Source organism: Akebia trifoliata, chromosome 4, assembly GCF_017979445.1.
Source record: "Akebia trifoliata isolate Shusen 1 chromosome 4, ASM1797944v1, whole genome shotgun sequence".
Taxonomy (NCBI): domain Eukaryota; kingdom Viridiplantae; phylum Streptophyta; class Magnoliopsida; order Ranunculales; family Lardizabalaceae; genus Akebia; species Akebia trifoliata.
In genome coordinates, this window is record NC_141378.1 from 26,487,003 (window position 1) to 26,559,091 (window position 72,089).

At 39.2% G+C, this 72,089-nt stretch overlaps 1 protein-coding gene across 5 annotated transcripts; it reads right to left on the minus strand.

Moving 5' to 3' along the window:
• Positions 1–7,595: 7,595 nt before the first annotated feature.
• Positions 7,596–13,608, minus strand: LOC147404613 (lysine-specific demethylase JMJ31-like). Of its 5 annotated transcripts, none has more exons than XM_086440642.1 (7): positions 12,497–12,764; positions 11,641–12,005; positions 10,036–10,104; positions 9,681–9,807; positions 8,503–8,575; positions 8,230–8,346; positions 7,596–7,974 (listed from the first exon to the last, which is right to left on the minus strand). In XM_086440642.1, coding segments are annotated over exons 2-7 (558 nt in total). In that variant the 5' UTR covers positions 11,812–12,005; positions 12,497–12,764; the 3' UTR covers positions 7,596–7,973. The 5 variants fall into 5 exon arrangements, with proteins under 5 accessions (XP_086296768.1, XP_086296767.1, XP_086296765.1 ...); XM_086440641.1 differs by having other exon boundaries at positions 7,599–7,966; positions 12,497–12,763; XM_086440639.1 differs by lacking the exon at positions 7,596–7,974 and adding an exon at positions 12,901–13,608 and having other exon boundaries at positions 8,080–8,346; positions 12,497–12,628.
• Between the last annotated feature and the right edge of the window lie 58,481 nt (positions 13,609–72,089).

A 72,089-nucleotide genomic window follows, 5' to 3' on the forward strand; every position in this document is an offset into this window, starting at 1 on the left:
TAGAATGTCATAAGCATGATTAAGGTTACGCACCCACAATGGTTCCCCTCAGTAGGCCCGAAGAGTGATCTCAGGAGAGGCTTGCTCAGGGTCTCTACTTTGATGCCTTCGTGTCTTACCTAGTGAGTTGTGATGCTTCGGACGCCAAGGTGGTAATGATGGGACCCTATTCTTTTTATTTATTTATTATTATTATTATTATTTTATTTTTTATTTTTTGTAATAAAAAGAAAATAGGTTTTTTGCCTTACCTGGCCTCAAGTGTATCTAATGCTTGGAAAACTTGAAGTTTGAATAAGTCCTAGATTTTTCATCATTAGCCAAAATAGTAGTTTTTCTTTTTAAAATTTTATGAAATGTCATTATCAAATGAGTACGATAAATTCAGAGTTTGTAAAATCTTTGGTTGTGACGATCTTGGTATTTTTACTAACCATAGAGGATATAAACGTCAATTGCTCTTCTGGTTCCTTTAAAGTCATCCCCAGTACCCTGATTTTTGAAGACTATTTTATGTTTGGGTCTTGGGATTTTGGAGGGATTTTTGTCGTTCACAATTTATACTCTTGCGGGCCAGGAGTTTTTAAAAAAAAAAAAAAAAAAAAAAGAAACCTTTATTACCCCTTGTGCTAATTACGATTTTCACCAGACCCGATTTCCATATTTTTGCACATCGATGTCTTTTTTGGGATTTTCATCGTGTCGGTGGCTTTGATTTTGTCATAGTCTGATTTTTTTACTCATCACGCCCTTTCAGGTTTTCACTATGCCCTTTTAGACTATGCTTGTATTTTTTTTTTCATGTATCTGATCTAGATTCCCTTCTTGAGTCTTCTAACGACTAATAAGACTTGGAGGTCTGGACCAAGTCGCAAGATCATTGGTGCTGCCATTGTCATTATGTTGCCTTAAAACATTCCCTGATCAGAAAGCACTTTTAATGGGACGAAACGTTGGCTTAGATTTATGGTAATGGAAGGATACAAAAAGGTTAAGGTCTGGGTCTTAGTTTATCTAAAGTGGGCTAGACATGAGATTGGTTTATTTTTGTTTCGAAAAAGTGATTTATGTCTCCTCCCAACGTCTCTCGAACTTGTTTAGGCTAGAGATTTGGGTCGAGCTCAGATCAAGTGTCCAAGTTTTTTGTTTTTTAATTCTTTTGTATTTTTAGCCATTCACAGTTTATCCTCATGCGAGCCAAGAGTATTTCGATGTTTTTATTTTTTCTGTTTCTCTGATTTTCTTTTCTTTTATCACCCTTTTTTTTATTTTTTAGAATTGTTGACTTACCCAGTCTTAGGTTAAGAAATGAACATAATAACTCAAAAGGGTAGACTAAGGTTGATAGTTGGTTTAGAATAACAAAAATGGCCTTTCGTCATTTCAGGATCAGTTTTAGGCGTAGTATCAGCATTGATTGATTGCGGGAAGACTTGTCCGTCCATTTCTGTGAGGATCACAGCCCCTCCGTTTTTACCTTTTGCACGATGAATGGTCCCTTATAGTTCGATCTGAACTTTCCTTTGACGTCTTCTTGGATTGACAGAATCTTTTTCAATACAAGGTTTCTCGACGAGAAATCTCTAGGCTTAACCTTCTTATTATAGGCACAAGCTATTCATCATTGATAGATTTGTCCATGGCAAATGACTGTAAGGCGTTTCTCTTCAATCAGATTCAGCTAATCAAACCGAGCTTGAATCCATTCAGTTTCATCTAACTCTGCTTCTTTTAAGATTCGGAGGGAGGGAATCTCAACCTCTACTGGTAAGATTACTTCCATTCCGTAGACCAATGAATACGGAGTTGCTCTAGTCGAAGTTCTGAATGAGGTTCGGTAGGCGTGTAATGCAAAGGGCAACATGTCGTGCCAATCTTTGTATGTAACTACCATCTTCTCGATTATTTTTTTGATGTTCTTTTTGGCTGCCTCGACTGCTCCATTTATCTTAGGTCTATAGGGTACAAAGTTGTGATGAGTGATCTAGAAGTCTTCGCACATTTTGATCATATCTTTGTTCTTGAAGTTCTTGGCATTGTCAGTTACCAATCCGCTTGGAAGTCCATACCGGTAAATGAGGTTGTTCTTGACAAACTTCATGACGTTGCTCTTAGTGACATTGGCGTATGAAGCCACTTCTACCCACTTGGTGAAGTAATCGAGGATGAAATGATGCCCGTTTGCAGCTTTTGGCGAGATCTGCCCAATGACGTCCATGCCCCAGAGTGAGAAGGGCCAAGGAGTGGTCATATTATGTAGTTTTGAAGGTGGGACATTGATCTTGTTGGCATAGATCTGACATAGATGGCATTTGCAGACATGTTGATAGTAGTCACTCTCCATTGTCGACCAATAGTATCCCATCCTCATGATTTTCTTGGCCAACATATAACCATTCATGTGGGACCCACAGACTCCCCCATGTACAGTATCAATTAGTCGTTTTGGTTCTGTTTCTGCTACACACCTGAGTAAGATCTCATGGTGCGACTTCTTGTACAGAGTACCGTTGCTCAAGAAAAATTGCCCTGCTAGCTTCTAAATGGTCCTTCTATCATTTGGCGTTGCATCTGAAGGAAGCGTTCGATCTTCAAGATAGGCCTTGATATCAGAATACCATGGCTTTTCTTCAGATTCTTCTACTTCGACGGGTAAGCAATAAGCTGGCTCATCTTGAATTCCAATCTCAATAGGGTCGATGATTAGGTCTTCCGAGATGTTGATCATAGAGGCCAGTGTAGCTAGTGCATCTGCAAACTGATTCTTAACTCTCGGCATGTACGTGAATGAAATCCTATCAAAGTGCGAGCTTAGTTCTTCCAGATACTCGTGGTAGGGGACCAATCTCTGCTCTCGGGTCTTCCATTCTCCAGTCGTCTGATAGACTACTAAGCTTGAATCTCCAAAAACATCGATCTCATCTACCTCGAGATCTAGTGCTGCTTTCAACCCTGCTATGCATGCTTCATATTCAGTCTCATTGTTGGAATATTGAAATTTTAGTCTGATTGCGATTGGCACGTGGGATCCATCTGGCTTGATCAGAACTGCCCCTATTCTATTTCCTTTCTGATTGGCTGCTCCGTCGAAGTACATTTTTCAGCCTGGTTCATCATTATCGTCCTCAATATCGGTGAGTAGTATGACTTTATTGGGAAAGTTCGTCTTTAGTGGTTTGTAGTCAGGCAACGGGTGCTCTGCGAGGTGGTCGGCGATGACTTGCTTTTTAATGGCTTTTTGACTGACATAAGTGATGTCAAACTCATTTAATAATAATTGCCACTTCGTTGTACGACCTGTTAATGTCTATTTCTCGAAAAAGTACTTCAGGGGGTCCATCCTAGTGATAAGCATAGTCGAGTAACTAAGCAAATAATGACGTAGTCGTTGAGATGCCCAAACTAATGCACAACAAGTCTTTTCAAGTGTTGAATATTTTGTTTCGTACTTGGTAAATTTCTTGCTGAGATAGTAGATAGCCTGTTCCTTCCGTCCAGATTCATCATGTTATCCTAGCACACACCCCATTGATGTTTCTTGCCCTGAGATATATATTAGTAGAGGTCGTCCTGGAATAGGAGGGACTAGGACTGGTGGATTGAGCAGATATTGCTTGATCTTATCAAATGCTTCCTGACAGTCTTCGTTCCACTTTTTCGGTGTATCCTTCCTGAGTAGCTTGAAGACTAGCTCACAGATAGGTGTAAGTTGAACAATGAAATGGCTAATATACTGTATTCTCTCCAAGAATGCCCGAACATCTCTCTCTGAAATGGGTGCTTTCATTTCGAGGATATACTTGGTTTTTGTCAGATCTATCTCGATGCCTCTTCTGCTGACGATGAAACCCAGTAGTTTGCCCAATGTTGTCCCGAATACACATTTTGTAGGATTTAACCTTAAACTGTACTTTCTCAGCCTGTCGAACAACTTCTATAGATTTACCAGATAGTCTTCTTCAATGTCAGATTTAGCAATCATGTCATCTACATAGACCTCCATTTCCTTATGAATCATATCATGGAATAATGCGGTCATTGCTGGTTAATAAGTTGCTCCTGCGTTCTTCAGTCCGAATGACATGACTTTGTAGTGGAAAATACCCCATGGTGTGATAAATACAGTATTTTCTTGGTCTTCTTCTATCATTTTTATCTGATTATAGTCTGAGAAGCCGTCCATAAATAAGAACATGTCGTGTCCTATTGTACTGTCAACTAGAGTGTCGATGTGTGGTAGTGGAAAATCATCCTTAGGACTGGCCTTGTTCAAGTCTTGATAGTCAACACACATGCGTACCTTTCCATCTTTCTTGGGTATTGGGACGACATTAGCTAATCACTCAAGGTATGTAGAAACTACGAGGAATCCTGCTTCGAACTGCTTCATGACCTCATCTTTGACTTTGAGAGTCCATTCTGGTTTTAGCCCTCTCAGTTTCTACTTGATCGGCTTGCTTCCCGAGGCAATTGGTAGCTTGTGTACAACAAGATCTGTGTCCAACCCAGGCATATCCCTGTATGACCATGCGAAGACATCTTGATAATCTTGTAAGAGTTTGATCATTTCTTCCCTTTGTTGCGACTTTAATAAGGCTTCGATCTTGACAATTCGTGGGTCCTCTTCGGTACCAAGATTGATTGAATCTGTATCCTCAATGTTTGGCTGAATACCTTTCTCGTGACATTCTACCAAGTCTTTGATTTCTTTAGGCGGGTACTCCATTTCGTCCTCAGACTTTTCTTCGATCCCCATGAGGTCAAAGTCGAGTTCAAGATAGAAATCATACTCGTCCATTTCAAATTCTATTTTATCTGGATACTCATTTGATTGAGACAGATCTCTTGAAAACTCTTTTATTGGCTTTTGGAAAATATCTATATTTTTACAATTTTGAAAGCTTTTTGATTTTTTTATCTTTTGAGAAATATTTGATTTTTTTGCTTTAAGAGGAATATTTATTTTTTTGTAGCTTTTCGAATACTTGAAATAAGAAGAACAATCATGCAAATTCATTAATAAAGATAGGAAGCCCTCAAAACAGTCTTTACCCCAGGACGAGGGCTCGTTATGATCCTCGGGCAAACTAGATTCGTTTAACAACATTTTTTTTGGAGGCCTTAATAGCCTCAAGGGTTAATGGGAATTCCTTCCAATTGTTCAGAACTTCCCTTTCTCTGAGGGAACGGATGAGATGTGAAGGTGATTTGGTTGGTGGTTCGGAGATGACCATGATCTCCGATTGATTGTTGATGTCAGAATTGGGCATAGTTCCCCCCAAACTCGGTGGGATGATGACTGATGCCCAGTCGATGCCAATAGGGAAGGGTGATTCGTTCCCCTTACTTTTGATGATTTTCACCTTTGTGGATTCTAGAACAGTTTCTAATAGACTTTCGTTGGAATCCCCATTGAATAAAACACCAATGCCTTCTACGAAGGATGACTGGGACACAGTAATTGAGTCTTCTTGAATGTGCAGAGGTTTGAAACTCACTGTTCTCGGCCTTTTTATTGGTTTGGTTGGCAGTGGTTCTGATAGATTGTCGGGTCTAGTCTGTGATATTGGAAAGCTGACATTGATATGCGGAATTCTGCCCAGATTCCAGACATTCGATTCACGATTTTACCTTCTTGCTAGTCGAAGCTTTTTTTTCTTGTCATTCATTTCTGCAATATCTTTTTTTGTGGGCCTAAACCCTAGACCAAAATAAGGAGTATGCTTTTTTGCTTCAATTGGCGTAGCTTTCCCTTTTCCTCCAAGTCCCAACTCTTGTTTAGGTCGGTAACCTATTTTTTTCAAAACCTGCTCAATCATCAGATTCGTTCTCGATAGTTCTGCATTTATCTTCTCTTTTTCTTTCTCAATATGATTGACAGCAGCGAATTGATATGAATGGTAGAGTGCTTTGTCCTTCGTCATTTCGATATCTATAAACGACACATCCGGGGCTCTCCCAGTCGGGATAAGATTTTCTATCATCCTTTACCCCATAATGAATTTGACTCTCTGGTGTAGAGAAGAAGGTACAGCCCCTGCTATGTGGATCCACAACCTGCCCAGCAGAAAGTTAAAGTTTGTCGGTATTTCCATGACTTCAAATCTTACTTTAAAGGTGCACGGGCCTATCATGATAGGTAGGTCCACTTCTCCCAGTGAATCCCTTTTTGAACTGTCGAAACCTCGGATGACCTTGTTGTTGGGCTTGACATGTGACCAATCAGCATTGAGTTTTCGGAAGGTTTTAAGCGGACAAACATTCAGTGCTGAGCCGTTATCAATCAGCACCTTGGCAACCATCTGTAGACACCTCACTTTTGCATCAGCCTGACTTGGCGATCCGTCACCCGGTTGCTGTGGATTCCTAATGATGAGTACAAAGAACTCGAAAACTTGAGAGAAACATCCTTCTAAGTCCTTTTTTTCTTCTAATTCTATTCCCTTCTTTCTCCTTGCCACGCGACATAGAATTATGCATGCTTCGGATCGCTACACCATACACTCAATTTAGCAAGTACGTACACTTAGGCTCGCTACACATTTGGACAACTTAGAGACCTTGCTATGCTAGGAAAACATGACCTCGAGACTTAGAAATAATCACGTTACGATTGAAAGAAACTTCACGCCAAAATTCACCCAAATGGACAAAAATCAAAAAAATGACAAAAATACCCCTCATGAATTTCAGACCTCCGAAAAGTCTCGAAAGTACATCCATTGCACTCAAAATGAGATTTTGAGTCCAACGGGATTCAAATTATTAAAAACAGAGAAATTTAAGAAAAATCATAAAAATGACCGAAATGCTCCTCAACCTACAAATTCGACTTAGAGATCCCAATCCTTAGGAAAAAGTAATAAAAATCAAAACCCAGTTAAAAATTCAATCTAATAAAAAAAAACTCAAATTAAAAATTAAACAATTCAAATTCAAACAATTAGAAATAAAACTCAAATTAAAAATCAAACAATTAAAATTAAACAATTAAAATTTAAATCAACATTCAATCTAAAATTTAATCAATCCATCAACATTTAAATTAAAATTCGATTGAAATTAAAATCCGATCAACTAATTAATATTGAAATTAAAACCTAGTCGATCACTAAAATTAAATTTAAAACTTAATCGACCAATCAATATTCAAATTAAAACACAAGCAACCAATCAAATTAAAATCTTAATTTAATCGACCAATCAAGATCGAAAAGTGAAAGATAATTAACCCATCAAACTAAATTCAAACCAAAATTAAATCATCAACAAAAATTAAAAAATCAAAATTTAATCAATAATCTACCAACGTACCATGGGTTGCGAAGCGTGGGATCATGGTCCCATTCCTTCTAAACTCAAAAAGGAGAGATATTCCACTACGTCATAATGCGCCAAAAACGACTGCCCCTACAGTCGCAAAAAGAGTCGTTTTAAAAGGAGTGGTTTTTTAAAAACGACTATCTAAGACAGTCGGAAAAAAACGACTGTCAAAGACAGTCGTAAAAAACGACAGTAACATAACGATATAGCGACGGTCAGCGACCGTCGCTATAGGGTATTTTAAAATAAAAAATATATATTTTACACCTGCCCCCCTTCACCTGTTGTTAAATAGTAGAAATACCCCTATGTTTGACATTGATGTCCTAGACCCCAACTAACAATATGAAAAGACCCAAATACCCCTCGTCTTCAACTTTCATAAATGTAACTAAAAATCATTAATGATCTCCCACTCCTGTTTCAAATCAACACCCACATTCAGTTCAAACTAAAAATCACAAAGAATAATTCTGAAATGGCACACTACTTATTTTAACAGAGTTTGAGCTTCTCAAGGAATGGGGAGGTCTCAACAGCTCTTGCTTTCACCAGTGATATAGTAAATATCATTCTAACCGTCCTTCATCCTTGTGACGTAATCCTTGAGGTTGGTCATCACGTTCATTTAACTCGAGTGGATCTGTAGTTCTAACAAAAGGAACTCAGAATAGAACTAAAACAGAAAAAATAATTGTACTTGATGAAAATTGTGCTCAAGTCATAGTAAGATTTCAGTTTAAAATAATATGTTACAGCACATAAAAAGTGAAAAGTGACCCTTTAAGACATTTAAAGATGATCCTTGGTGCATGGGCACTCCAACTGATCAACATAATAGGCACCAAAAAAAAAAAAAATTGCAGCCACGGAAGAAGTTGAACTGCAAGGAAACTATTTTCTTACCAGCCTTCAGGGATGAAAAGTGCATCACCAGCACGAAGAATCACTTTTTGGGAGTATTCCATTGAGTGCTTTGCTCTTGAATGAATTGAAAAATCAGGGTTTTCTAAATCTACAGAACTACCATAATAAAAAGGGAAGAATCAAAATAAAGAATATGAACACAGCATTAATAATAGGAATTTTAAAAGTTATTCACAGAAGTTCAACAAACCAATAATAAAGATAAGTAAATGAGCTTTTACAATTTTCCAGATGGTTAAAGAAGTAGCATACCTGTGGTTTGAAGCCTCGCCATATATAGGCATAGGGTATAACAGGGGACTCGCAGAAGGGGGCCATAAAACAACTGAGATGCACCAAATATTAATCAATAAAGACAACGTTCTTACATAAAGTTCAGCAAAATTCAGACTTGGAAGCCCAAAAACTAAGATACCAGATCTAATGTACTCAATGCAGAACCATTAGGCATGTATGTGTGAGTGCATGACCTCAATAATTTGTTGGTAAAAAATAACCCTAAACTACCATTTTGTTTTTGTAACAAGGGGTTTCCAAGAGCCCCCTACCATATATAATAATGACTAATGAGAACAGACAAGGAACTAGCTACATTTACCTATCTTAGGAGACTAATCAGTAAAGCTCATCCAAAATAGGTTCCTTTCGAATGGAAACCTTATAGGGATTTCAATGGCCAAGGTCTAAATAATAAAAATTCACTAGAAGGATAGAAGCATGGAACAATAGTGATATTAATAGTGCTCAACTTTTTGGCTTCATGAAAAATTCCATCTTTGAGAAGAAGACTGCAAGGCTTTGCGTCAGAAAGGGTCTAAAAACCTCAATCAAGCACAGTTAGTAAGTACAAGCCCAAGATTGAAATTCGGACAAGAATCACATAAAGTATGGCCAAATATGAATAGGCTTAACATCTATGAAAGTATTGCTAGCTCTGTTTTTTTTTTTTTTTTTCTCTTTGATAAGTAGCTCCGATTTTTTTTTATTTTCCTTACAATTGGGGAAGGATTTTAAGAAAATCTAAAAGCTGTTAGTTAGTTTAAAAGTGCTTTTAAGTGGAGTTTTATGCTAGGGTAGCATAATTAACATTGCGGGCATTGACATTTAGATTGCACAGTAACTTTGAGGGCTCGGAAAGGCGTTTAGGAAATCTAGGAGCCATATGATTTTTGAAGGTCACTCATAATCTATTCTTTTAGCGAAAGCAATTCAAGCCTTCCTAGTAATTGATCTATTTTCTTGCAAAACCAAGCCAAACTCTTGTTTCCACAAGAGACACACCAGATGAAAGAGTCAGGATTTATCTACTTATGTGATGTTTATCAAGGAAAGGACAATGGCAAGAAGCACTTAAGAATGATAAACCTTATAAACTTATACTAAAATGGAGAAACACAGATTATTAGTCTCAAAGAGAATAAGTAAAATACCGTGTTTGCATCCAGCAACTATGCATAAAAGGTTATGATGTGGATCATAGTGAGTACTAGATCTAGATCTAGCATTATTCATCCATAAATTGATACATGCTAACGCCTTTGTCTCCAAAATTGTTGGCTGCATGAACCAAACAAAGGTAAAACAAAACAACAATTAAAAAAAAGGCAACAATAATGTTTGTAAAAGCAACAGTTACTTGAGTGTTACTTAATTCTCTTTGAAGACCAAAGTATAGAAACTTATCATGAATAATTCAACATATGTTTTAACCTTAAAAGTTTGGTGGAGGGTTAAAATCTAAATGAAACATGACCAGAATGAAAGAATAATAAGAACTATGCAAACCATTTGAATGTTTTCTTTCAGAGATTCCAATTGAGACCTCTCTTTAGTCTCCATATTTGAAATTGGGACCTGCATGAGAAATTTATTATCAAGTAATTGAATTTCATTCCCAAATTGTGGCATCAGCTAGTAGTAAGTCCTCAATAATGTGAATGATGTATCATAACTATTGATGTTGATATAACATAATAAGAGATCTCAGGAATATCTGAAAAAGGAATCCCAGATAACAAGTATGCAGATTGTTGACAAGTGCCTAAATAGTGCAATGTGCACTTGTAAAAGATTTCGACTGACATCCACAAATCATTATCCATATTTTTCATTTTTAGAAGTATTCATAGAAATGAGAAAAGTTTTCAAAGGTGTTTCAAATGGGATTATATTACACTTTGGTGATTGTGGGGGGAAATCCTGTGGAAGACTTTAACCTATGCCATTTGTCATACGTAACCTGAGAACTTCTGAAGAGAAATAAAAAGGTAAGGCAGACCATGGGCCGTTTACTAGTGGACTGGGCTCTTATTTGGAAGGAGTTTCGACTTCAGAGATGTAAAGGTAGAACATTTTGTGAACACCTGGGAGGAATTGATATATGGGCAGTAATTTGTCACACTAATCTATTTTTTCTTCTTGATGTAGTCTTGAGAGGGAACTTTTTCCTTTTTTCTTTTTTTTAGTTTTATTTTAATAAAACCCATAGATTCATAAAAAATAAAATGTTTTGGACATCTCAACAGATAAAGAAATCACATGCATTGGGATTTTTTTACTTCAACAAATGAGTTTAGTCTTACATATTCACATCTCGCAGGTACATTAGACATACTTCTTTGATCCTTCACACTTTTTCTCATAGGTTTAAGAGTTAAAACAGGGTTCTGATCCCAAGCAATATCAAATCACAGGAAAAATTGCTAATATACACATAGCCTGATATTTTGTAACTCAACAGACATTAGGTGCATGGTTCAAAGTTTTGCTATGTTTCGATTGAACATTCCATTTTGGCAGAGATCAAAACCAAAAATTGATCCCGAGATGTTGAATGTTTCAGATTGTCTCAAATATTTTGGTAGAGACAATCTCAGTTTTCCTCCTGACCAAAACATTGCCTCTAAACTAGATTTTAAACCTTGGTTAGATTACAGATATTGCTTTGAGCACATTTGCACCTTAAGTTTCAACCTCATTGAAAGAACTGAGAGAAAATCTTCTATTTAAACATAAATTATAACCTTGTAAGAACTGAGAGCAAATTTTTGAAGAATTAAAGCAGGATGAACAACCTAACTTAAAAGCACTTCCATATATCAACCTGCGCTAAATAAACTTGATGAGGAGAATCCAAAGAAGCCAAATCGGCTTCATCGATGGTGTGTCCTGTCTGTCCATGAACTTCTGACTGAAGACAAGCACCATGACCATCCTCTAAATGTTGAAGACGTTTTTTGCAAGAAGTGATGAAAAAAGAGAATGGTAAAGGAACTTACAACAGAAAAAAGCAAAATATAATAAATTAAGCTGAATAGGAAAGCAGCAATCTTCCAAATTCTAACTCATCAAAGAGAAAATCCCTAAATCTAGTAATATATGAGTGGTTACCATCTCGTGACTTCTAAGATCACCATAGAAGACTGGTGGGGATCTAGACAGCATAGCCTCCACAACAGAAGACCCTGCTTGTTCCTGAAATTTCCATGCAAGTGTCCAATAAATATAGAGGTTGATAATCAAAAAAGCATATATTAATCCACCAATTGCAAATCTCCTCATCAGTGTCGCAATTTCCAAAAGTGTTCTAAATCAGAGGATGATACAGAATTCACCTTGGCACTACTGGTGAACTTTCTTGCCATCTTTCTTGGAAGAGATAAAATCAGTTCTAAATCAGAGGATGATACAGAATTCACCTTGTGTATTCTTCGATATTGAGCATTTCCTTGGTACCAAGTTCTATATGAAAGTGCCTAGAAACATAATTAAAATACAGAACATAAACCAAATTAAATCTTGGGTGATTTGGACAGGCTCTACATTTTTGTTGAATATTTGAGATACTCATGTTTTCAAATAGAGGATATACCCCTTGATAGTCTACTAATTATAACACTTTGTATCTACTTTCCTCTCCAGCTCTTCTAGAAAGCTTTGCTCAGAGGCATATAAATTTGTTTGAACCTTAGTATATTAATCATGATTCAGTTGTAAATTTAATAGAGAATATGATTGCCAGCTTGATCCTAACAGATAATTATCACTATCATTATCATCAAATCCTTTCAGGTTCAAGTAATATTATAAAAAACTACTTTTCTACAAAGAAAAACAATTGAAAATCATAAATTCAAGCTTTTATCATCTGGTGTGAACAAGAAAACCTTGTGAGGTGTTGTTTTTCAAAATTACAAAGTAGCAACCAAACAAAGGCACAATAAGGAAATTAGGGGACAAGAGTTACATTTTCTTCATCCCTTGGTGCGAGCTCCTCCCGAGGAAACTCCAAAGCTTCTTCTACTTTTCCATTACAAATCAATTCTATCAACCTTTGCTGCTGCAGATGGAAAAAAAGTTGGGGATTTGTATCCAATATCTGCATACAGATCCATCAACCTTTAAATCAAACCAAAAAATAAAACCAAAACTATACTATCGAACCTGATTAAAGTTTCGATATCAGATCGAAAACTTAGAACCAAAGTCGATGAAGATTAGAGAGAGAGAGAGAGAGAGAGAGAGAGACCGAGAGAGAGAGAGACTGAGAGTTCGATCTGAAGAAATAACAAATCAAAAATCAAAATCATTGAGTGAGATCGAGAGCTCAAACCCTAGAAAAATTCAAGAGAGGGAAAAAAACAAACCAACCTGGCGCTCTGGATCCAACTTGAACAGATCGAGTCGAGAGAGAGCGCGATTTTGTTTACTTAAGGAGAGATGAACACAAAGGAATTCGATAATCAAACCAGATCGGGGAGAGAGAGAGAGAGAGAGATATTCGTTTTTCTCTCTGGGGAAGAAAGGGGTAGTTTTGAGTGGCTACTGGCACACCAACTTTTACTTATTACCGTCAGTGATTCCATAAAAACGACGTGGAAACGACAGTCAAACACTGTCGCCATTAACGACAGTCTGTAACTGTCGTTTTTAGCGCAATGGTAGTGTCGCCAAAAACACAATATGACGTAGTGTTCTCTCTATTGGTTCGGTCAAAGAAAGAAGCAAATAACATAAAAAAGAAAAGAAATTAAATAAAATCATCAAAAAGGAAAGAAAGATAAAGTTTAGAAAAAGAGAAAATAGAAAGTGAATACTATAAAAAGGAGAGAGCTTTCTCTCTTGAGGGGGAGTTCTTTTTTGGGGAAGAACCAAGAGGAAAAGGTTGATGTCTTTGGCAGAAAAACAACAAAAAGAACAAAAAACAGAAAAAGATATTTTTTTGGCTTGATTGAAGAAAGACTCCAAAGAAGGCAGCAGCCCCCTTCTTCCCCCAGTCCCCTTCATATTCCATTAACCTGCATCCCTACCTTCACTCACGTCCTCCATTAACCTGCATCAACCTTTACTTATATCCACCTTCTCCATTAATACCCAACAGCCCCATTAACAGCCTTCCTTCATCACGTTTTCAGCCCATTCATTCCTTTTATTTTTCAGTCTGTAGAACAGCCCCATTACCACAATTAGCAGTCCCAACTACCATTCAAAACAATCCCATTATCACTTTCTCCAACAGCCCCAGCCACCGTTCAAAACAGCCTCCATTATCACCTCCGTTAGCAGCCCCAACCACCGTTTAAAATAGCCCCCATTATCACCTCCGTTAGCAGCCCCAACCACCGTTCAAAACATCCCTACAACATAGCCCTTCTTCACCATTAACTGCCCCCATACGTCTCCCAACAGCATTCTCAGAAGCCTTCCACCGTCCCCCTCATATCCTTCTGTATTCATCTTTCTCTCCATCATCCTCCACATCTTTTCCTTCTTCTTCCCCTTCTATCTCCCCCATTAACATCCAAATACACATCCATGAGCATACAACTCCTCTCTTTCCTCTCTCTTTCGTTGAACAACGATAACAAAAAAAAAAGATTAAGAAAAGAAGAGAAGAAGAAGGAAGAGTACATTCGCAACAGGCCATTCTTCGGGCCTTTAAAGCCTATATCCTCCTCACGACAACACCTCAAAAATAGCAGCCCATCCTTACTTCGTTCTCTTCACACCTTCCAGCACCTATCTCTCTTTCATCTACTCTTTTGATCCATCTCCATCTCACCCTCATCACCAATCAAGAACACCTCCTATCAATCACAATTAACAGTTGCAGACACTCCCTTACTCACAGTTCAGCCTCTCCACTCACATCCATCACCATTTCAGATTCTCTTTGTATCTCTCTCGACTATAACTCATACCCACGGTTTCCTCTCCATCACTTCTTTCATCACATTTTTTGGCCCATTGAATTAAACACAACAACTTCTCTATCTTTGATGTCCTTTGCTTGATGAAAATACTCCCTCTCTGATTTATTGGATTCCACACAGCAGTCATCATCTCATCCTCTTCCTACATTCGTTGGCGTCAGACACTACTTTGAGGTTATTTTTGAAGGAATCCAAGCATCCGAAGTTGTTCGGTGAAGGTAAGCTTTTTCATTTATTTTATTTCTAAAGTTTTTTTTATGCATCCAAATTGGTTTGTCGATTTTTATGTATGTGTCGTTAATGGTGATCTTTGATATTAATCAATTGATATGCTGATTTTTGGTGTTAATAGATTGATCGAATTAACTCTCATATATCAAGTTAGTGAGTCAGCTCATTGGTTTTTAATATTATCGGGTCGCTTCATCGATTTTTTTTATATTGTCGAACCGATCTTGAATTTGATATGCAATGGTATTGCATTTGATTAATTCCAAAGTATTTGGTTGAGTTGATTCATAGAATTTACCAACATAGATAAAAAAAATGATTTTCTTTTTCCAAAATTGAAACTGAGTCGACTCACTGATCTTTTATGTACATGAAAATTTAAAAATCAAATTTTTAACAAAATAAACATGAGTCAACTCACTGATTTCTATGTATATGAGAATTAATTCACCGATCAATTTATTAACGTTTGCCACGTGTGTTTTTTTTTTAAAGGAAAATTTGCATATATGTGTGAGCGGTTGATTCACTAATTTGCCCCATGTCCCTAATATTTTGATTTTTGAAACGCCGACTTGTTGTTCCACAATGTGTTCGTAATTTGAAAATTGCACGTTTACAATACCCATTTTTTGTAAGATTCACTTTTGGGAACATTCTAATTTTGGAAATTTTGTCATTTTCTAATTTAGGAAACCCAATAATGATAATTCTTTAATTTGGAAAATCTTTTTGCAAATTTCTAATTTGGGACTCTCATATTTTAAAATTTCCATTTCGAGAAGATTATGTTTCAAAATTTTCAATTTAGAAACTTCTCATATTTTTTATAAACTCTCAATTTAAGAAATTTCTAATTTTTAATTTAAAAATTTTGTGGATTCCCAAATTAGAAGTTTCATATTCTCAGTTTTCCACTTTAGAAAGTTTTCACAAATTCCTATTTTGGTCGATTTGGAAAATCTTCACATATTTGGATTTGTAATTGAAATGGTGTCATGTGGACTTTGAAACATAGACCGGAATTAAGGCTTTTTCAAATATTTTCATCTTTATGTGAAATTCGAGAAATTATATGATATTTGGAGAATATTGGCTTTGAGATTTGTTTAGCACATTCGATATAATTTGATGGTGATGATGATTGGACCATAATCTTGACTTTAGTCTCTACCCGTTTACCGTAGGATAGTTTGGATCGTATTAGAGATCGATCATCTCGATCGGACGGGTTCGGTGCCTAACACCTTTCGAAACCCGTAATCTGACCCCTTACCCATTTCTCTGATCCGTGGACTGACCCGATCCATTTTGGAGTTATTTTTGTTTCTAGACCTAAACTAGGTAGCGACTCCTTATTCCCTAAAAGTCTTCAATTTATCAATCGGACCCTTATCCACAATTTGGTGAAAAAGGGTCGAGGCGATTTCACCACCATACCCTTGCACATGACTATGATGTTTAGCGGTTTTACGTATCCCCGCCCTTCAGGCACAAATTCACTTTCAGTGAAGATAATAGGATTGGGGGCCATGATCTGGCCAACCGTTTGCTCCAACTGTGTCGGTGAGGTAGTTGTAGGTACATGCGATTTTCCCAGAACTCTCATTAATGCCTCTTGGTGTTCCTTCGATTTTTGCATCAGGTCCAGAATACTGATTTAAGATGGCTGTTTATTCAATTGATCCATTATGTTATGTTCACTCTTACGAATGAGTTTAATGAAATCTGTAGCCTCCTTGTCTGTTACTTTCGCCTTCTCTTCTATCTTGTCATCTTTATACAACTTACCTTTTCCTTTTGCCTTTCTTTTTTCATCATCTGTCACCCCTTTCACCGTCTCTTTAGTTTTTTCCTTGATGCTGACCCCCTTTTCTGGTGATTTTTGGCATCTCCCTGCCCTGGTCATATTACCGATGTCAGCCACCATTACTTTCTTTATGGTTTTGACACCTACGGTTGTAGTAACGGTAGTCTCACAATTCTATGAAACTGCTTGATCGGAGCTATAAGGGAATGATTTAGGTGGGTGTATGGTCATGGGAGGTGGATCGAGTTTTACATTGAGAAGGGGGGTTGAGGTGGGGGGTGGTGAGGGTGTTGGTGATGATGGAGGGTTAGTGGGGGGAGTTACGTGAGGGGTTGATGAAGTGTATGGAATGATGAGCGGTAGACGTGAGGTTGAAGTGTATGGTATATAAAGGGGGGTCGGGTTGATCCCTGAGAAGTTGACAGTGTGTAGGTTATAACAAGAGGAGGTCGGGTTGAATTTTGATGGCTTGGTGATCCGTAAGGTATAACTAAAGGTGGTCGGGTAGTAGTACGTTGATGAGTGGGGTGGATGGTGAGGTCAGACAATTTGAGAGGTGGTAGTGAATTTTGGGATGAGTTTGTTGTGTAGTGGTTGACTGTGTTAACCGTGGGTGCTTTTGATTCCTTTGTTAAGTGGACCTTGATTTTTGCTCCGATAGGCGCTATCAAATTTGAGGGATTGAAGTCGAGTTCTCCACAGACAATATTTACCCTGTGCCCACTCCCCTCTCCATTGTGAGTAGGTAGGGGGTTTTGATTAATATTCTGTTGTTAGGGTGGGTTGGCAAGTCCATTCAGGATAAGAGCTTTCTTATCGATCAAATTTTGTACTTGATGTTTAAGCTGCTAGCATTGATCTGTGGAGTGCCCTGGTGCACCCATGTGAAATTCGCAGAACAAATTGGGATTGTACCTTGGCCCTTTGGCAGCCTCAGGATTTGGTGGGCGTTTTGCAAGATACTCACCCCTGAGCAAGATTGGCAGTAACTCAGATAGCGTCATAGGTAATCTTGTAAACACTCTATTTACCTTGTTAGGTCGTGCCTGTTGATTATATCCATATAGTGGTGCCTGCTGTGCAACTGGTGGAGGATTCGTCCTGAACTGGTTTTGAGGTGTAGGAGTCCAGGCAGCTCGAGGTACTGGTGTCCAAGGGGCCTGGGGTGCCGGTGTCCGCTGAGCTGGTGCCTAAATAATGAGAGGTTGGCTGGGTTGTACATTATTGACTTGGTTTCCTCTTTCTTTTTGACAAAAGGCATGATTTCTTCTGTGCCGATGTCCCTACTATTGCACTCAAGGCTGTAAAGTCAAATATTAGACCAGTTCGGATCCCGTCCTCGAACCAGTCTACCACTTGAACTAAATTTGAGAAGGTGCCTATAGTGTGTCAAACCAGATGAGTATAAAAGGCATGCTCTAGTGTTGAGATGAACGTGGTGTTCATCTCTTGTTCAGTCATTGCAGGTCTTACTTGTGAGGCAGACTCCCGCCACCTCTGGGCGTACTCTTTCATCGTCTCCCTTTGCTTTCTAGTCATCTTGGCTATATCATTTCGATCCAGACCCACATCTATATTGAACCGATAATTATGCCAGAACATTTTAGCCAAGTCTTGTCAACTTTTGATAAGCATATGGTCCAATCCGGAGAACCATTTGAGTGCTGGCCCTATTAAGCTTCTTTGAAACAACTGCATCAGTAGCCTGTCATCTTCACCGTATTGGCACATGAATCCGCAGTATAGTTTTAGATGTGACAGTTGACACCTCACCCCATTGTACTTCTCGAACTCTGGACATTTGAACTTGGCCGGCAACTGTGCATTTGGGTAAAAGCAGAGGTCCTTAAACCGTTTCCCGCTCATAGTGTTAAAGCCTTTCATCTTCTCATTTCTTATTGCAAAGACTCAATTTACTAAGCCAATTTTTCATCTGTTGCACTTTTGGCCTCTGTGGCCCTATACTTGCATTCGTCATCAGGAATGACCACAGGGGGTGGTTGATTCTATGGAATATAAAGTGGGGGCCCTTGGTATTCCGGCACTGCGGGAGGCACGGTGGTCTATGGTCCTTACGGAGGTTGCTCGTGTAAATCTTGATTTGATTCGGACGCATGGTGTTGCATTGTTTGGGCTTGTATGATGCTGGCATTGCTTAACACGGTACTTACCATCTTTTCTTGCCTCTCAATTATTTTTAGTAGTGTTGATATTTGTAGATCGATACCTGACGTTTCAGCTATTGTGGGCTGTGTCGGTTCGGAAGAATTCATGGTGACGGTGAAAGATCTGAGAAAATACGGAGGTTCCTTTGGTTGCTTATATTTCTTTTGTTTGGCCACCTTTGGGTACAGAAGACCAATCATTACTATCTTATTTACAAAAAGAAAAATGCATGACATTTTATTAGGTTGGGTAAAGTTATTTATTTTAAAGTAAACGAGTTTTAAATAAAAGAGTTCTTAAGCTCGAAGCCGACATTAACGAGAAGTTGGCATCAACACGGGACTGGCAAAACATTTTGCAAAAAGAATTACATCAGCCGGAGCTGGCATCGACACGGAGTCAGTAAAATTAAAAAGATTTTATCAACATGGAGCTGGTATCGACACGGAGTCGGTAAAATTTAAAAACGATTTCATCAGCACGGAGCTGGCATCGACACGGAGTCGGTAAAAGTTAAAATGATTTTATCAGCACGGAGCTGGCATCGACACGGAATCGATAAAATTAAAAAGATTTCATGTAACACCCTGGATTTTCAACTCGTATCTCGAGGAAATTAAATGGTGAGATTTCGAGGAAAATGTCGAAGGAGAGATTTAGAGTAAAATACTCGAATATGTTATGATTAATTTTGAGGAAAACCGACTCGCCATTAGATTAGATTCAAAAGGATCGAAATATATACATTAGCCTGTAAGCAAGTCCGAATTCGAACTCGGATAGAGAAGTTATAGAATCCTCGAATTTCGTGTTAAGTGGGACCCAAAACAGTGGAATTTCGTTAGAGCGAGAATCGAAAAGATTTGATGACACCATTAGATCCGAATCGAAAAATTATTCGAAATGGTATATTCGTTTGTCGTTTTCCGAGTCCGAATAGTTAAGTTACGATCGAAACTAGAAATAAGGGGGAAATTACAAGTATGCCCCTCAACTTTATATAAAAAGGAATCTGATTTTCTTTATTTCATTCTTTCCTCTTCTTCTCTAAAGAACTCAACTCAGCCATTTTTTTAGACCTAGGGTTTGAACCCATTCCTATCAAGATCTATCCCAATCAAGCCCGAGTTGAACCTCGACGAAGAGGCAAAGTCGTCGGTGTTGTCGAGCTCTACGTCCTCACCCCATCCAACCTCCATTTCCTCTTCTTTTCTCTTGGTCTCCCACAAGAATCAGCAAGTGGGTTTTTATATAATCACTTGGAACCTCATCCATATCATAGGAGAGTCGTTGTTGGTCATTAGGAAGCGGGGAGAACACCTTCAAAGAGGGTTTCACAACCAACCACTCCGTTGGCACCCGAGTTCAACCACTTTCGGAACTTCGAGCCGCCTAACATTGATCCTTAGTGTTGATTCATCACCATTGGCGTCGACAAGCAAGTAAGGGACCTCCAATTCTTATTGGTAGCTTTAGATTTTCGAAATGTGCATTTAGGGTTTTAAAACAAAACTTATTGTTTGCATTTAAATCATAGAAATTTGTGTTTGATTTCAAATTCATGGTAGAGGTAGTGTTTTGCTTATGTTTGATCGAATTTTGATAACAAAATCGTGGGTGGGTAGAATGGTTCGAAGAATGAAAAAGGAAATCGAAAAAGGGATCGAAAAACCCAAAAATCGCGAGTGAGGTTCAGGCTGTGTAGGCGGGTAGGGTCGGTCCACCGGCACCTACCGAAGGCATTCTGTCGGTCCCACCGACAGAATGAAGCTTCTACCACCGATGAAGTTAAACAGCGCGAGAAATTTTACACTGTCGGCAGGACCGTCGGTTCCACCGACATCTGCCGATGTATATTCTGTCGGTTCCACCGACAGAATCCTGGTTCTGCCACCGACAGCCACCGACAGATACAGTTTTGATCAGAACAATGTTCTGACTCTTGGCTTGACCTCCTCACACCTTATACACTATTTGTCACCCTTTATTTCATTAAAAACATTTAAGTAAATGTCCTCTTCAAGTTTAAGTTCTTTAATGAAATTAAGGTTTTACCCCCCATTTCGGAACAATGGGAATGGTTTTAAGATTCAAATCTCAAATGATCAAAATCCGAATTTTGGTTTCAAGAACAAAACGTAATTTTCGACGTTTTCGGCAAGTTTTCAAAATGAAATAACTTTCGCGTTTCTTTGAATTAGATTACAAAAACTATATGGTGTCGAATCTCATGATCAAGACTTTCATTTCGAAAAAACCATTTTTAATTTCGAGAACTTTGAAAAATTGAGTTTCGACACTTAGCCAAATTTTCACCAGCTTTCTCTATTTTTAACAGCTTTGATCCCGAGCATTGCTGGGACCTTGTTTTTGAATAAACTTTGGGTTTTCAATGGAAAGACCAAAAGAATGACTTTGGAAGATTGAAAATGAATGGTTGATTTGAAAGGACGAAAAATGAGAATGTTGAGAGAATGGGAAAAGGGAATGAACGGTAAAATGTCAGAATCACACCCGAGGGGTGATGTGATGTCTACATTTTACATTGTATGTTGTATGTAGGTTGGTGAAAGGATATCCAGGTTATTAATGAAAGGGTTGCATGTTTATTTCCGATTATGTTAGCGCTTGCGCTGAGTACTGTTATTTATTTTAGGCCGATTGGCCACGGTTGCATGGTAGGAACTGGATATCCGTTCTCAACCCTGTTCTGTTAATTTCTCTTTTGTTTTAAATGAAAAATCATATATGTACGTAGCTATTTTGTGAGCTGTTAAAGGGTTTGTGAATGCCTGAAGGGATAGTGTGTCACATCATCCGGAGGGGTACACTATCCTGGGATGTACGGTAGGGACCACCAAACTCATACGTGGTATGGGACGCGTATGAGAGTGGAGTCACAACTGGAATCCGGGCCCATTCCTTTCTTATCTTTACCAGTGAACGTGTATTGTAAAGGTGGTCGTATACGAGTGGAGTGTCATTTGGGAATCACATGCACGCCTGATAGGCATAGACGAAGATGATTAGTCAGTGATCACTAACAATCTAGTAGTAGTCGAACGTTCTGACACATCGAAAAGAGACCCATTGCTTACGGTCACGTCAAACGGCCAGCCTGAGCCGGATAAATGGTCCCACAAGCGTGGTAGACACGACCAGCCACAAAATCAGGAACTACGATGTTATTGGGGAATATCATGTCCCGACTGGGAGCGATCCAGTCGTGAATCCCAACTCTTTAATTCCAATACTCCACCACTTGTATTATGTATCTGTTGTATATATTTCATTGTTATTATAGAATTATAACTGAAAGCATGTCTATCGTTTTAATGTTGTCAATGGTATTTGCATAGAATGGAAAATGTATAATGAGTATGGATGATTGATGCCATGTGTAATCTTTAAACTATTTAGTTGCTCATCCCTGGCTATATGTACCAGTTGATCGTATTTTATCTTGTAAAATCTTGCATGTATTAAAATGTTCAGTATGCTTTATTCGATCATGCTTAGGAAGGGTTATTGGTAGGAATTGGCTGTGGACTTGCTGGGTAACTTTCGTTACTCACCCTTTCCTTCCTATTTTTTTTTGAGTTTCAGCGCTTGCAGCTGTCGAGGCAGGCGTAGAGACAGTAATTGAGGAGTATCTGGTCGATCAGATCGACGATCAGATTTTATTGCCTGGTGAGCACTAGGGCCACATCCCTTAGTGTTGTCAGTTTCATCCAGGATGTATGTAGTTTTTGGATTTGAGAGTTTAGGCCTCTGTTAGAGTGTGAGTGTTTTGGTAAGCTTGTATATTGATAAATCTTCCGCACTCTGATCTACTTACATGTTAGATGTAATTAGTTTTCGCTGTTTTTTTTCCTGTATCTACATTTTTATATACAGGTTTTGTTATAAATTGGTTTATCAGGTTTGAGTTCCGTGAAACGCTAATATAAATAGAGGAGACCATGCCGAAATTTCGAGGTGCCACCTAGTACCTTGGGATTTGGCCTTGGGATTTGTGTTAGCGTTTGGCGGGGCGCCACAGATGGTATCAGAGCACAATATTAGATCCGTATGGGATACAGATCCATTATATTTTGGAGAATAGACTGATACCGCATACATTAGAGATAATTATAGAGCGTCACTAGGAATCCGATGTCCGAGCTTATCAGTGGTTCCGTATTGGGATTACGAGCTCTCCCGTGTCTAGAAGTCCGTAGAGCCTAGTAAGCCTAAGATAAGATTTTAGGTTCATTCTACAGTAATGAAAATGGTGTTCATTACTAGATTCCGTATTATAATAATGGTTAATGCTTTCGTAAGAATGATGTTGACATGGATCTAAGGAGTACCTTGCTTCTGATAAATAGTAGATTACTGAACTCGCAGGTTAGGAAAGATGCAAGGAAGTAGAGTTACAACTGGACCCACGACGCAGAGTCAAAGTGGTGGGGAAGACCTACCTGGGTCGAGTAAACTCACCAAGATAGAACAGTTAATAGAAGCAGTCTCGGAATTATCCCATAGTCAAGCACGCATGGAAAAGAGACAATCAGAGATGTTTGAGGCTCAAATGATTATAGTGGGACAACTGACAAAGAGGTTAGAGAAGATAGAAGAAAAGCTCGACCATTATTTTAAGGATGAATCCCAAAAGAACCATAGAGTAGATATCCCAGCACAGGGAGGATTACGAGAAGAAATAAGGATAATACAATCATCGCCTCCAAGCCTATTTGAAGAAGGGCACTTAGGATCCAGCAAGAGACAGACAATTACGAAACTAGTAGGGTCACGGGAAAAACGACCATACATAAGTAGCGAGACTATAGAAATACCTGTGCAAGAGATGGAAGAGTTTTGTAAGAAACAACATCATATGATGTTAAATCGATCGAAAGGAAAAGTGATAGCGTGTTATGAATGTGGTAAGTTGGGACACATAGGGGTGCAATGTTCAGGTCCACGTCGACCGATTAAAGATGCGTGGCTCAGAAAGATGTTAGATGGGAAAGTTCAAGGAACAATAAGGTCATCGGATTTTAACAAGGTCGATGGCATGCTTATACCATCACAAGCGGACCGAACTAGTGGTCGTAAACGGGAAGGGATGGAATTACAAACGTGCCAGGGACAGACCAGTCAACCCTCGACTTCTCTTCCTTCCAGATCAGACCTAGCCAAGAGACCAATGTATTCGAGGCAAATCTCCCCGGGATCAGTTTACCCACAGAATAGAGCTACTCAACCACCGAGTTGTGGGGTTCCCTCATCACCAAGTCATAGAGTGGTTGGAACTCCAACGAGGCTAGTAGGGACAAGAGAACCAACAAGACAGGTCCAGAGAGTACAGACTCCAGTTTACCGATTGCCCACTCCACAGAAATCTACGAAGACAAAGTCATTAACCTGTTATGGGTGTGGTCAAGTGGGACATATTAGGAGAGAGTGCCATCTATCACAGTCGCAGGCAGGGATTGTGACCCAAGAGGAACCAACTGTTTCCGACAATGTCTTAGAAGGTACGATTTTTAATTATAATGTTAGAAATTAGAGTCCTATACAATATTGATTTCCTTTAGATCATATATTGTTGCTAAGATTTTTCACACTTATCGGAGCTAGAAATTTATTGAGATAGATCTAGTAATAAAACTAGTTACACCACTATCGAAAAAGTTGTTGAGAACTATGGGACAAATAATGTTGGTGAGATAGGCACAGTTAGGTAAGGTAGGAAGGAGTATTATGAGTAGAAATGTATGTTGCGATATAAGTGTAGTCATAACATGATAATAGTATGGTGTTGAGTATGTGTGGATTAAGGCTAAAAGTAAATGTTAGAAAGTGAGGGTAGAATGATGCCTTGTAAAGGAGGAATTAGGTTTTTGAAAAGATTAAGTAGGAATCTACCGAATAGAGGTGTGCAATCTAACAATCGAAATTTGGTGTGTGACAAAAACGAACGAGTATTTGAAGGTAAAACTTGATGTGTAAAAGATGCGCTTCATTAGGAGATGTAAGAAATGAATTTATGAATGGGGAAGCATGTTGAATTTGACGATTGTATAAGTGAATAGTATTGCTAAAACGAATTGGAATGACGGTAGGGAAGACTTAGGTAGAAATGTAGTTTTGAAAACAAGGTGAATCAATATAAGATACGAGGAAGAATAATGTTGTGATAAGGTTGCATTGATGGTGACTTAAGGGAATTGTGAGAAAATAGATGAAGAAGGTAAGACAACGATACTGTTTACGAATTGAAATTCACGAGAGATAGCTGTGAGATTTGTCAGGGCTAATCATGGTACTATCAGTATTGGGTGATAAGTGGAAATATGTATGATTTAGGAAAAATATATAGTTACATGAATAAGAATTAATTGATATTACAATGATATTTAAACAGTAGCCGGCCAATACTGTGATTTTGGGAGTAGGAAAAGAAGGCATGTGACTTGCGGCTTATGGTACCGTTTGAAGTAGTCGAATAGATCTTAAGCAAGTTCACCGCGTGTTCTACGTGCTATGCCAAAGAAGTATTTGTCAGACCCTTCACGCGTGATTTAATTGTGAAATAATTTATTTGATGTAAGAGTTACCCTCATGATTAAGGTTTTTAAATCACGAAGATTATGACAAAGGCCTTGAGGAAATATCACAATAAGCAAAACTTGGAATATGGATTCGAATGTAGAAATATTGGTGTATGGGGAATAGAGGTTTGATGTGATTTGTGAAGTAGTATTAGTATAATGGTGTTTGTAGCAAAAACAACGCATCGAAGAGTGATTTTCATTGTAGGTACAAGTACGCATAATAGGTGATGTAGTTGGTAAGGAAAACAATGATAAAAGATAGAGGAGGTATGAAGGAATTATCGATAGAAATTGGTGGGGAATTGACATGATGCGAGTTGACTGTATTTGATGATTATACAAATGATAAATTAGTTGGGGCATGAGAATGATTCGGAGTGATTAATGGATGCATGTATTGGGTTGATGAAAACTATGTGACATGTGGTTAGGAGTTATAAAAGAAATGGGCTTGAAAACTTGAATGAATGATAATCGCATACAGGTGTTGTTGGTTATACATATTGTGTTAGTAGGGTGGCGAAAAAGTTCGATAAGATATGATTCAAATTTCGAGGACGAAATTTTTATTAAGGGGGGGAGAATGTAACACCCCGGATTTTCAACTCGTATCTCGAGGAAATTAAATGGTGAGATTTCGAGGAAAATGTCGAAGGAGAGATTTAGAGTAAAATACTCGAATATTGTTATGATTAATTTTGAGGAAAACCGACTTCGCCATTAGATTCAAAAGGATCGAAATATATACATTAGCCTGTAAGCAAGTCTGAATTCGAACTCGGATAGAGAAGTTATAGAATCCTCGAATTTCGTGTTAAGTGGGACCCAAAACAGTGGAATTTCGTTAGAGCGAGAATCGAAAAGATTTGATGACACCATTAGATCCGAATCGAAAAATTATTCGAAATGGTATATTCGTTTGTCGTTTTCCGAGTCCGAATAGTTAAGTTACGATCGAAACTAGAAATAAGGGAAAGGAAATTACAAGTATGCCCCTCAACTTTATTATAAAAGGAATCTGATTTCTTTTATTTCATTCTTTCCTCTTCTTCTCTAAAGAACTCAACTCAGCCATTTTTTTAGACCTAGGGTTTGAACCCATTCCTATCAAGATCTATCCCAATCAAGCCCGAGTTGAACCTCGACGAAGAAGGCAAAGTCGTCGGTGTTGTCGAGCTCTACGTCCTCACCCCATCCAACCTCCATTTCCTCTTCTTTTCTCTTGGTCTCCCACAAGAATCAGCAAGTGGGTTTTTATATAATCACTTGGAACCTCATCCATATCATAGGAGAGTCGTTGTTGGTCATTAGGAAGCGGGGAGAACACCTTCAAAGAGGGTTTCACAACCAACCACTCCGTTGGCACCCGAGTTTAACCACTTTCGGAACTTCGAGCCGCCTAATATTGATCCTTAGTGTTGATTCATCACCATTGGCGTCCACAAGCAAGTAAGGGACTTCCAATTCTTATTAGTAGCTTTAGATTTCCGAAATGTGCATTTAGGGTTTTAAAACAAACTTATTGTTTGCATTTAAATCATAGAAATTTGTGTTTGATTTCAAATTCATGGTGTAGAGGTAGGTGTTTTGCTTATGTTTGATCGAATTTTGATAACAAAATCGTGGGTGGGTAGAATGGTTCGAAGAATGAAAAAGGAAATCGAAAAAGGGATCGAAAAACCCAAAAATCGCGAGTGAGGTTCAGGCTGTAGGCGGGTAGGGTCGGTCCACCGGCACCTACCGAAGGCATTCTGTCGGTCCCACCGACAGAATGAAGCTTCTGCCACCGACGAAGTTAAACAGCGCGAGAAATTTTACACTGTCGGCAGGACCGTCGGTTCCACCGACATCTGCCGATGTATATTCTGTCGGTTCCACCGACAGAATCCTGGTTCTGCCACCGACAGCCACCGACAGATACAGTTTTGATCAGAACAGTGTTCTGACTCTTGGCTTGACCTCCTCACACCTTATACACTATTTGTCACCCTTTATTTCATTAAAAACATTTAAGTAAATTTCCTCTTTAAGTTTAAGTTCTTTAATGAAATTAAGGTTTTACCCCCCATTTCGGAACAATGGGAATGGTTTTAAGATTCAAATCTCAAAGGATCAAAATCCGAATTTTGGTTTCAAGAACAAAACGTAATTTTCGACGTTTTCGGCAAGTTTTCAAAATGAAATAACTTTCGCGTTTCTTTGAATTAGATTACAAAAACTATATGGTGTCGAATCTCATGATCAAGACTTTCATTTCGAAAAACCCGTTTTTAATTTCGAGAACTTTGAAAAATTGAGTTTCCGACACTTAGCCAAATTTTCACCAGCTTTCTCTATTTTTAACAGCTTTGATCCCGAGCATTGCTGGGACCTTGTTTTTGAATAAACTTTGGTGGTTTTCAATGGAAAGACCAAAAGAATGACTTTGGAAGATTGAAAATGAATGGTTGATTTGAAAGGACGAAAAATGAGAATGTTGAGAGAATGGGAAAAGGGAATGAACGGTAAAATGTCAGAATCACACCCGAGGGGTGATGTCTACATTTTACATTGTATGTTGTATGTAGGTTGGTGAAAGGATATCCAGGTTATTAATGAAAGGGTTGCATGTTTATTTCCGATTATGTTAGCGCTTGCGCTGAGTACTGTTATTTATTTTAGGCCGATTGGCCACGGTTGCATGGTAGGAACTGGATATCCGTTCTCAACCCTGTTCTGTTAATTTCTCTTTTGTTTTAAATGAAAAATCATATATGTACGTAGCTATTTTGTGAGCTGTTAAAGGGTTTGTGAATGCCTGAAGGGATAGTGTGTCACATCATCCGGAGGGGTACACTATCCTGGGATGTACGGTAGGGACCACCAAACTCATACGTGGTATGGGACGCGTATGAGAGTGGAGTCACAACTGGAATCTGGGCCCATTCCTTTCTTATCTTTACCAGTGAACGTGTATTGTAAAGGTGGTCGTATACGAGTGGAGTGTCATTTGGGGATCACATGCACGCCTGATAGGCATAGACGAAGATGATTAGTCAGTGATCACTAACAATCTAGTAGTAGTCGAACGTTCTGACACATCGAAAAGAGACCCATTGCTTACGGTCACGTCAAACGGCCAGCCTGAGCCGGATAAATGGTTCCACAAGCGTGGTAGACACGACCAGCCACAAAATCAGGAACTACGATGTTATTGGAGAATATCATGTCCCGACTGGGAGCGATCCAGTCGTGAATCCCAACTCTTTAATTCCAATACTCCACCACTTGTATTATGTATCTGTTGTTATATTTTGAATTATAAACTGAAAGCATGTCTATCGTTTTAATGTTGTCAATGGTATTTGCATAGAATGGAAAATGTATAATGAGTATGGATGATTGATGCCATGTGTAATCTTTAAACTGTTTAGTTGCTCATCCCTGGCTATATGTACCAGTTGATCGTATTTTATCTTGTAAAATCTTGCATGTATTAAAATGTTCAGTATGCTTTATTCGATCATGCTTAGGAAGGGTTATTGGTAGGAATTGGCTGTGGACTTGCTGGGTAACTTTCGTTACTCACCCTTTCCTTCCTATTTTTTTTTAGTTTCAGCACTTGCAGCTGTCGAGGCAGGCGTAGAGGCAGTAATTGAGGAGTATCTGGTCGATCAGATCGACGATCAGATTTTATTGCCTGGTGAGCACTAGGGCCACATCCCTTAGTGTTGTCAGTTTCATCCAGGATGTATGTAGTTTTTGGATTTGAGAGTTTAGGCCTCTGTTAGAGTGAGAGTGTTTTGGTAAGCTTGTATATTGATAAATCTTCCGCACTCTGATCTACTTACATGTTAGATGTAATTAGTTTTCCGCTGTTATTTTCCTGTATCTACATTTTTATATACAGGTTTTGTTATAAATTGGTTTATCAGGTTTGAGTTCCGTGAAACGCTAACATAAATAGAGGAGACCATGCCGAAATTTCGAGGTGCCACCTAGTACCTTGGGATTTGGCCTTGGGATTTGTGTTAGCGTTTGGCGGGGCGCCACATTTCATCAGCACGGAGCTGGCATTGACACGGAGCCGGTAAAAAGATTTCATCAGCACGAAGCTGGCATTGACACGGAGCCGATAAAAATTAAAACGATTACATCAGCACGAAACTAGCATCGACATGGAGTCGGTAAAATTTAAAAACGATTTCATCAGCACGAAACTGGCATCGACACGGAGTCGGTAAAATTTTAAAAATGATTTTATCAACATGGAGCTGGCATCAACACGGAGTCGGTAAAACGAATTCCATCAGCACGAAGCTGGCATCGACACAAAGTCGGTAAAAATTGAAAAATGATTTCATTAGCACAGAGCTGGCATCGACACAGAGTCGGTAAAATTTAAAAGTGATTTCATCAGCACGAAGCTGGCAACGACGAGGAGTCGGTAAAATTTAAAAATGATTTCATTAGCACGGATTTGGCATCGACACGGAGTCGGTATGACATTTTGCAAAAGTAGATTAACTGATGGGTCATGGGCTTGATTCGAAATAGGATATGAGTCGTGGACCCAATCTGAGATGGATATGGGTAGTGGACCCATTTGAGGTGGATTAATAATTGCGGTGTTACCCCCTTTGATAATATTTTGGTGAATCCTGAGATTGAATTGTGTATACCAACCCATTAAATAATTCATTTATACAATGATTTTTCACAAAGAAACTAAAGGAAATTTTATTGAACTATTGAAAATTATTTGACAGATAAGTTTTTCCTTGAATAACAATTTTCAATAACTCTGTCTTAGATTCTTTTACATGGACGCTTGGATTTATTTTGATCGTCATTAGGATTGCTAGGCCAATTAGGCTTGCTTCTCTTGGTTCTAACGACTAGCTCTTTGAACTCTACTGGTCCATCTGGATATCCTAAGGTGCGCTTGTTCCAAGCCTTCTCAATGAGATACACTAACTTTTCAGTCAATAGTTCGGGAGGAAAGAATTATTTGTGTTGAGGTAGCGAAAACTCTATAGGTACTCCGTACTGTTCTGGGATCAAGGCAAGTTGGTAAAAAGATGTCTCTTTCAGTCCAATCAAACAGACATAATATAATCCTTTAGTACCTAAAACAAGGTAGTCAACCATCCACCAAGGGCATCTCAAACTAATATGACAGGCAAGATGAGAATCCAACCATTTGCTCCAAGCTTTGACTGAGTTGTGACGCACTAACATGTTTATCTTGGAAAAGTACTTTGGCCTATACTCGAGGGTTAAAGGAATGTCCACAATTTTAAGATGGTCGTAGAGCCACATATAAAGTAGGTAGGGCTTCCTTTGAAATCCCTTCCCCCACCATTTTTTATGGCATCCAAACCTGAGAAGGTTTCAGCTAGAATGAGAGGTATAGGGTTGGCTTTTCTAGAGAGTTGGGAAGCTATGTCTATGAAGAACTCAAGAACAGTTTGACCCTCACTTTTGGAGGTCAGTATGTATTGGGCTAAGATCCCTAAACATAACTGATTGTCTCTAGTGGCTCTCCAAGCTTCTGATTTTACATTGATGGGATGACTGCGGGAGTGGTATAGACTCAATAAGGGTACTAAATCCAATTTCCCATTACGAACTAAGGCCTTGGCTTCTTCTTTTGAAATGTTTAGACCTGTGGCGAGGTCACCAGAATATCCTGTCTTCAATGAAGGCATGACTAGAGGACCTAAAGTAGATATCCCCATGATGCCATAATAATCTTTATGAGTAGGACACAATTGCATATGCCCAATGTGAAATATGTGAAGATAAGGGTTCCAACATTTAGCCATAGCGCGCAAAAGATTTCAATCTATCTCAAACTCGTGGAAGTACAGGGCGTATCTCAACATGAATTTTTCAAAGTTGAATTTTTCTACGGTATGCATCCCCGTGATGGTTGTTTTGACCCACTGGTCGATTGGGTTATTGCCTGCAACCAACATCTTGAGTTGACACAAAAGAATATTTAGTACATTTCCAAGGTTCATGCAAAACATATCTTTGTAAGTCATTTTTTTTATTTTGTAAAATATTTTTCCTTTTTATTTTCTTTTGGAAGATATTTTTCTTCTCTTGAAATGGGTTAGGACCCGAATTAGAGAAAAAATAACTTGAACGCCATTTCGAATTAAATGGTCCGGCTCATCGTGATTGTTAAATCGAGATGAACTGGGTCATTGTGCATCACTACCATATTTAAAATGGATTCTTTATTGGGTTGGTTCACCTATTAAACAAATAATCTGATTATCTTGAGGAAACATTGTAACTTTCTGATATCAACAATTTGTAATGTCCATTTTTGAAAAGTAATCCGGGAACACTCATGATAAGTTCGAGTTGTGACCTATAGGAAGGTTCTTTAGACTCTAGGTTTACTATTTGCAATACAATTTATCTAGCCACCCTTGCCCAAGTACACCTATATACCTCTCGAGCGTACTCAATCAAACGGTACGTGGTGACTTGGTTTGATATACCGTATAGGTGATAATCTAAGTCTCCAACTCAAATCTCTGAAGTAAAAAATAACCAGTTTAATCCCCAGTTGAGAGGTGGCGCACGATGCTGAGCAAAGGCACTCTTAAGTCACTTCTCGTCTAGAATAGACGTTGTCTATTCCCCTAGTACTGTAGTACGGCGGGGCAGGATCTCGCTTAGGCACTGATTTTGACCAAGAAGTGCAATTAGATTACTTTGATATACCGTATAGGTACGAGTCTAGGTTGTAGCTTTCATAAATGATTTTTGCATCCCGCGAGGGGACCGACCACGTACTAGTACTACGTTGGCAATCGGGACATGTGACCTTGCGGCTTACAATAGGATAAAGGCTCAGGTCGCTCCAACATGGGTGTATCAATATACCTTTCAGAATCACACGATCAAACAGTACTGATGCCCAAGTTTTATATACTTTATGGTAAGTGATTGGAGTTGTAGTTTTCACGAATGACGTCGCATCTCCAAGGAGACCGGGCCACGCATTAGTGCCACGTTGGCTATTAGAGACATGCAAGCGTTCAATACAGTAAAGTAAACGTGCTAGTGGTGTGTGCAAATAGGATAGGGTGTGCCCGGGGCATTTTCTAGATGAGTGGGCCCATTGGTCAGATCAAACCATTCATACATGGATGCCACATAGCTCAAAGACTACCAAATCCTAGGCACATTAAAATATACATATAGAGACTGGCTTTTTAGATAATTAGTCCATAAGGGTATCACATTCATAGTTAAGCATCAACCAATCGATTTTTTTCATCATTTTTTTAACGAATGAACTAATCATAAAAGGACTTCTCTTTTTATTTTTATTTTTTTATGGTCCAACCGATGATCGCTTTGAATTTTCATTTTGATCAATCAAAAAGTGGCAAGCAGTACGCCCTAAGTTTAATAAAAAGTGATTCGTTTGATCTTTTGAAGTTTTAAAACTAAAAAAAATAATGAAGTCCAAGAAGAAAGTTGTCAAGACTAATGTAAAGAACAAACTGAGCAAAAAAAAAACTTTTTTTTTAAAATTAATTAATTAATTAATTATTTTTTTGTGCTCATTTTGAGGCACATTGCCTCTGATTTTTGACTTAGGTCAATTTTTTTTTATGTTTTTTTTTATTCATTTTGTATCCCGACAAGATGTCAAACAGAAATGTTAGCGTAAACAATAGTAAATGAGCTCACAATCCGATTCTGACTTGATAAAATCTTGCTAATTAAGTCACATTTGAAAGAAAATTTTGTTCTACCCCAAATCAATATGCACTAATAGTTAATCAGAGATCGAACGAGAAAGTTACAATCAATTTAAGTTCGACTGTCCATTTGGCAAAAAAAAAAACATGGTTTTTTTTAAACTCATTTTGAGGCACATTGCCTCTGGTTTTTTGCTTGGGGCAAAGAATTTTTTTTTTTCATTTTTTTATGATATGCATACTTAAAAGAAACATAATCGGAGAAATAAAAGAGAAATCGATTTTTTTTCCTTTTTTTTGTTTTTTGTTTTTTTTCACACATTTTGAGGCACATTGTCTTTGATTTTTGGCTTGGGCAAAAAAAGGTAAAATAAATAAAAATTTCTCATTTTTTTTATGATATGCATGCTTAAAAGACATAATTTGATAAATAAAGGAAAACCTGATTTTTTTCCTTTTTTTATTTATTTTTATTTATTTTTAATCAAAGGGAGTAAATAAAGAAAAAGAAACCCACCTAAAAAATAAATACAACAAATACAACAAATAATATTAGCTTGCAAATAAGAATATTTTGTATTTTTTTCAAAATGATCGAGTTGACACGAGGGTAGAGCCTTTACTCCCCAGTGGAGTCGCCAAGCTGTAAATACGTAATTTTGTCATTATGACGGTCACATCTACTAAGGATTGGAGTCGCCACCATTAATTTTTGTAAGTGGGTGTGAATGGTCACCCGATATACATTTTTTGAAAAATGACATTTTGGCATTTAGTGACTCACGATGGATAGGAACTAATCGAACCTTGAGATTCGGGGTAAGCGGCTCGATTGGAGAAAAGGGAAGGTGTTAGGCACCCTTTTTCCCCTACCATGTGGTGGTAACCTCAACTCAACTCGATCATTTTGATTTAAAAAAATGAATAATGAAGTGCCACATGTCGTGTATTTGTTCCCTAAGTAGGGATTTGCTTTTGGCTCAATTATAGGATCATTCCATTGATGGAAATGATCCTTATAAACCTTTTCCTTGGGGGCCATTCATCCTAAGCCCATCTAAAATAAAATAAAGAGGAGAGGGGATAATAGAAGAGGGAGGAGGAGAGGGTAGAGAAGAAGAAATGAGGGGGGTGTACTTTGAACCCACCTTGATGCTTCGATATTTTCTTTTCTTTTCTTTCCTTCCTTCTTCTTTTTTCAGTCTTCTTGAATCTTTAGTAGAATGTGAGAGTATAAGAATGGGAAAAGGTGATTAGAGAGAGTAGGGATTTTCTTTTTTTTTAGTGAGACTTGGTGTGGAGTTAATAAGAGATGATTGGTAGACTTGGTGAGAATTGGTGATAGTTGTTAGTAGTGAGAGTTGGGGCTTTTTTTGAGAAGAGGAGGAGAGTATTTATAGATGTTAATGGGTTATTTTAGGGATATAATGGGGTAAAGCGGGGGAGAGTAGAAAATGACATATGTTTTAAATGATAGGGGTATGAAATTAGGAGTTGGGAGAGGGGTAATTATGTAATGAGGGTAAATGGATTGTGTTTTAATCAAAATGGTTTGGATCTTACCCAAACCATTTAGGTGGAGTGTTTGGTGAGATGAGATTATGAGTGTTTAAGAGGGTGGTTGATTGATTGAGTGGTATTTGATTTAAGAGAATGGAGGGTGTAAGAGGGTGGTTGGGAGGGTGAGAGAGATGGTGACATGTGGCAAGATGTGTGGTGGTTAAGGGTTTATATTTAATTGATGAAAAAGAATGAGTGTTTGATTTGAGAGGATGGATGTAGGTTTAGGTTGTAAAGATGAGTTTATAGGAAATGATGATGATAGAATAGGGGGAGATATGATGATGATAGGTTAGGAGGAGGTGTGGGTTGATGTGTTTGATTTAAGATAATAGAGGTTAGAAGATTATAAGGGTAGGTTAGAGGAGGGTGTGGGTTGATGTGATTTTTTAAAGAAAAGGTGATGAGTTGATGTGTGGGTAGATGAGGTTTAATGGGGGTAGGTAGTTGGATGAAGGAGGTGAGATGGGGTAATGACATGTGTCATATATGATTATCAAGATGATGATTGGTTGATGTGGGTAGTGATTTGTGGGTTAGGATTATGGGTTGGATGTGAATTGTATATAGATAAGGGTTTGTGGGCTTTTTAGTGTATTGGGCTTGGGTTATGGAATGATTTTGGATTTTAGGAATTGGTTGGAGTTGTCTTGGAAATGGTTAGGAGGGTTTAGGTTGATTTTAGATTTTAGGTGATGTGGGATCAAGTTTAGGTTAGGGGGGAAATGTGAGAGATTGATTTTGGAGGATTAAGGGAATATGGGCCTTAGGTGGGCTAAGGGTCTTTTCGGATTTGGAAGTGGAGAGGTGGAGGGTATAGGAGGTGGTAGGCGTCCCAAGTCTCGTTTTTTAATTTTATTTATTTGTTTTGAGATTTTTAAAATCATTGGTTTGATTAAAATGCCACGTGTTGGCAAATCGAACTTTTTAGGCCCGTTGGAGAATTTCGTTGAAAATCGGTATTTCAGGATATAAGAGAAGAGCGGTGAAGGTTGGGAAGGTGTAGGGTATGTTAAATCCCTTTGATGGGCGCACCAAACCATTAAAAGGTTTCAGGGGCCTCGATTCGATCCAAATGCCATATTTCAATTGATTTGGGCCTTTGAGGCTCGTTGGCAATTTTTATTGAAAAATCTGTATTTTTGGGCCTTTCCAGTATGGGCCTGTTCAAATTGGGGTGTCTACAGAAGCTTTCTAAGCTCTCCGGCTTTCGCTAAATCAAAATTCAAATGTTTGATTACCCAATAAGCTCGATGCTCGAGTTCGACTGGCAGATGACAGTCTTTACCAAAGATTAACTGATAAGGGGACATTCCTATAGGAGTTTGAAAGTCGTTCTGTAGGCCCACAAGGCATCAGATAATCGTAAAGACCAATTTTTTCAAGTAGGATTGACATCTTTTTCAAGAATGATTTTGATTTCACGATTAGAAATTTCGACCTGCCTACTAGTTTGTAGGTGATACGGGATGGTTACCTTATGAGTAATGGAATACTTGCACATCAAGTTTTCAAAAATTCGGTTACAGAAATGTTTCCCTCCATCACTAATGATGGCTCGAGGAGTTCCAAATCGGGCAAATAGAATGTTTTTGAGGAATTGAACAACAATCTTATGATCATTGGTTCGACAAGCTGTGGCTTCAACCTATTTTGACACGTAGTCGACTGCGACTAAAATATATTGGAATCCGTGCGAAATAGGGAAAGGACCCATGAAGTCAATAGCCCAAACATTGAAGAATGCGATGATCAAAATTGGTTGTTCGGACATTTCATTTCTTCGACTGATTTTCCATAGACATTGACACCTATCACAGGATTTAGCAAAGAGATGGGCATCACGAAAGATTTCAGACCAATAAAAACCACATTACAAGATTTTGGCTGCTGTTTTCTTTCCTCCAAAATGCCCACCACAAACGTGATTGTGGCAGAACTCAAGAATACCACTCTATTCTTTCTCAGTAATACACCGATGAATTATCTAGTCTGGATAATATTTAAATAAATACGAATCATCCCAAAAGAACCATTTGGCTTGGGCAAGGAAACACAGGCGATTTTGTTTACTCCAAGAGGTAGGAGTTTAACTTGTAACCAGGTAGTTGACAATGTCAGCATACCAAGGTGTGTTAGAATTAGAAACTGCCATGATTTGCTCGTTAGGAAAATTTTCAAAAATTGGAAGAGAGTCAGTGAGAGTTTCAACTACTAGCCTAGATAGGTGGTCTGCAACCGCATTCTCGCATCCCTTTTTATCTTGAATTTCGAGATCAAACTTTTGAAGAAGAAGAATCCATCATATCAACCTCGCCTTCGCATCCTTCTTAGCAAGACGGTATTTCAACGCTGTGTGGTCAGTGAAAATGACTATTTTGGACCCCATAAAATAGGAACGGAATTTATCTAAAGAAAAAACTACTTCTAGTAGTTCCTTCTCAGTGGTGGAATAATTGAGCTAGGCATCATTTAGCGTCTTGTTGATATACTGGATGACATGGAGGAGTTTTTCAACTCGTTGCCCCAATACAGCACCTATAGCGTAATCGGATGCATCACACATCACCTCAAATGGGAGATCCCAATTGGGTGGTTGGATAATAGGTGCTGAGGTCAACTCAATTTTCAGTTTCTTAAAGGCTGATAAGCAGGCGATAGAAAACTCGAAAGTAGTGTCTCTAGCTAACAGATCATACAGGGGTTTTGAAAATTTTTCAAAGTTTTTGATGAATCTTCAGTAAAACCTTGCGTGCCCTAGGAAAGAACGAACTTCTTTCACAGTTCTAGGTGGAGGTAAATTTGCTATAAGATCGACCTTAGCTTTATCTACCTCAATTCTTTTTTGAGAAATAATATGTCCTAGAACTATCCCAGAGGTAACTATGAAGTGGCACTTCTCCCAATTTAACACGAGGTGCTTCTCTCGACATCTTTTTAAGACTAACTTCAAATGTCCCAAGCAGTCGTCAAAAATTGACCTGAACACAGAAAAATCATCCATGAAGACTTCAAGAAAGTCTTCGACCATATCAGAGAATATACTCAACATGCACCTTTGAAAGGTGGCAGGAGTATTACATAACCCAAAAGACATGCGTCGATAGGCAAAGGTCCCAAATGGACAGGTAAACGTTATTTTTTCTTGGTCTTTAGGAGCAAATGGGATATGATTGTATCTCGAATATCCATCAAAAAAATAATAATAAGCATGACCGGCTAAACGTTCGAGCATCTGATCGATGAATGGGAGAGGGAAGTGATCCTTACGTGTCATCGTATTTAGTTTTCGATAGTCTATACAAACTCTTCATCCAGTTTGAACACGAGTAGGTATAAATTCATTATCCTGATTGGTCACAACTGTGCCACCTGATTTCTTGGGGACAACTTGAACTAGATTGACCCATTTATTATCAGAGATGGGGTATATAATACCTACATCTAAAAGTTTGATGACCTCTCCTCGGACTACTTCTTGTAACACCGGATTGAGTTGCCTTTGTGATTCTCTCGATGGTTTGAAATTTTTCTCAAGATGGATCTGATGTATGATCACAGAAGGACTGATGCCTTTAATATCAATTTTGGTCCAACCAATAGTTTCTCGATTTTCGCACAGAACGTCAAGTAACTGATTTTTTTGTGATTTTTCCAGAGTAGGGGAGATAATAACAGGAAAGGTCTCAGCATTACCCAAAAATGCGTATTTCAACATATCAGGCAATTACTTTAAATCAAGCTTTGGAATTTCCTCAACTATTTGGTTGCCAATCCATCACAAGGACGGATTCAAGTAGAGAGTTCACTTCCCTGATGGATTTCTCGATATCGAACTCAAGGCCGAATTGGCCAAAATACTCTTCTAGCGAATCTTTGTTCTCCGCTTCTTCAAAAGTGCTACTGACCAGGGTGTCGATCATGTTGACTTCTTCCAAATCATCCATGTCAGTAGATTGAAACTTATTTTGAAAGACATTCATTTTGACCTTCATGTCCCCAAATGCTAGAGTCATGATACCATTGCGACACTTGATAACTGCATCGGTAGTGACTAAGAAAGGTCTTCCTAAGATGACTGGAACATGAGAATTTGGGTTAATGACAAGTTCAATGTCAAGAACTACAAAGTCGATAGGAAAGTAGAAATCCTTCACCTTGATGATCACATCCTCCACCGATCTATCTACTAGACTTAGAGTGATATCCGTAGGTTTAAGTTCACCTAAACCTAATTGCTGGTAGACTGAGAAAGGAAGAAGATTCATACTAGCCCCAAGATCTAATAGATATTTCTCAATCATCGTATCTCCAATGTGCACAAAAATTGTAAGACAGCCTGGGTTTTTGAATTTTGGAACAATTATCCGCTGAATCAGACAAGAAGACTGGACTGTCATTACAGCCTCTCTTGGCACATGAGTTTTTTCCTTCACTGTGGTAAGATCTTTGAGTGAAGAAATTTGACGAATTGCGTCAAGGAAGAGAATATTGATTTGAACGTTTTTGAACACTTCTAAAATTCCTTCCAATTGTTTTCCCTTTTTGTTATCTATGAGTCTATGAGGGAACGGAGCTTTGGGAATGATTACTCAACTTTCGAGAGGAGGAGGTGTTTCCTTAGACCGGTCTTCTTTTTCTATGGAAGGTGCACTAGAGGTTGTTTATTTGGTTAGAACATCCTCAGGCATTTCAACTTTATTGTCCACCAATTTACCAGATCGTAAGGTGTGGACAGCTTGAACAGAATTAGAGGGACCTACTTGAGTATTGATTTCATACTGTCCTCTTGGAACAGTTCCTGTTGGATTAGGCATTGTTTGACTGGGAAACTGGCCTTTGTTTTTTTCTCCTATGAATGAAGCTAACTGATCCACCTGAATCTCTAAATTTTTAAATTCTTGCGTAGTGGCCTGATTGGTCTGAGACTGGCTCTGGGTAGTCTGGATTTGTTTCTGTATGAGTTGTTGTTGTTGCTTTAATATCTCAGCCATCATTGATTCCAATAGGATCGACAACGATCGTCCGTTGATCAGAATTTTGAGGTGAAGAGTAGGATGGTTGCGAAACCAAAGATAGGTTCGCATTGGTGTGAGTTTGACGATTGAAATTTTTCTGAAACCCTGGAGGACCTCTCGGTTGGATAGGTTTACTCTGTCGATACAAAGTTAGGGTGAAACCTATTATCGAGATGGTACTTCTGACTGTAGGAGTTAGGAGTGGGTTTCTTATACGTGCTGTAATTTCCAACAGCATTGGCTTGTTCTGACTGCTAGGTAGTCAAGGTGGGACAATTCTCTGTAGAATGACTAAAGTTCTCACACAGTTGACATAATGAAAATGTCTCTATGGCGACTTGCAGAATTGGAGTGGCTTCTCGAAAATTGGATTTGACAATGAAAGTGTCGAACTTTTTATTGAGACTCTGTAAGCTACTCACAAGGCTATTCATGACATTCTTGAGATCGGGATTAGACTTAACCTCATACATGCCCGGCTTCTTGGCTCCTAAATCTCCTCTATCGAAATCCCCTATGTTTGTGCTCCAATTTCGAGCATTCTCAGCTAGTTCGACTAAAAATTCATATGCTTGATTAGGAGTTTGATTCATAAATTTACCCTGATGCATAGACTAGAGAAGAATACGCTAGGCTGTTGGGAGACCACGATAAAAGAAATTAACTAATTGGATTTTGTCTATCCCATGGTGCGGACACTTGACAAGAAGGTCCTTGAACCTTTCCCAAGTCTGAGAGAATTCTTCATCCGGTCTTCCCTTGAAGTTTTGAAAGGCATTTTTGAATTGTTTCGTCTTTGCCATTGGGAAGGTTTTTTGGCCATGAATTTTCTCGACAACTCATCCCACATAGTGATAGAGTTGGAGGCCAAGGAGTTAAACCAAGCCATAGCATGGTCTTCAAGAGAGAGAGGGAATAACCTAATTTTGACATTCTCATCATCGAGGTAACCATTTTTGAATGTCTGGCATAAGGTTAACAATTTATTGAGGTGATTGTATGGTTGTTCACTCTCAAAACTGTGGAATTTGAGCAATATATTGATGGTGGCTGCCTATATTTCAAATTGTGCCACATTAGTGGCAGGTAAAGCTATACACGACGGAGGGTTAGCAGTAATATATACGAACAACTCATTGAGAGTTCGCTGATCCTCATGGATGTGATGAGGTGGAAGTGGAAGTGGATCCATTTCTGGGACTGGTGGAGTGAGAATAGTGTTGATTTCTCGTCTAACCTTAGGTAGTGGATGAGACCTTGTGATCTCTGGATCAAATACAATTGAATTTTTTTGAGATCTCCTACCTAACATACATTAGAGAATTGCACACAATAGGGGGAGAAATTCACACGTGAGAACTGAGTGCCTATGACTAGACAGCTCCTAACATTTTCAAAGGATTAATCAAAGCCTCAAACCCAAATCTTTGAAATCGAAACAGCCAGTTTAATCCCCAGGGGAGAGGTGACGCACAATGCTGAGCAAGGACACTCTAAGATCACCTCTCGTCTAGAATAGACGTGTGTCTATCCCTTGAATACACGTAGTACTACAGGGCAGGATTGCGCTTAGGCACTGTTCACGATCAAGAAGTGTAGTTGATACAACTTTTGATTAGCTTTGCTTAATGAGCTCGAATCTAATCAAATTTTAATTAATTAAATGGCTGTGAGTTTGATTTTCTAGAAGGACAAGAAATCGGTGATGAAATCCGATTCTTATCTTATGGTGCCATCCTCGTAAGGGTGCCCTTATTATTATGTACGATCCAAGGTGTACAGATTAATCACTCAAAAGCAATACAGAAACTCACTAGCAAGAGATGCGTGAGTGTTTCGAAATTTTACCTCCCATTCTAGACGAGGGATGATCGAGCTGAGTCGACTCGGTCTACCAATACCAAATTTGGTGTACGAAGCCGAGGGGTTGAGATAGTTTTGTCCCACTATCGTCCGTCCCTAAATCTATTACAATCCGAGCCCTCTCGGATGAAATTAAAAATTAATACAAATCCAAGTTCCTAATACAAATTGGTTTCTACTAAAAATAAAAATGAAAAGAAAATTAGAGATTACTGATCTTCTTGGTGAGGGAACCAATTCAGTGGATAAAAGTTCCACGTGTCATCTTTCATCAACTTTTGTCGACTTCCGTCGAGTCCTTCACCTGAAAATAACAAAATTATTCCAATCAGAATGCTAAGGAAAAAGCCAATATGCTCATTACAATGTTCATGATGTCAGAAATCTGTTCAACAAAAGTCAACAAAAAATATTGCCACGTCACCGCGGAGCACTAGGGGGCTACCATTGAGTAGTGAAATTTTGACGAAAATCGAATTTTTAAATTGGAATTGGTTTCTGATATCTTGAGGATTGTAATGAAAATTTTTTGAAATTTTTTTTCTATTATTTTGACTTTTGTTTTAAACAAAACAAGTTCGATTTTGTTTCGAAAACAGTTTCGGACTCTTTCTGAATTGAAAAATAAATCAACTCGCTATCCCTGGCAATGGCACCATTTTGATCGATTGTAAAAACTTGCTGTGTAAAATAAAGATTAAGATATGGACTTTGGGTAAGTCAAATTCGTTCTATAGGGACAATGAAGATTCAAAAGTTTATTCAGATTAAAACCAAAACAAAGTTTAAAAATAGATTGATTTAAAAACAAAACAGATTTGTTAAACACAGAGAATGAAAATCAATAATAGAAAAGAGAGATTAAAACTAGTAGAAAGAAGCTTAGAGAATTCAAGTCTACCATTGCAAGTCATCCAAAATGTTAATTAATTCTAAATATGACTCAATTCACATAGCAAGTCATTGCTCGTGGATCGAAAGATGATTCAATGTAACTATTAAGTATAGCCCAAGAGTATCCATGAAGATCTCTGATTTAAACAAGATGATCCAACTTATGCTTCTATTCATCACAGAGCATGAGTGCTCTTGAACTTATCTAAGTAACACTCATCAAAGCTTGAATTGGAAGTATGAGTTGAACAATCTTATCCTAAAGAGTTTCATAAACTTAACATGTAAAGCACAAATAACCAATTAAAACAGCATTAATAGAGTGAACTTGCTCCGGCATTCTTGACTTCTCTAATGAGAGTCTAGCCGATCATCGCAAGGATTAAAGTTGCAAAAAATAATAAAAGAAATGAAAAGATGGGTGAAGAAGATGATGCTGCACTTTAATCCTTTTTTAATAACTCCCAAAAGAATTACAAAAAGTACTCAAGATTAAATCACTCTTGATGTTCTCACTACAACCAACAGTTCTCTCTCAAAAACTAAGAAACCAGAGAAAATTTCAGAGAATTACAAAGAGAAAATGAAAAATTACAGAAGAAGAGAAGGCCCACTTCTTTGAAATCAACCCTCCAATTTATAACATTCATAATCGAGTCATTGGATCGACTTTTCGGATGATTCACTTCGAAAAACCCATTCAGTTACAACCATCGAAGTGTCTGGAACATCTTGTACGAAGCTCAAGGAAAACTTTCTCGAGATCACCGCAGAGCACTAAGGCCTAGCCGCGATGCGATGACGTGGCAAGATTTGTTGCTCATTTTCGGTCACTATTCTCTTTTTTGCACGCACATTGTAACCGACTTTATTAATCGTTTGGTAACTTCCACGTGCACTTTATTTATCTGCAATTAACAATAATATCTCATTAGCTCTATTAATTTCGATAAATAATTTAATTTTACAATTATTTATGGGTACTAAAATGTGATAGAATCCGAAAAATTACGGTCCCAAAGTGAAATTATTGAGACCTTATCAATGGGTAGATTTTAAAAAATTGGAGTTGCTGCTACTCCATTGTTAATTCAGATTTAAAGCTCATTTCTTGGTCAAAACCAGAGGAGGACGTCATGAAAATTAATACTAATGGAGCTCGATCAATACAAGGCTCGGGTTTGGGGTTTATTGGTAGAAATAACAATGGTATATTACTTTTGTGGGCTGGAGCAATATTTCTTAAGATGACATTATCTAAATTGAGTTGTGTAGACACCCCGATTTGAACGGGCCCTCACTCGAAAGGGCCCAAAAATAGTAATTTTCTAATAAATTCGGCCAACGGGCCTCAAGAGCCCAAATCATTTAAATATGGCACTCTTATCAAAATCGAGACCCCTAAGACCCTTTAAGGGTCTAATGGGCCCACATGAAAAGGCTTGACATGCCCCGCTCCATGTAAAATGTTGGTTTTCCAACAAAATAGGCCAACGGGCTTCAAAGGCCTAAAAAGTTAAAAAGTGGCAATTTAATTGAACCAAGGCCCCTAAGACTACCCAATGGTCCAAGGGACCCACCAAAGGGATTGGACTCATCCTATATTATCCCAACCTTCACCGCTCCACGCTTACATCCAAAAAATCGATAAAATTCTTCAACGGGCCCAAAAAGTCGATTTGCCAACACGTGGCATTCTTGATCAAATCAATGATCGCAAAAATCACAAAAAAAATTAAAAAAATAAAAATGTGAGACTTGGGATACCTACCCTTCATCTACACTGCTCCACCAAGAAATCCACAAACACCTTAAGCCTATTAAAGGCCCATGAACTAGCAATTCTCCAAAAATCAATTTCCCACCTTACCTTCTAACCTAAAATTTATCACATATCCCCTAAACCCTAAAACCTACTCACCCTCAAAAACCTTATCCGAAACATACCCTACCCAATCCAAAACACATATAAATAACCCTCTAAAAGCCCAAGCCCAATATATCAAAAATCCACCAACTACTAACCATACCCAATTCATTATCCAACCCACAACCCTAACCCATCAACTTTTACCCACATCAACCAATCACCCTCCCAACCTCAAAAGATGACACATGTCATCTTCCCCTTTCACCTCCCTCATCTAATCACCTACCGCCATTATCATTCTCTAAACAACTCATCTAACTTACATCACCTCTCTCCAAAATCACCTCAACCTATACCCTACCCTAACCTAACCTTTCTTCATTCTTTAACATCAACAACCACCCATATCACAACCCATACCCTACACCTCCTAACCTATCATCATTCTCTAATATTATCAACCACCCACATCACAACCCATATCTACATCCATCACTTTCCTTAAAACACTCTAATGAAATCACCTCAACCAATACTTCCCTCATCATCAACCAACTAACCCATACCCTTCTCTCTAATCAAACAACTACCATCAACCAATCAATCAATCTCATCACCACACTCCCTCATCACATATGCCACATGTCATTCTCTCCTTTATTCTCTCAAAATCCAACCAACCAATCTCTTACACTTCCCATCCCTCCAAATCTAAACACCTAACCCTTTCCATCAATCCAACACTCAATCAAACACCTAACACTTTACATCCCCATTCTCTCCATCAACCATCACTCATCTCACCCCACCAAACATTCTACCCAAATGGATTTGGGTAAGATCCAAATCATTTGAGTTAAAACACAATCCACTTTCCTCATTAAACAAATACCATCACTTTCATTTTAATTTCATACTTTCTACCCCTAAAACCTATGCCATTATTCCTCCTTTCGAACTCTCACCCCATTATACCCCTAAACCTCCTCCCAACATATATAAATACCCCTCCTCTCATCCCAAAAATGGTTACCAAGTCTTATGAGAAAAAAAGAAAATCTAATCTCTACTCATCTCTCTTCTACTCTCCTACTCTCACAATAACCTCCTAAAAAGATATACCACTCTCTCACATTCTACTAAGGATTCAAGAAGACGTAGAAATTAAAAGAAGAAGAACAAAAGGAGATTAAGGATACAAGGTGGGTTAAAAGTGCACCTCCTCCCTTTCTCTCTACCCTCTCCTATCATACCCCTCCTCTTCATTTTATTTTAAATGGTTTAGGATGAAGGGACCCCAAGGCTAAAGGTCTATGAGGGTCATTTCCATCAATGAAATGACCCTATGATCAAGCCGAAAACAACCCCTCTCTAGGGTACAAATGCACCCACATGGCGTTTTATTTTCTTTTTTTTTATTATAAAATGATCGAGTTACTTGAGGTTACCGCCACTTGGTGATGAGAAAAGGGTGCCCAACACCTTCTCTTTTCTCCAACCGAGCCATTTGCACGAATCCCTAGGTTCGATTAGTTCCTTGTCCATCGCGAGTCACTAATGTCAAAAATATCATTTTTTTTGGAAAATGTCCTTCGGGTGACCATTCACACCCACTTACAACATGAATGGTGACGACTCCAATTCATCGTAGATGTTGCCGTCATAATGACGAAATCCACGTATCTACAGCTAGCGATTCCACTAGGGAATAATGGTTCATCCCTCGTGGATAACTCGATCATTTGAAAAAAAAATAGATTTTTATTTTACTAATGTTGTGTGTTGGTTGTTGTTTGTGTGTTTTTCCATTTATGTTTTCATTTCTATGTCCACGATGTAATATTTAGTTACACTTTTGTTTTGCTTCATTATGGTATTTGTAAGAGGGTCGATGAAAAATAATGAATGAAAATGCACATGTGCACTTGCGAGCATAGCCTCACTTCCGAGCCACCCCACCCTCAATATACTTAGCCCCGATGCTTAGTAGTTCCACGGCTTGAGATCATTATTTTAAAGTGTCAGGAATGAACACATCAAACCTGATCATCAACCAACGACGTGTGTACTTCGATATGCATCGAGGTTTGAAGATCGAGTAACTGTAAAGGCACCCACTAGCCGCATGCATATGCCCGATTAGTCAATGCTAGGACACAAATCTTCAATGTTACATCGACCCCCAAACAAGGTTGTAATTGTATAAGTTACTGTCGGGCCTCGAAACCAAAGTTGTAAATCCAATGGGGCACCCCTAGTTTACTAGGTAGATGTTTCAATTTATTTTTATCCTTCCTTAGGTAAAAGGGAGTAGTGCACATAGCATCATTCCAAAAAAAAAAAAAAAAAACAGTAAGCAAAGGACTTAAAACAGGGAGACATGGAAAACATGGGCAAAGAAAATAGTTCTGTGAATTTCCAGAAAATTGGATTTCTTTCTGGTCCATGTTCATGACACAGATGGACAAAAATGTTCCCCATCTGTGTTAGGAGCACGGTTGAAGCAGTTAATACTTCATCCGTGTTGGGAACACGATTGAAACAGTGACCACTTTACCCATGTTTTGAGCACGGTTGAAACAGTGAATGTCTCATCCGTGCCCAAAACACGGATAACAGAATGATGGTTACATCCGTGCCATTAACACGGACCAGAGTGGACTCGAACCTACAGAATGAACTCGACAGTCCATTTTTGAAGGGGCCCACTTACAATTGATCAAACATTAACGGCACCCTTTGAAAAATCCCAAGTTTTAGATGAGTTAAGTAAAATGGATTTTGCTAATCAATGTTTTCAGAAACAAAAAAAATATATATATATATATAACAAAAAAAAATAATAAAATAAATAAATAAAAAATAAAAAGGGGAAGAATTTACGGATTTTCTAACTCAAAACAATTTTGTGAACCAGATCCCCACTTGCATCCATTTAAACTGGATCCACGACCCAGATTCAATCCAACTGGGTCCGCAACCCGGATCCAATCCAACTAGGGTCCACAACCTAGATCCATTTTCAAATGGCTCCACGACCCAGATCCATGTACCTTTTCAGCTGAGTCTACGACCTAGATCCATATATATACCAACTGGGTCCACGACCTAGATCAAAACCCATTTCAATTGAGTCACAACTCATAACCAGTTCAACTGGGCTCACAACCCAGATTCGAACCCATTTCAATTGGGTTTACGACCCAGATCCACTAAAATCGGGTCAAAGACCCAGATCCTTTTCAACTAGGTCCACAACCCAGATCCATTTCATCGGGGTCCATGACACAGATCTGTCTCAACTGGGTCTACGACCCATATCCAATCCAATTGGGTCCACGACCCAGATCCATTTCAACTGGGTTTACGACCCAGATCCATCTCATCTAGGTCCACGACCCAGACCCATTTCAATTGGGTTCGCGACCCAGATCTATTATAGCTGGGTTTAAGACCCAGATCCACTACAAATCGGATCCATATCAGATGTCAAACCAAGTTCATGATCTAACAAAGATAAAAACCGATCAATCCACTCAAATACATTCAACTTTCTCAATAAAAAAAAGAAGAAACAGATTTCAAAAGGCACCAATCGCAGTCCTTGATCAAAGTCGGTGCCTAGAAAGATCTTACCTTGTTGATACGAGGGGGATAGACTATGTCTATTCAGGGAATAAGGTGATTTAAGAGTGCCATTGTGCGCCATCTCTTCCTTGAAGATCTGCCTGGCCGGTGGTGATTTCATAGAACTGAATTGGAGGCTAACAAAAACATAGGCAATTCCAACTCGATTTATCTCAGAAATTACTTTTTCAAAATATTTTCCCGACTCCGTGTCGATGCCAGCTCCGTGCTGATGAAATTATTTTTTTAAAATGCTTTCTCGACTCCGTGTCGATGCCAACTCCATGCTGATGAAATTACTTTCTCAAAATATTTTTCGACTCCGTGTCGATGCCAGCTCCGTGCTGATGAAATTCTTTTTCAAAATGTTTTCCCAACTCCGTGTCGACGCCAGCCCCGTGCTGATGAAATTACCTTTTCAAAATACCCTCCTGACTCCGCGTCGATGCCAGCTCCGTGCTGACGAAATTACTTTTTCAAAATATTTTCCCTACTCTGTGTCGATGCCAACTCCATGCTGATACCAACTCTGTATTGATGCCGACTCCATGTCGATGCTAGCTCCGTCCTAAGATAATTTCACTTTCAAAATATTTTTTGACTCTGTGTCGATGCCAGCTCCGTGTTGATGAAATTATATTTTTTTTAAATGATTCACCGACTTCGTGTCGATGCCAGCTCCGTGCTGATCCCAACTCCATGTTGATGCCGACTCTATGTCGATACCAACTTCGTGCTGAGTTAATTCTGTTTTCAAAAACATTTTACCGACTCCGTGTCGATGCCAGCTCCGTGCTGATGTAATTCTTTTGAAAAATATTTTACCAGCTCCGTGTTGATGCCGGCTTCGCACCGAGAAATTATTTTTCCGTTAAAACTCATAATAAACAACTTTACCTGATCTAATAAAACATCATGCATTTTCATTTTTTGTAAACAAGATAGTAACGCTTGGTCTTCCGTACCCACAGGTGGCCAAGTGAAAGAAATACAAGAAGCCGGAAGTACCTCCATATTTTCTGAGATCATCTACAGTCACCATGAGTTATTCTGAACCAGCACAACCCCCAGTAACCGAAACGTCAGGTATCGATCCGCAAATAGCAGCACTATTGAAGATAATTGAGAGGCAAGAAAAAATAGAAAATACTATGTTAGCCAATGCCAGCATTCTACAAGCCCAAATAATACAGCAGCACACATCTGGATCAAATCAGGATTTACCTAGGCAACCTCCCCAAGGACCACAGACCACCATGTCGCCTGCAGTGCTTGAATACCAGGGGCCCTCGCTTTATATTCCACAGAATCGACCACCCCCTGTGGTCATTCCTAACGATGAATGTGAGTACAGGGCTACAGAAGCCAAAAACGCAACGAACGAAAACTTGACTCAGCAAATCGAGTCTCTGTAGGAAAAGATGAGAAGAATGAAGGGCCTTAACATGATGAATGGAACTTGATTCAAGGACCTTTGCTTCTACCCTAATGCTCAATTACCGGCCAAGTTCAAGTGCCTGAAATTCGAAAAGTATAACGGAGTAGGGTATTCTCTGTCGCATCTAAAGTTGTACTGTGGATCCATGTGCCCGTATGGCGAGGATGACAGGTTGTTAGTACAGCTATTTCAAAAGAGTTTAAAGGGGCCAGCACTTAAATGGTTTTCTGGATTGGACCACACGCTTATCAAAAACTGGCAGGACTTAGCTGAGGTGTTCTAGCAAAATTACCGGTTCAATACAGATGTGGGTCTAGACCGGAACGACATGGCCAAGATGACAAGAAAACAACAGGAAACGGTGAAAGAGTATACACAGAGATGGCGAGAATCAGCCTCACAAGTAAGGCCTGCAATGACTGAGCAAGAGATGAATACCACATTTATTTCAACACTAGGGCGCGCCTTCTATACTCAACTGGTGGGGCACACCACGGACACATTCTCCAATCTAGTGCAAGTAGCAGATCGAGTCGAGGACGGGATCCTAACAAGTCTGATATTTGATTTCACAAGCCTAGGGACAACAATAGGAATCCCTTCGTAGAGAAAGCCAGTGCCTATAGGAAAGAAAAGGGAAGAACCACAGGTTAACAACATACAACCAAACGGACCCCTATTCATCCCTTCACCAGCACCAAGACCGCAAGCGCCATCAACTTAATGGGCACCAACACCGCTAACATGGACTCAAAATCCATTTCGAGCAAATCCTCCACTAGTCGCACAGCAGGCACCATTATATGGGCAGAACCAACAAGCACGACCCAATAGAGTAAATAGAGTGTTTACCAGGTTACCCATGACACTATCGGAATTACTGCCAATCTTGCTCAGGGGTGAGTATCTTGCAAAACGTCCACCAAATTCCGAGGCTGCTAAAGGGCCAGGGTACAATCCTAACCTATTCTGTGAATTCCACATGGGTGTACTAGGGCACTCTACAGACCAATGCTGACAGCTCAAACATCAGGTACAAAACTTAATTGATAAGAAGGCTCTCATCCTAGATGGACCTGCCAACCCACCCCAATAACAGAACATTAATCAAAACCCCCTACCGACACATAATGGGGAAGGAAGTGGGCACAGGGTAAATGTTGTCTATGGAGAACTCGACTTCAATCTCTTAGATTTGATAGTGCCTATCGGGACAAAAATCAGGGTACGCTTCACAAAGGAATCAAGGATATCAACGGTTAACACAGTCAACCACACAACAAACACATCCCAAAATTCACTGCCACCACTCAGATTGGCTGACCTCACCATTCATCCCACTTATCAAAATACTACTACCCGACCACCTCTAGTTATACCTTACGGATCACCTCACCATCAAAATGCGATCTGACCTCCCCTTGTTATACCCTACACACCACCATATTCTCAAGGATCAACTTGACCCCCTCTTCATATACCATATACTTCATCTTCACGTCCGCTGCTTGTCATTCCATGCACTCCATCAACTCGTCATATAACCCCTTCCACAATCACTATATCCAAACCATCACCACCACCTCTCATTCTCAACGTAAAACCTGATCCACCTCCCATAACCATACACTCACCCAAACCATTCCCCCATAGGTCCAATCAAGCCATCCCCTGGAGTTACGAGACCACTATCACCACAACCACGGGGGTTGAGATTATAAAGAAAGAAATGGTGACTGATATCGGCTATATGACAAGGACAGGGAGATGCCAAAAATTACCAGAAAAAGGGTTAAGTATCGGTAAAAAAACAAAATAGGCCATGAAAGAAGTCACAGATGAAGAGAAAAGAAAAACGAAGGGAAAAGGTAAGCTGTATAAAGAGGATGAGACGGAAGAGAAGACGAAAATAATAGACAAAGAGGCTGTAGACTTCATTAAGCTCGTTAGAAAGAGTGAGCATAATATTGTAGACCAGCTAAACAAACAGCCAGCTCAAATCAGTATTTTGGGCCTAATGTAAAAATCAGAGGAACACTAAGAGTCATTAATGAGAGTTCTGGGAAAATCACATGTACCTGTGACTTCCTCACCAATACAGTTGTAGCAAACGGTTGGCCAGATCATGGCCCCCAATCCTATTATTTTCACTGAAAGTGAATTCGTGCCAGAAGGGCAGGGGCACGTAGAACCGTTAAATATCATGATCATGTGCAAAGGCATGATGATTGCCAGAGTACTGATTGATAATGGCTCAGTGTAGACACCCCATTTTTGCATCTGCCTGATTAATCAAGTCGTCGACCCGATCGCAAAGGTTCCCAATGATGGATGCCTATTCCAATGCTTTATTTTGTTACCAGATATGTTTCAGAAATCCGGATGAGGTATCTCGAACTGACAAAACTTAGAAACCACGCTACGCTAGGAAAATATGACCCCAGAAACATAGAAATCATCATCTTGCAAATAAAAAGAAGCTTCACGATAAAAATCACTAAATTACAAAAATACCCCTAACATCAAAACAACTCTAGAGCCTGCATTACGCTTAGGAAAACCCACTCAAACACATAAAACAATAAATCGAAACCAAGTAAATCACTTCGCCAATTTTCACAAAATTTGACAAAATTACGAAAATACCCCTCATAAAGTTCACGATCATTTCATACAAAAAACTTCATAAATGATAAAAAACCAACATTCCCATTGAATTCCTTACGAAAAACTGATTCCAAAACATCTTGGAACATTGAAAAATGACTTAAAACGTAAAAAATCCTCTCCGAGGGCAAAACGGTAATTTCACAATTTTTATAATTAAAAAATTCGAAATTAATAAATAAAATATTAAATAATTAAAGTGAAACATTAATGAAATTAATTTAAAAAGTTGAACCTAATAAATCAATTAATTGGACTCTCAGGCAAAATTGTTGAGGGTTCGTGGGATATTTCTTTAAGGACCCCTCCCTTTGGGGGTCCAAAGAATTAAAGATATAATAGAAAGGGGTTCTCCAAAAATTTAAAATCAATCAAGCAAGACTAAAGTCAAGATATTAAAGTCAATCAAATAAGACCAAAGTCAAAATAAAAGTAAATCAAGCAAGACTGAAGTCAAGGTCAATCAAGTGAGACTGAAGTCAAAATTAAGTCAATCAAGCAAGACTGAAGTCAAAATTAAAGTCAATCTCATAAGACTAAAGTCAAAACCCTAAATCCAAACCCTAATCTAAAACTAATCAAGTCAATCTCATAAGACTAAAGTCAAAACCCTAAAACCCTAAAGACTAAGTCAAAACCCTAATTGAAACCCTAAAAGAAACCCTAATCAAACCCTAATGCTTCTAAAAACTTTATAAATAGGAGCCTCCACACCCTATTTTCGTATCAAAGAAGAAACCCTAGAAAAAGTAGGTGAAGAAGCCTCCACAACCTCCCCAAAACCCTAATTTTGGAGTCCCAACTCCTTCCCTAACACCCCTACTCCGATTTTAGCCTAAAAAAACACCAAAAAACCTTTCAAAAACACCCAAAAATCCATCACAAATTCAAAGCATCCAGATCCAAGAAAGAGACACCTTACCTCAGAGATCAGAAATCAGATCCGGAGACAAAGCGAAGCAAGGAGTACGGTACAAGGAACTGCTTTTCAGATCTGAGGGAATAGTACTTTTGCAGATCGAAGGTAAGGTTTTTTATTATTTTTTAAATCTAGGTTTTATCATTAGCGATGTAGTTATATTTGGTATAAGTAGAGACCGGCATTGGCCGGGCGGGGTTGGTGCCTAACACCTTCCAACCCCGTAACATGATCTCCGGATTCAGATTTCTATAGTAGATTAGTTCTTTTTATCCATTGTAGGGTCAATTTGGTTCCTAGACCACAATAACTAGGTGGCGACTCCCAAACCTCAAGGGTCAAAAGCGGATCCGCGCACCCCGCGGATCGAGGGCGCTTTCACTTAGCGCTTAATGTTTGTCCGCTTGAAACCTTTCGAAAACTTAACGCTGATTGGTCACATGTCAAACCTAACAACAAGGTTGTCCGAGGCTTCGAAAGTTCAAGAAGAGATTCTTTGGGAGAGGTGGACTTACCAATCACTATAGGGCCCTACACATTTGAGGTAATGTTTGAAGTCACGGAAATACCGACGACATTCAACTTGCTACTGGACAAGCCATGGATTCACATAGCAGGGGCTGTACCTTCCTCGTTACACCAAAGGCAAATTCATCATGGGGAAGAGGATGATATCGGTACTAGCAGAAAATCTTATTCCGACTGGGAGAACTCCAGATGTACCGTTTATAGACATCGAAATGACGAAGGACAAAGTGCTATACCATTCCTATCAATTCGTTGCTGTTAACCACGTGGAAAAGGGGAAGGAGAAAGTAAAGGCAAAACTATCATGGAAAAATCTGATGATTGGTTGGGTTTTAAAGAAAACAGGTTACCAACCCAGACAAGGGTTGGGACTAGGAGGAAAAGGTAAACCCATGCCGGTTGAAGCAAGAAAGCATACTTCTTATTTTGGTTTGGGTTTAGGCCTACAAAAAAGGATATAATAGAAATAAACGAAAAAAAGAAGGAGCTTCGACTAGTAAGAAGGAAAAACCGTAAATCAAATGTCTGGAATCTAGGCAGAGTTCCGCATATCAGCATCAGCTTTCCAAAATCACAAACTAGACCTGACAATTTATTAGAACCGTTGCCAATAAGATCGGTAAAAAAGTCAAAAGTGGTAAACTTCAAACCTATGCACATTCATGAAGACTCAGTTGTTGAGTCCCAACCATCTTTCGTAGAAGGCATTGATATTTTATTCAATGGGGATTCCAACGAAAGTCTATCAGAGACCGCTCCAGAATCTACCAAAGTGGAAACCACTACCAGCCAAGAGAAAGAATCACCCTTTCCCACGGGTATTGACTGGGCATTAGTCGTTATCCCACCAAGTTTAGGAGGGACTATGCCCCAACTTGACAATAAAGATCAATCGGAAATCATGGTCATCTTCGAGCCACCAACCAAACCACCCAACAAATCACTTTCCCATTTCATCCACCCCCCAGAGAAGGGGAAGTTCTGAACAATTGGGAGGAGTTCCCATTAACCCTTGAGGCTGCTGAGGCCTCCAAAAAAAATGCCATTAGACAAATCTAGTTTGTCCGATGATCATAACGAGCCCTCGTCCTCTGGTAAAGACTGTTTTGAGGGCTCTCTATCTTTACTAATGAATTTGCATGATTGTTCTTCTTACTTCAGGTATCCAAAAAATAACAAAAAAATAAATATTCTTCAAAAAATAAAAAAATCAAAAATTTCTCAAAAATAAAAAAAAAATCAAAAAGTTTTCAAAATTACAAAAAAATAGATATTTTCTAAAAATCAAAAAAAGAGTTTTCAAGGGATCTGTCTCCCTCAAATGAGTACCTAGATAAAACAGAATTTGAAAGAGATGAGTATGATTTCAATCTTGAACTCGACTTCGACCTCATGGAGATCGAAAAAGAATCTGAGGATGAAATGGAATACCTACCCAAAGAAATCAAAGACTTGGTAGAACGTCATGAGAAAGGTGTTCAGCCAAAAATTAAGGATACAGATTCAATTAAACTTGGTATTGAAGAGGACCCGCGAATTGTTAAGATTGGAGCCTTATTAACATCACAGCAGAAAGAAAAAATGGTCGAATTCTTACGAGAGTATCAAGACGTCTTCGCATGGTCATACAGAGATATGCCTAGGTTAGACACAGATCTTGTTGTATATAAGTTACCAATGGCCTTGGGAAGCAAGTCGATTAAGTAGAAACTGAGAAAATTGAAACCAGAATGGACCCTCAAGGTCAAAGACGAGGTCATGAAATAGTTCGAAGTCGAATTTCTTGCAGTCTCTACGTATCCCAAATGGTTAGCTAACGTCATCCCAGTACCCAAAAAAGATGGGAAGGTACGAATGTGTGTTGACTATCGAGACCTGAACAAGGCCAGTCCTAAGGATGATTTTCCACTTCCACACATCGACACTCTAGTCGATAGTACAACAGGGCACGACATGTTTTCGTTCATGGACGGCATCTCGGGCTATAATCAGATAAAAATGGCAGAAGAAAACCAGAAAAAGATTGCATTTATCACACCATGGGGTACTTTCCACTATAAAGTAATGTCATTCGGGCTGAAGAACGTAGGGGCGACTTACCAATAGGCAATGACCACATTATTCCATGATATGATCCATAAAGAAATGGAGGTCTATGTAGATGACATAATCGCTAAATCTGGCATAGAAGAGGATCATCTGGTAAATCTCAAGAAACTGTTCGACAGGCTAAGGAAGTATAGTTTAAGGCTTAACTTAGTAAAATACGTATTCGGGGCAACATCGGGCAAGCTACTAGGGTTCATTGTCAGTAGAAGAAGCATCAAGATAGATCCGATAAAAACCAAGTATATCCTCGAGATGAAAGTACCCGTTTAGAGAGAGATGTTTGGGCATTCTTGGGGAGAATACAGTATATTAGCCATTTCATTGCTCAGCTTATACCTATCTGTGAACCAGTTTTCAAGCTACTTAGGAAAGATACGTCGAACAAGTAGAACAAAGACTATCAAGAAGCATTCGACAAGATCAAGCAATATTTGCTCAATCCACCAGTCTTAGTCCCTCCTACTCTAGGGCGACCTCTGTTGATGTACATCTCAATGCAAGAAACATCAATGGGGTATGTGCTAGGGCAACATGATGAATCAGGACGAAAGGAACATGCCATCTACTATCTCAGTAAGAAATTCACCGAATACGAAGTAAAATATTCAATGCTTGAGAAGACTTGCTATGCATTAGTCTGGGCATCTCAACGACTACGACATTACTTGCTCAGTTACTCGACTATGCTTATAGCTAGGATGGACCCCCTAAAGTACCTTTTCGAGAAATCGGTACTGACAGGTCGTACAGCGAAGTGACAATTATTATTATTTGAGTTCGACATCACCTATGTCACTCAAAAGACCATCAATGGGCAAGCCATCGCCGATCACCTTGTCAAGCACCCATTGCCTGATTACTAGCCATTAAAGACAAACTTCCCCGATGAAACCATATTATTCACGGAGATTGAAGACGATGATGACGAACCAAGTTGAAAAATGTACTTCGATAGAGTAGTAAATCAGAAAGAAAACGGAATAGGGGCAGTTTTGATCAAGCCAGATGGGTCCCATGTACCGATCCCTATTAGATTGAAATTCCAATGTTCTAACAATGAGGTTGAATATGAAGCATGCATAACAAGGTTGAAAGCAGCACTGGATCTCGAGGTAGATAAGATCGATATTTTCGGAGATTCAAGCTTAGTAGTCTATCAGACGACTGGAGAATAGAAGACCCGAGAGCAGAGACTGGTCCCTTACCACGAGTATCTAGAAGAATTAAGCTTACACTTTAACAGGATCTCATTTAAATACATGCCAAGAGCTAAGAATCAATTCGCAGATGCACTAGCTACGCTTGCTTCCATGATTAGTATTTTAGAAGATCTGATCATCGACCCAATCAAAATTGGAATTCAAGATGAGCCGACTTATTGCTTACCCGTTGAAGTAGAAGAATCTGAAGAAAAGCCTTGGTACTCAGACATCAGGAAGTATCTCGAAGATCGAACCCTCCCCTCGGATGCAACGCCAAATGACCGAAGGACTATTCAGAAATTGGCAAGGTAATTCTTCATCAGCAACGACATTCTGTACAATAAATCTCACCACGAGGTCTTACTTCGGTGTGTGGTAGAAATAGAAGTGAAACGACTAATTGAGACTATACACGATGAAGTCTGTGGGCCTCACATGAATGTTCATATGCTAGCAAAGAAGATCATGAGGATGGGATATTATTGGTCGACAATGAAAAGTGTCTGCTATCAGCATGTCCTTAAATGCCATCTATGTCAGATTTATGCCAACAAGATCAATGCTCCGCCTTTAGAGCTACATAACATGACCACTCCTTGGTCCTTTTCACTCTGGAGAATGGACGTCATCAGGCCAATCTCACCTAAAGCTGCAAACGGGCATCGTTTCATCTTAGTGGCTATCGACTACTTCACCAAGTGGGTAAAAGCTGCTTCATACACCAACGTCACAAAAAGTAATGTCCTAAAGTTTGTCAAGAACAACATTATCTACAGATATGGGCTTCCCAGCGGATTGGTAACTGATAATGCCAAAAATTTCAAGAACAAGAATATGGTCAAGATGTGCGAATACTTCCAAATCACTCATCACAATTCTATACCCTACAGACCCAAGATGAACGGTGCAGTCAAAGCAGCTAACAAGAATACCAAGAAAATTATCGAGAAGATGGCAGTTACGTACAAAGATTGGCACGACATGTTGCCTTTTGCACTTCATGTCTATCGAACCTCGTTTAGAACTTCTACCGGGGCAACTCCGTATTCGTTGGTCTACGGAATGCAAGCAGTTTTACTTGTAGAGGTGGAGATCCCTTCCCTCCGAATCTTAAAGGAAGCAGAGTTAGATGAAACTGAATGGATTCAAACTCGGTTTGATCAACTAAATTTGATTGAAGAGAAGCGCCTTGCAGCCATCTGCCATGGACATATCTATCAGCGACGAATAGCTCGTGCCTACAATAAGAAAGTCAAACCTAGAGATTTCTCACCAGGAAACCTTGTATTGAAGAAGATTTTGCCAATCCAAGAAGATGCCAGAGGAAAATTTAGACCAAACTATGAGGGACCCTTCATCGTGCAAAAGGTAATGACAGAAGGTGTTCTGATCCTTATAGAGATGGACGGATAAGTCTTCCCACAATAGATCAATACTGACACTATCAAGAAATACTACGCCTAAAAACTGACCCTGAGATGACGAAAGGCCATCTTTGCTATCCCAAACAAATTATCCCTAGTCAACCCTTTTGAGCCATCATGTTTATTTCTTAACCTAAGACTGGGGCAAGTCAACAACTACAAAACGATACAAAAAAAAGACAAAGGAAAAGAAAATCAAATCAAAAGCATCAAAATACTCCTGGCCCGCATGAGGATAAACTGTGAACGACTAAAAATAAAAAAAATCAAAAACTCGGACACTTGATTTGAGCTTGACCCAAATCTCCAGTCTAAACAAGTTCGAGAGACATTGGGAGGAGACATAGATCACCTTTTCTAAACAAAAATAGACGAACCCCATGACTAATTCACTCTAAATACATCCAGACCTTAACTTCTTTTGAATCCTTCTACTACCATTAGTCTAAGCCAACGTTTCGTCCCAACAAAAGTCATTTTTGATCAGGGAACGTTCCAGGGCAACACAATGACAATGGTAGCACCAATGATCTTGCGACTTGGTCCGGACCTCAAAGTCTTATTAGTCATTGGAAGACTCGAGAGGGGATTCTAGGTCAGATATTCAAAAAAAAGAGTACTTGAAGTGTAGAGTAGTCAATCTCGCGGCTCAACTTGAGTTGACGAATCACGAATAGTCATCGAAAAACTCGAGAGGGAAATCTAGATCTGTTACTCAAGAAAGAGTGCCACTACAAGAGTAGAATCACCGATCTTGCAGCTCAACTTGAGTCACCAAGCCACAAAGACTTAGAGACTCCGAGTAGAATTGTATTGAAAAAAAATGCAAGCATAGTCTGAAAGGGCATAGTGAAAACCTGAAAGGGCACTATGAGTAAAAGAATCAGACTATGGCAAGATCAAAACCACTGGCATGATGAAAATCCCAAAAAGGACGTCGATGTGCAAAAATGTGGAAATCGAATCTGGTGAAAATCGTAATTGACACTAGGGACAATAAGGAAAAATAAAAAAATAAAAAAACTCCTGGCCCGCAAGAGTATAAACTGTGAACGACAAAAATCTTTCCCAAAACCCGTGGTCCGAGCAGATAATAGTCCTCCAAATACCAAGGCACTGGGGATGACTTTAAAGGAGCCAAAAAATAATTGACGTTTATATCCCCTATGTTTGGCAAAAACACCAAAACCATCACAACTAAAGATTTTACAAACTCTGAATTTATCATACTCATTTGATAAAGACATTTCCTTAGATTTCAAAAAACTACTATTTTGGGCCGATGATGAAAAATCTAGGACTCATTCAACAAAACTTCATATTTTCAAGAACAATAGATATACTTGAGGCCAAGTAAATACAAAACCTATTTTCTTTGCATTAACCTTTCAACATTTTGCATACATTCAGATAATGAAAAGAAAATACAAAAAGTGTGAGTACAACGCAATCGATCAAACATCGTGGTAAGAGATGAAAAAAGAGTCAAGGCGTTCCTCCAAAGCACAGATCCGGGTAACCTGGCTCATCATCACTTTTTGAGCATTGGAAGCATCGCGACTTACCAAATATGCTGCGAAGACATCAAAATGAGGACACTAGGCAAGTCCATCCCTCAACTCAGCTACTTCAGCTCGAAGCCTAACCACTTCACCATTATCACCAGATCTGAACTGGGCAAGGGCAGATGTCAACCGAGCGATCTCTTTTTGCATTTTCTTCTTGGATTTAAGCCAGATAGCCTGAATTCGACGATGATCAGTCTGAGACTCCTCCACTCGATCTCGATAATCAAAAAAGGATGAAGCACCAGGACGTGTTCGGGGAACTATCGACATCGAAGGTCTCCCAGAAACAAGTTCTCGAATCCAATGAAGATATGTCAGGAATAGGTGTGCTACAAAGATGGGTCGACTCAAAACCTCAACTCGACCCCATTTTTTTACGAGTCGACTCAAAAGCGCAGTCGACAATGGACCAACCAACTCACTGAAATTCTCAGGGATGAGCACACCCTGGTCATAATCAAATTGACGTAGAACCCGAAGTGGTACATAATAAGTTGCCTCGTGAAGACCAATCAAAACAAGGAAACGGGCACCGTCAAATGCAATCACAAAAGACCCTCAAGGTTGGAAGGCACCAACCCACCTCACTTCATCATCATCAAGGTTACCAATAAAAGAACACCATTCTTCTTTGCCACTCGAGATAAAGGGGGCAACTCGTCTCGACATCATGAGTACGAGGTCGGCATTAACGCAAAATGGGCGATTAACCACTTCAGTTGAAGCCAAATGATCCATAAATCAAAGCTACAATAACATGAGCATTTTAAACTTTGAAAACTAACAAATTCAAGTTTAAATTTAAATTAAAAAAAAAAACTAAGCTAAGTTCAAAATTTACCTGTAGGAGTGGGGCGCAGCCTCGAAAAATTTGATCACGACCGGAAGAACAGGCCGTGAGGGATTGGAACATCTCGCTCAAAAGCATCGATGCTAACCGGCGTCCCTCCCAGACTTGTTGAATCACGTGAATGAGAGAAAGATCTACGATGTCTCCGCCACCCGGAAACAAGAGTTGACTCACCGTCACCAAAGTGAGGGTATTAAAATGAATCAACGGTTTCGAGGAATCCGTGAGGCGTTCAATCAAGAAAGACTTGGACATCGTCTTCAAAACCGATCCACCATCCAGAATCTTCAAGAACTTGCGGCTTATCCCCAAGAAGTCGGAAGCCTCACTTCGAAATCCATCACGCAATGGTGGAATCACAACGAGACCCGATATCTCAAGCCCCAACAACACTTCAAACTCCTCGATGGTGGGAGACATTTCGTGCACCCCAAACCGAAAAAGATTAAGCTCAGGGATCCAATTCCCCAACATGGCATAAATCAAGCTCCATTGCAATGGGACCTTGGGCAAAGAAAGAGTGAACCCCAACTTATTCAAACACCATTGGGCTCTATCATCATTATCCATGCCATCTATCCAACTAATCAAGAAAGAATCAATAATGCCATACCTTTTCAAGTTGGGAAGAGTAGAGAGCACCTCTATGGAGTTTGAAGAGAAGCATTGAAGAAGAAGGAAAGTAAAAATCGCCCAAAATGTAATAGAGGGAAGTAAAAGGTGAAATGTTAGGGCAAAATGAAGATGAAATAGGCTTAAAGTGGAAAGTAAATCATATTGGTCCATGTTTGAAACACGGATAAGCACAAATGTTAAGTGATCCATGCCCAAAACACGGATAAAATCAATGTTAGCTTATCCGTGTTGGGAGCACGAATGAAGCAAAATATGACTCGTCCGTGCTTAAGGCACAGATGAAAGCTAAAAACGACTCATCTGTGCTCCTAACACGGATAAAAGTTGAGAAAAGCTATCTGTGTTGAGAACACGGACCAGAACATTTTAAGCCTTGGGGTCTGAGTCATTCGAAGACCTCGACAACTCCGGACTACGTAATAGACATCTCATGTCTCGAAATCTCAAAATCATATTAAGAATAGTGGGAATTCCCACGTGCTCGATAAATGCATTCAAAACTCTCGAAAGCTCTCAAAATATATACCGGGCACATAGGAACTCACCAAGATCATATTGGGCCAGATCAGACCTTAAAGGACCACCTCACTCACCGTGAACCCCAAACGACTCACACCACTCAAGAATATACTCGAAGGGTTTTGGGACCTTAATCGCACCCTCTACCCGCCCGTAAGCTCACCAACACTCAAACAGGGCTCAAAAGCCCTGATGATCGGTATCACACCCAAGAAGTTCAAGTCAATTGCACATATGATCATGATAATACAAACAAACGTAAGAAAATAAGAACACAAATACACATATATACAAAAGTTTGAAATAGTTACATACAACGTCCAAAAACTAATTTAAAATGTCTGTCTGTTTAGAAGGTACATCAAAAGATCAGATGGAAGGGGAAGCATCGTCCCGGGCACTCTGATTCTCTGGGATTGCTCTAGAAGAAGATCCAGCCACTGCACCCGAGCTAGACACCCCAGAAGAAGGTAGACCGTGTAATCGCAGTCGTCCCTCCAAATCTGTGAAGAAAAGCTCCGCGTCCAGGACAGCATCCTGCTCTGTGGTACCCGCGAGATCAACACCCGGGACAGGAGGGCCAGTGGAGGGTGAAGCCTGAAAAGAAAGAAACATAACAGATTAGAACACATGAAGAAGTATATACAGAATATGCACGCAGGTGAATAACTAAAAGAGAAATGCTTACCCTAGGAGCTGTCGCAGACCGTGCAGAGGTGCTCGCTCCGTCTCGGCGTCGATGATAATCCTGAAAAGATCACATAAGGGAATCAATCAAAACATAATACCATGAGCTATGATCTATGAAACAAAAAAGAAATAAAACAGAAATGACATACCATCTCAGCCTGAAGACGAGACTCTCGTAAGGCCATCTTGAGCTCTAATTCCTGGATGTGAGCCACCTGTGCCTCAATACGAGCCTTCTGCTCCTCGATGCAAGCAGCCTGCTCCTCCATCTTCGCCCTAGAAGCACTCAATATGTTCTCCATCTCCACGACCCTCACCGCCTGAGCCTTGATAACGTCATAGCCCTCTCGGAGACGACGAAGATCATCGGCCTGAGAGTAGAACATCAACCAAGTGAGAAGACAAGAAATAGAAAGTTCTACAGGAAGGAGACAATGATAGAATGCATACCGTAACGGTGTGCTCTTGAAGAAGGACCCCTCCAATCTCAGTGATCCCAGCACGGGCAATGACCGCAAGCATGATGCATCCATTGGACGCCTCTCGGAACCATGCCTGGTAGTCACCCCCTCGTACCAGTCCAGCAGCATCTACGCCCGTCGCCTGGGCGAGATACTCCTCTACCGTCATAACCCCCGAGATGGGCTCAGGTGGAGCGACAGGAATACGAAGAATCCCATCGTGCTGGAAGAACAGACGCTCCACTATGTAAAATGTGTACCTCTGCTCTCCAATGAAGAAGGGGTAGCGTTGTCGTCTGGTGTTACGTTGATAGGCATTCCACACCTCCTGTCGCCCGCTAACAGTGCGAGGAAAGTCTTGAAGTGTAACGGAGAAGATCTACAAAAGAGACAATCAGAAAATAAGTATAGATAGCTTCAAGGCCTAACAAAAGAGAAAAGGTTCAAGTACTTAGTCTCGAAGACGACATCGATCGATGTGGGCCCGAGCACTCCTAGGGCTGCTCCTTATGGCCCTGGTGTCTCTGGTAGCCCAAAAAGCGCCCAATGGATAACCCTCGTTGGGATGACGACGAGTAGGTAGATAGAATAGGAAATACACATGAACAAAAATCTAAAGAAAGAAGGAAAGCATTAGATGATGAACGAGATATCGAGAAAGAAACTAAAAAGAAACAAAACAAAGACTTGTTTTACCTCGATAAACTACCAGAAGAATCGTGTGGAGATCCCAGTTCCACGGGATGCAGTGATGCCCTCTACCACCCGGTCCAAACCAGTAAGAATAGTGCTGTAAATCAGACTCCGCTAGTCAAAATCGTCGATGTGGTCAACATCGTGCATAACTGAGAGGAAAGTGGTAGAGACCGAAGAATTGTCCTCTAAGAAAAAGCAGCTACCAACGAAGAGAAGGAAGCAGATGCGAAAAATGATGTCAAAGTCTTTATTTCCAAACCGAGCTGATCTCTCTCTGTAGGTGTGAGGGGCTCCGTCCTCCTCCTCTATCAGCAACAGGCCCATCAATACTTCTCTGCTGATATGCCCCTGCTTCCCTACCATGGAGGCAGGGACTCTAGTGATGCCCAACAGCTCGCCCACCTCCTGGACGGTCAGCATGGTCAAGGGCAAGGGCTCCCCATCCATCGTTATGCCCGTGATCGCAACAAAGTCTAAGGGCCTAATGCCTATCTCCACCTCAGGCATGTGAAATGAGTGGGTCGATGGAAACCATCTCTCCACCATGGCCAAAAATAAGGGACGATCTGCTGTAGCAAACTGCGTCCGGATGTCATCCTAAAATAATGTAGCAGTCGACAAAAATGTACACCACCTACCCCTGAAGCTAGTAGAAGGATAAGGGGTAGGGATGTCCAATAGCACGAGCATGGAAACATGTCTCCCCAATCCACGAAGAAGAGAGGTATCTGGAACCCTCTCACTTTCCTCCGCAGGGATCTCGACTCTGGGAACCTTTCTACCAACTCTACCGACACCTACAGCCCTATTCAACCGGCCTCAGCTGCCACATCGACCTCCACCGCCACTACTGCCTGCCAGGTCCTCGGTTGGACCACTCTGAGAAATGCTGGCCTCATCTACCCTGCTACCAGATGAAAAACCAGCTATCAATGCTGAATCAGGCCTACGAGAAGGTTGTCTCGGCCAGCCATACCCTGTGGCCACACCGGACCCCAAAGCAAAGCGGGTCTGGGTCCTGGGCCTCACCTCCTCCTCCTCGTCTGAAGAATGCCTCGCTACTCAAGCTCGTCGCTCTCTACACATCTGCAAGCCGCCAAGTGGTCACGAATCTTGATAAAACCAACCCATCCAACTTAGTCTAACCCTAATCAACTCGATCTAAGCCAGTCAACTTAGTCAAACCCAGTCAAATCTTGTCAAGGTCAGTCAAATCCAGTCAACCTAATCTGCCAACTCAGTCAAACCCTGTCTAACCGAGACAAACCTACCCAATTTAGTCAAATCCCGCTAAATCTAGGTCAAACCTATCCAGCTTAGTCCAACCCAATCAATCTAAGTCAAACCTAGCCAAACTTATCCAATTCAATCAAACCCAATCAATATAAGTTAAACCTAATCGATTTGAGTCAAATTAACCTGGTCAACCCACTCAACCTAGTTAACCAAACCAACCTATCCAACTCAGTCAACTCTAGTTTAACTCAAACCCAACCAGTCAAAACCCATCTACCTAGTTTAACCCAAGACCAAGTCAACTGAATCAATCCAAACCCATCCACTAAGTCTAGTCAACCCATGGTGAAACTCAATCAACTCGAGTCAAAACCCAACCTAATTCAGTCAAACCCAGTCAACTCAAGTCAAACCCTGTCAATCCCAATCAAGACCCACCCAACTCAGTCAAACTCAGTCAACTCGAGTCAAAACCCAACCTAACCCAATCAAACCCAGTCAACTCAAGTCAAAACCGGCAAACCCAGTCAAGACCCACCTAACTCGATCAAACCCAGTCAACTCGAGTCAAAACCCAACCTATCTGAGTAAAACCTACCCAACTCAGTCAAACCTAGTTGACTCAGTCAAAACTATCCCGTTTGAGTCAAACCTATCCAACTTAGTCAACTCAGTCAAGCCTATCCAACTCAGTCAAACTTTGTCAACTCAGTCAAACCTATCCTATCTAAGTCAAACCAATCCATCTAATCAAAACCTAACCAATCCAGTCAACCGAAGTCAATTCAACCCAGTTTAACGCCAAATCGAGTCAAACCAGTTTAAACCCAGTTAACCAGGGTCCTAACTAGTCAACTTAATCAAATCCAGTCAAATCCAGTCAACCCATTCTAACCCAGTTAACCCATTTCGACCTAGCCAAACCTAGTTCAAACCCAAAACAATACCCATCCGTACCCATGGACTGTCACAATCCTATCAAGAGATCATTGGAAAACAAGCAAAACATGGGTTCTCAAAGCAAAACAAAATATCCATATTTTAAAGTGAGATGAGAAACGTGAAAAGAAAACAAGCATGATCAAATGAAAAAAGAAAGGAGAAAGAATCCGATTCATTCAAATAATTCCTAAGCAGTCCAAAGCCAATCTCTAAAAACCAATCCTATACTAATCCCGAACAGTCCCTAGCTATATCCATTTCCCGCGCAAAAACAATTTCCAAAATACCCCTTCAACCAATATATACCATCACCTCCTCACTAAACAATCCCTTAAACAAACCACCCGGTTTCCCCCTTTACTACCCTAAACAGTCCCAACTTCAGCCCACTAAACAAACCAAAATAGCCTCTCAATTACCCTTAACCACCCTAACAGGCCAATCCATTTCAACCCCTAAACCACCCTTAAACAGTTCACATCTTCACCACCTCATGACACCTCACCCGTCCCCAAAATAATCCAAATACCTGCCAAATCCCAGAATCAAGGATCATCCAAAGGCCCACTTGCACTATCGCTAACAACCCCCAGATCTACTTATCACCATCCTTCCTAGATTGACCTCACGAACCTTCACCAAAACACACCCCAACAGGATCCACCTAAACCACCATCCCCACATTAACCAGTCACTGTCATCAACACCATCACCATGCTCTTTTCCAAAACAAACCCCAACTCCTTAAAGTTTTTAAGAATCCACCACCACCTCTAAACCATCCATGTCCAACAAGATAAGGGATACATTCATGACTAGTAAGAGGAAAGATCCAAAAAATAGATAAAAAGAATAACGAGCAATCCAATTCATAAATGGCTTAATCAATTGCACAACAAACATTTCAAAACAAATAAGAAAACGAGCGATAAACATGGTAAATGGTTGTATTCGGAGAGCATGCAAGAATAATTCTCATAAATGAATAAGAAAATTAAAAGAAAATGGGAAATTCGAAGTAGGAGTGTTGTTGGTACTCGAAACAGATCCAAAAGTAAATGAGATAAACAAGAAAAAAGAAAAAATCGACTAAGGACTTACCTCGAAGGGAAGTTGTAGTCCTATCGAATTCTTCAAAGCTTTAAACCCCTCCCACGAGCGTTCAAAGGCAAAACACACTCCCACTTACGCTCACAACTAGTCCGCCAAAGGTCTAAATCAACGAAATTAGTAAGAGAACGAAGAAACAAGGAGAAGAATTGCCAAAAGTCGTCAGAGAGAAAGAAAAACCGAAAGAAAGCGAAGAAGAAGGAGAAAATGGAGAGGCGCGAAGGTTTTATCGTTTGAAATTCATAGTGGTCCGTGCTACCAGTACGGCAAAACGAAGTTTAGCCTATCCGTATCACAAACACGGATGTAAAAAAATTTGGTTGGAACCGTGCCTCAAACACAAATGAAAGAAACAATAACGCTATCCGTGTTTTAAACACGGATGAAATCGAACCAAATGCAATCCGTACCTCAAGCACGGATTAGTCAACAAATAAAAGGGAAAAATCAAAATAATAATAATTAAAAATCAAAAATCAAAAAAATCAAAAAAATCAAAAATCAAAAAAATCAAAAAAAATCAAAAAAAATTCAAAAAATCAGAAAAATCAAAAAATTTTCAAAAATCTTTTCAATTTGCATTCAATTCCGATTTGTTAAAACACGACCGAGAGATACCCAAATTTCAAACATTACTAAATCTTCATCGAATCCAAGGTCTCACACGAGCTCCGTGCCATTGAGACCAAGGAAACAATAAGGTAACTCTATCAGATCCCGTGCTTGAGTAACCATTTTCTACAAAAGTCATTAATTCAACCAGTAACTCAAAGTCGTGTTTTACCAAATTTCGTTTGGTCCGTGCAAATGGGGGTTTAGTCTATTCTTTCCAGTTCTTTGCACCAATTCCTACAAAAAGGGCAACTGTAGACACCCCGATTTGAACCGGCCCTCACTCGAAAAGGCCCAAAAATAGCAGTTTTCTAATAAATTCGGCCAACGGGCCTCAAGAGTCCAAATCATTAAAATATGACACTCCTATCAAAATCGAGACCCTTTAAGGGTCTAATGGGCCCACATGAAAAGACTTGACATGCCCGCTTCATATAAAATGGTTTTCCAACAAAATAGGCCAATAGGCCTCAAAGGCCCAAAAAGTTAAAAAGTGGCAATTTAATTGAACCAAGGCCCCTAAGACCACCCAATGGTCCAAGGGACCCACCAAAGGGATCGGACCCATCCTATGTTATCCCAACCTTCACCGCTCCACGCTTACATCTAAAAAATTGATAAAATCCTTCAACGGGTCCAAAAAGCCCGATTTGCCAACACATGGCATTCTTAATCAAATCAATAATCGTAAAAATCACAAAAAAATTAAAAAAAATAAAAATGTGAGACTTGGGATAGCTACCCTTCATCTACACCGCTCCGCCTCAAAATCCACAAACACCTTAAGCCCATTAAAGGCCCATGAACCCGCAATTCTCCAAAAATCAATTTCCCTCCTTACCCTCTAACCTAAAATTTATCACATATCCCCTAAACCCTAAAACCTACTCACCCTCAAAAACCCTACCCAATCCAAAACACATATAAACAACCCTCTAAAAGCCCAAACCCAAAATATCAAAAATCTACAAATCACTATCCATACCCAATTCATTATCCAACCCACAACCTTAACCCATTAACCCTTATCCACATCAACCAATCACCCTCCCAACCTCAAAAGATGACACATGTCATCATCCCCTTGCACCTCCATCATCTAATCACCTACCCCCATCATCATTCTCTGAACAACTCATCTAACCCACATCATCTCTCTCCAAAATCACTTCAATCTATACCCTACCCTAATCTAACCTATCTCCATTCTCTAACATCAACAACCACCCACATCACAACCCATACCCTACACCCCCTAACCTATCATCATTCTCTAATATCATCAACCACTTACATCACAACCCATATCTACACCCATCACTTAAAATACTCCAATGAAATCACCTCAACCCATACTCCCATCATCATCAACCAACTAACCCATACCCTTTTCTCTAATCAAACAACCACCATCAACCAATCAATCAATCTCATCACCACACTCCCTCATCACATATGCCACATGTCATTCCCTCTTTTATTCTCCCAAAATCCAACCAATCAATCTCTTACACTACCCATCCCTCCAAATCTAAATACCTTACCCCTTCCATCAATCCAATACTCAATCAAACACCTAACACCTTACACCCCCATTCTCTCAATCAACCATCACTCATATCACCCCACCAAACACTCTACCCAAATAAATTTGGGTAAGATCCAAACCATTTGGGTTAAAACACAACCTAATTTCCTCATTACACAAATACCCTCACTTTCATTCTAAATTTCATACCTTCCACCCCTAAACCTATGTCATTATCCCTCCTTTCAAACTCTCACCCCATTATACCCCTAAACCTCCTCCCAACATCTATAAATACCCCTCCCCTCATCCCAAAAATGGTTACCAAGTCTCATGAGAAAAAAAAGAAATCTAATCTCTACTGATCTCTCTTCTACTCTCCTATTCTTACAATAATTTTCTAAAAAGATATACCACTCTCTCACATTCTACTAAGGATTCAAGAAGACATAGAAGTTAAAAGAAGAAGAAAAGGAGATTAAGGATACAAGGTGGGTTCAAAGTGCACCCCCCCTTTCTCTCTACCCTCTCCTTTTCTCTCTTCTATCATCCCCCTCCTCTTTATTTTATTTTAAATGATTTAGGATGAAGGGACCCCAAGGCTAAAGGTCTATGAGGGTCATTTCTATCAATGAAATGACCCTATGATTAAGCCGAAAACAACCCCTCTCTAGGGTACAAATGCACCCACGTGGCGTTTTATTTTCTTTTTTTTATATTATAAAATGATCGAGTTACTTGAGGTTACCGCTACTTGGCGGGGAGAAAAGGGTGCCTAACACCTTCCCTTTTCTCCAACCGAGTCGCTTGTTCGAATCCCTAGGTTCGATTAGTTCCTTATCCATCGCGAGTCACTAATGTCAAAAATGTCATTTTTATTGGAAAATGTCCATCGGGTGACCATTCACACCCACTTACAACATGAATGGTGGTGACTCCAATTCATCGTAGATATGGCCGTCGTAATGACGAAATCCACGTATCTACAAGTTGCAAGCAATATTAGAAGCTATGAGATATGCAAGAGCGAGGGGATTGAATTGTATTCTAATTTCCTCTTATTCGTTATACTCTATTAAATGCATAAAGAATGAAATCGTTTCATCATGGAAATATGAGGAAATGCTGCTGGAAATTGCATAATAGAGCCAAAATTTTGTGAGTTATTCATTTGAATTTTTGTGGAGAGAAGCAAATCGAGCTACGGATTATTTAGTGAAATTCGGTACTTATTCAAATGGTTTTTTCATTATTGAATATATATGTAATGTTCCTCATGAGCTTTTGATAGTTGTTGAAGAAGACTTAATCTGTACGTACCTATACTCATTAGTAGTGTTTCAGGGTGGGGTCCCTTTAACTCCAGCTTAACAATCAAAAATAAATAAATAAATAAAATAAAAAATAAGATCATTTTTTTCGTCTCTATTATCAATCGTAGTAGCATATAAATTTTTATCCACCCCCTTACTTTATCAAGGTATTTAAATAAATCATACTTTATGAATCATGTGGCCCACATGGATTATGAATTAAGCAATTTAACAACACAACCTTCTAGGTTTCATGGATAAAGTCAGATTCAAAAGAATAAAAAAATAATAATATTTTTTGTGCTTGATCATAGATGTTGAAAATGGATGACAAAATTTAAAACTAAAATTCAATGCTAAAAATTAATTTTTTTTTACAATTCTTAGAATTTCGTCTTTTATAATCCCATGACATTAGATTATGCCTTTGGATGCCACAAATTGATGCCGTTAGATTAAACAACAAATTATCAGTTTAACTTTGAATTTTATGACGTGGATACTCACTCTAGGGTTTGCTCAATAACAAACTTGATAAATTGAGGTTTGGTGGGTCACAAACTTTATAAAGTAAGGTTCCCATGGTGTAATACAAATCGTACCATCATCTATGTAGTAGGTTCATGTCTAGGTAACAACTCCTAAGAAAAATTTGAGAATCTTGAATGGTGATTGGGTCGTTTGATGAGGTGGAAGGGTAAACTGTCAATTCTAAAGGGATCGAGCCTGAATCCTAACTTACGAAAGTTAGGAACCCGAATCACTAAAAACCCCAAAATTTATTGGGCAGGCCTATCTGTTGTAATTTTATTACAAAAACTCCCCTACTTTATCAAGTTGTTACCTTAATAAACCTTACTTTATGAATCATGCTACTATGACTAACATAGTAAGATTTCAAATCTTACTAAGAGCCGTTGGGCCTACAAAGATTATCAACTAAGAAATCCAAAAAAGCAACCTTTTAGGTTTCATGGATAAAAGTCAGATTCCTAAAAAAAATTAAAAAAAATAAAAACCATTTTGGGCTTGATTGTAGATGTTCAAACAGACACTACATGAAAATTGAAAAATTCGACATAAAAATTTGACGGGCCAAGGGCCATGGATTTTAGACATTGAAATTTGACAGTCTAAGACTGTCAAAATTCTTGATTTTCTCAGATTTGATGGCTTAGAATTGTTGAATTTCTCCCATCCTTCACTAATTTGACAATTTCAGTCTGTCGAAAATAAAAATTTGACAATGAAAAATTCCACACCAATTCAACACTTTTGTCTTTCATATTTTATGAAATTTGACGGCCAAGGCTTTTTTAACATAGTGGGATAGGTACCGAACTCTCAAACTTAAACCTAAAATTCAAGAGTAAAACTTAACTTTTTTGCAATTTTTTTTTTTTTAAAATTCTTAGAATTTTGTCTTTATTTATCCCATGACATAATGGATGCCACGAATTGATGCCGTTAGATTAAATAACAAATTATCAGCTTGAATTTGAATTTTATGGCATGGATACCCACTCCAAGGTTTGCTCGGTAACAAACTTGATAAGGTGAGGTTTGATGGGTAACAAACTTTATAAAGTAAGGTTCCCATGGAGTTGTAAGAACTCCAACGGAGTTTTTGTAATAAAAATGCAACAGTTGGGTACCGGGTAAATCTCTCTTAATTTATTGTCATGTCGAGGTTAGTCTATTTGGAAGATAAAATTCAATGGGTTCAAGATTAGAAAGATTTTAAATGTCATGTCGAGTTATGCTACACTGACACTCTACAACACTTTCTATAGTACTATGCGTACAGAGATCCATAGATTTTCCTC

Excerpts from the sequence above, each read along its gene's own strand:
- LOC147404613 (XM_086440639.1), bottom strand. The coding sequence starts at position 11,811 with ATGAGGAGATTTGCAATTGGTGGATTAATATATGCTTTTTTGATTATC. Across the intron at positions 10,105-11,640 it reads ATCTTAGAAGTCACGAGATG|GTCCCAATTTCAAATATGGA; the intron begins GTAACCACTCAT and ends TTTCTCATGCAG. Across the intron at positions 8,576-9,680 it reads AGTTGCTGGATGCAAACACG|TTGTTTTATGGCCCCCTTCT; the intron begins GTATTTTACTTA and ends GGTGCATCTCAG.